This window comes from Channa argus, chromosome 17 (genome assembly GCF_033026475.1).
Source record: "Channa argus isolate prfri chromosome 17, Channa argus male v1.0, whole genome shotgun sequence".
NCBI lineage: Eukaryota > Metazoa > Chordata > Actinopteri > Anabantiformes > Channidae > Channa > Channa argus.
In genome coordinates, this window is record NC_090213.1 from 15807941 (window position 1) to 15879354 (window position 71414).

Genomic DNA, 71414 nt, shown 5'->3' on the forward strand with positions numbered 1-71414 from the left:
ACATTCTCTGTCTCATCCTACATTACCCAGATCCACCGAGAGTCGGTCCGGCATTCATTGGCCTGTCTCCACTTTCCCTCTCAGCCGTCGGCGTCTCGTGGGATCTGCGCACAAAGAGCGCGTAGCCAATCACAAGGAGCTTCTGATAAAACTCGGCCAATGTCCGTGACCCTCTTATTTACATAGAGAACGTACGAGCCAATAGGGAGTCAGCACAGGAAAGGATTTTGACCCCTCTACCCAATGGCTGTGGGAGGTATAGAGTTTTGGGGAGTGCATATAATCAACATATTATCGAAGGTGCTTAGATATTGATCCTGTATTTCGAGGTAGTTCAAATTCACCTCTCTTGGACCTTGGGGTTTGACCTTAATTTTTTCCGTGCTTAGTGGAGAATAAGCCGTAAGATGCCGAAGAGAAAGGTGAGTGTCGTTTGTGCCATCCAACTCACTTCACTGTAGTTTTCCTGCTCTTGCATTCGAGGAGAATAGCGGAGCGCGATTTTGTGGCGACGTCGAAGCAGGTGAGGTGATGCCAAAGTTTGAGGAAGCGTCTGTTTGCCCCCGAGCTTTCAGGTGTATTAACACGCCTTTACACGTACGGGAGATAATCCATCAACTCCATTTTATCATGTAACACTCTAAATGTCCCTGCGTTTATCTCAATGGCCGTTCTTGTGGTCGTTTTTGCCACTTCCCTGTCCACTGTGCGCACTGGAGAATGTCAGACGGACCCGCCGGATGGATGGATGCGTAAAAACCCGTTGGAGACGTGCGCGATGTTAAAGCTTTACAAGCACATGTGTGAAGTGTCGGTTCAGATTTATAGCTAATCTAAGAGCTAATAAATGTATCACCACATTCCGCTGTCATTTTGGCTCTCGAATGGTAGACGCCAAGGCGACTGAACAAACCCCATATCCAGATGGAAAGAGGAACAGAGAACGAGGGGATCAGAAGCGATTGTCACTGTGCTAAAAAAAGAGGTCGTGACATTATCTAAACAGCAGTGCACGACGAGCTCCGGCGCATTGTATCAGTGCATACATGGAAACTGGCTTTTCTACCATCTAAAAACTGCCATTGTCTGCGCAGATTCGCCTTTGAGGACAGAGAATAGGGGGCCTCTAGGGGCGGAGGTCGCCCACATGCAAATTTTGCGATTGCAACCTGCAGGCTAAAGCAACATTTTTTTTATTTTTTTTTGGGTGGTGGGGGAGGACTTCTCTGTCCACTGTCCTTGCCTACCTGCAGCATGAATAATACGCTCATGATTAGACTGACAGCCCTCGCGGTTTGCTTATAATAACGTTTAAAAATCAATAAATTTAAGTTTACAACTTATTGTACTTTGGGGCTCAGATTCCGACTTGTAAGATACTTTGATTAAAATATTCATTATAATATAGCCAATTATTATTATATATCAGACAAAATTGCAATTTCAAAGTCCGGAGTTTATGCTTCATTGATGTATGAGGAAGGAATTTTTTTATTAAACAATCCAGAAAATACAAACTGTTTTTTGAATGATGAAAACTCTGTATTCTCTGTATTGTGGACAACTGTAATAAAATACTGCACATAAATATAATATTTATTTTTAAACTTATTTGAGTAATCATAAAATAGCAGAAAATATTTTTTGAAAGGTTTTGCAGCTCCTAAGGATATATTTGAATTGCTGTGATATTTTGGTCAGCATTCTGAATCCCAAAGAGGTTCAGTTTATTATAATAAAAGACCAAAAATAGCTTACACAAAGGATAAGCTGAGTGTTTGTATTGCCGGTATTTTTGCTGTAAGACCGACACAATTGATTATCAAACTGGATGCATTTCTATTTAATGTTAATGTTAAAACTTTGTAGTCATCTGTAGTTACATATATAATATTAGTAAGTGGTATTTTTGTGTCAAATATATGGTGTTTGTTCAAGTAAAAATATGCCTGCAATACTTATATTGTGTCTATATCTCGTTTTCCTTATATTAGATATGCGAAATTGAACACCTATGAACCAAATCAAAGTTTCGTAAAACAAGCATTTAAATGAATTGATGGTTGATGAAAATAACCAAACCATAAGTTTTGAATCACAAATTCTTAACTACTATAAAAGGATTTGCTAATCGATGGGGGCTGTGTTGTCATTGCATACCTGCAAACACCTGCTTTGTTAACACCTGTGTCTCTATTTGTTTTGTTTTTTTAACCACAGTCTCCTGAGGGAACTGAGGGCAAGGAGGCCTCCAAAGTCACAAAACAAGAGGTAAATATTTTGGGTGTGTTTTTGTGCTCTATGTGGGTGTGTTTGCGTGCTGTGGTTTTTACACTAAGAGACAATGTGTGTGTGTGTGTGTGTGTGTGTGAGAGAGAGAGAGAGTGAGACAAAAGCCACATGACAGGTTAATGATTAGGACATTTGTAGCAGTCACCAAGCATCAGCTCAAGATCAGGCCGCAAAGGTACAACTGATATTTCTGTGTCTCTGTCACTGTCTCTCTTGCTCTCTTGTTGATCCACCCCCCGGTAGCCCACCAGAAGGTCAGAGAGATTGTCATCGGTAAGTTTTGTTCTCATCTCCCTGTCTTCACCTCTGTCGCTGTCCTTTCCTTTCGCTCCCCGCTTCATCATCATCCCATGTCAGCCTTGAGGGACAATACTAAACATGTTACCAAAGCTCAGACTAAAGTCCTCACCCACTTTATGGATTTGATCAATACAAATTCCCAAAAAAACATTCCCTGGGGATTGAATCTGACTTGCCATACATGTCTTCTCTCTGTTGTCTTTGTCTGTTTTCATTATACACTTTTGTATTATCTTGTAGGGCTGCATGATTTAAGGTGTGCATATTGCACAATAATAATCCACGTGTTAACGAGTCTATTACAATTCATTTCTCAATTGTACATTAAAATACCAACAGTTGGTTTTTCAAAACTATTAGTAGGAAATTATAGATTTAATCCCAAATAACTTTGGTCACCTAATTCTAATGATTATTTGATAGGAAGTCCTATTATATCATCTAGCATTACGAACTATCATTAGATTGTCATTTAATGTAATCATGCACCCCTGTAATATACACCTGGTGTAAGTTTAATTTGTCTTGTACTTTGCATGTTATACCCAGCTGTACTGAGTCTACATATATGTTTGGTCATTTGCATGTGAATAGTTTTGAATTAGTGATTTTGGGAATTGCTCTCATATCACATCTGGTAGAAGCCATTTAGCTTAGCACAAAGACTAGAAACAGGAGGAGGCAGCTTTGTGCAACAGTAAAGAACAACACACCTGCTATGACTTCTAAAGGTCATAGTATATTTTTTGGGGAGGGGGGCGAGTTGGCCACAAAACCTGTGTAGACTGCAGGTAGTCGCTGTGCCTAGCTGTTTTCCAATTTCCAGTTTTTGCTCTCGTGCTAAGTTAAGTTGACTGTCTCTGGGCTGTACCTCCTTATTTAGGGTGAGAACATGTCATATAGCTCCTTTACGACTGGCTTTTGATGTGAATCTTGTCAGGAAAGTGCTATGTTGACATGCAATAACAACTGTTTTGCATGTTTTCTGATTTAATACTGCATATCCCTTTAAATGTTTTCTGTAGCCAGTATATTTAAGGACGTGTTTTTCAGCATTAAACCAACATTGATATGTTATTTATAGGCTTCCGTAAAGACTGCATGACTTTCATGTGTTTTCTAAATTCTAATAAGATGTAGATCACATGACACTCAGCAGCTTGGAACAAGCTGTGCAGCAAACTTGCTTCCTTTGACTGGCCAGAGTTGTAACTCCCACCTGATATAGTCATTGCACAGAGGTCTGTGGTCAGTTCACTTTTAGAAGAGGCATATATTCAAAACTACTTAGCTTGGAAAGGTTGTCAGATCCCGTTGCTTTTGAAATACAGTACAAGTGTTTAATCATCACTAATACAGTGGGATCAAATGCAGACATTCCAATCCTTCATGTGCTCTGTGTTCATTCTAATGAATTTTCTTAGTGGCTCGTGTACCTAAAGTGACATCATTTAAGCAGTTCTCTCTGTAAGTGTAAAGGAGAGGGTGGCTTAAGATGGACTAATCTTTCTTCAGATATTCTGTACTGTAGAATTGGTCAGTTCTAACTGGCTTTTGTGTAATTAGCAGAAACCTGCTCCACCTAAGCCTGAGGCCAAACCCAAGAAGGCCATCGTCAAGGTAAACGGCACACACACACAGACAAGTAAACAACTGCTCCTAGAATAATTTATTTATATCTTCATACATTTGCAACAGTCAGACACTAAATTGCTGCTTACTGCTGGTTTATATGCACATCCAAGGCTGCTGGCTGTGGGACACTAACACACACACATGCACACACACATTCACTCACAAACTCCTTACATGCAAACATATTTTACAGCTTCTGTTTGCGTACAGTGTAAATGGTTAATTATTTCCTCTCCAGAATATCTTGATATTCACAAGAATTTGATTTTTAAAGTACTGATAGTATATTATAAACTATAAATTGCTGCTCCCACATTCTTAAGTTTAATCTTTTTTAAATTTATTTACTGCTAATACAGTGAGAAGTTGCAAATCTGGGTGATTGAAATTTGTTTTCATTTGGGATAATGTTTGCCATCATTCAGTTTATTTGTAGTGTATGTTCATTTAATTTTCTTTGCATGCAGAAGGTAGCAGATGAAAAGGGGGCAAAGGCAAAGAAAGGTGGCGCTAAAGGAAAGAAGGACGATGGTCCCGCCCAGAACGGAGAGACCAAGACCAATGAGGTATGAGGAGGGAAAAATCCAAAATATGTCAAAGAAAATGTACAGTGCAAGAAAAGAAAATAATTGTTTTTATTCTGTGTTTTTAACTTGTGTTTGAATATAAACACACATTAATCACACCTATATTCCACCATCACCCACTGCACAATTGCATTTATCAAACAATGATTTCATTATAATACATATCTCTTTCCACTCATGTGTTTGCATATGGAAACACTCACACACATACACACACACGCAGATCTATGTGTCTCGTCCGTCTGTCAGTGTGTCCTCCTTCAGAAGCATGGCTCCCTCCTTGATGTCAGTGAGAGGGCAGAGTGAGACAGTCAGAGTTAAGGGTACGGTCGAGTGTTTCTAATCCATGTTTGGAGTGTGGTTTGACACTAACATTAGTATAACTTAAACAGCAAATGTAAATTATTTGAGCCAACATTTACCCAGTGTGCTTTGCTGTGTGCAACAGTGAGAGAAAACGGGAGAGAGCGAAGAACTGGGGATTTCTGTTGTTTTTCTTGCTGGAGTCACATTGGCATGGACAACTTTTTACACGTGGTGAACGATGATAGACGCGTGATTTTAACAGTTGGCAGGCAGAGAATACGAGACAGAAGATGTTCAGTGAGATCACAAACAGGATCCGATTTGATTCCCTTCTTGAGATACCTAGGTCATAAGTCACAGGTTTTTAGTTAGTAGGTTTTCTGAACAATTTCATGAGATGCAGTTATGACGATGAGTTATGTTCTTGACAGTGGAATTCAAGAGAGTGCACTTAGGTGTGTGTGCAAGTGTGTATGTGTTAAACATCTGAAAAATAACCACTGAGAATTGTTGAAGCTGGTCTCAGTTTGTTCAGTCTAATCCCAAACATAGCTTTTGTTTGATTTGGTTTTGAGATCCTGTATCCATATCAGATGTTAAGACACACAGTAGCCAATTCTCAAATTTTAGAAAACCTCAAAACTAGCTGTGAAGCTGCTTTCCCAAAAATAACTGTTCACAATGTTGTCTGTAATAGTGATTACTCAGCATACAAAAAAACAGCTGATTTTTTTATGTTGTTGATGGATTTCCAAAGATTGATAACACTTACATTTTCATTTACACTACAGATGAAGCTGGAGACATCATAGAGACTCATCACACAGGCATAAGAATGCTATCAATTTTCTTTAGCAAGAAAGCCCAATTTTCCAATATTTGATTTCTTTGAGTATTCTTCAGAAAGGACATCAATCTGTTGCCATATTTTACGCTTACAGAGCATCTGCTTTGTTCTTCTGTTTTGAATACCTGTGGCTCCTTTCTAGAAGTAAGTTATGAGAAGTTTTTGTTAAGTGAAACCCCAAGGACTTTAAGTTGTTCCTAGTACACATCCTTCTAGCAACAGACATATCAATCTGCAAGCAAGTTAAGTAAGTGGTCTTCCATAGCTCATTTGACGTCTCAAAAAGATAGCTGACTAGTTACATGCAGAATGAATTCGGCCTACTCCTACTGACAGAGAACGTGCCTGCTGAGCCTTGGCAGACTTAACCAAGCAAAAAAAGCTAGTTAGATCCAGTCCACACTGGACCATAGTTTACCATGTCCATATGTGGATAAACCTTTTTGCCTTTCTCTCCCTCCAGGTAACTGAAGCAGCGGAGGAGGGGACTGACGAGAAGGCGTAAGGACACTGACACATCCACCGACTTGTCCCCTTGGACTCCATGGCAGCGACGCATCTTTTTTTACTGACGATTTTTGTACCATGCTGAATTTTTTTTAGACTTGTGATAGTCAAGACGGACAACCAGCAAGCCAGTCCCATATATTCACACTCCTTTCAGCTCCTTTTGCCTACAGGTAAAAGGGGACCCTCCATTCTATTGCTATACAGTAAGCCTCTCAGAAGCAGAAAGCGAAAATGAACGGCTGCAGATGTTCTTCATCTTGCCTGACGGGGGCCGTAAACATGACTGTTAATGATCTGAAAACCAGCTCTGCCTATATTTGTAGTTTTTATTCTCTACAAGAGATGATCATTACGATCCAGCGCTCTGACTAAATGAGATGCTTCAATACCCCCCCGATGATTAAGGTAAAGATTTGTGGATATGTGTCAGCAGTTTGGATGCAGAGCCACAAGAAACTAGGTCCATAGTTTCCATGGAGAACATCTGCAGCTTTTTTTTAAAAATTGACGTTTTAGAATCACCCACCATTATGTTCCAGATAGCTCTTTTTGTATGTGTGTGCTCGAGTGAGTGTGTTTGTGGGTCTCTGTTTTTGACTTTGTCCCTACCCCACCCCCCCCAACGCCTTGTCCTGCAGCAGAGTGACATAGCAATAATGAGTGGTGCTTCTGTTCTAGACAGCTCTATTGGCTTTGGAACCTCTGGGCTCCTCTGAGTTTCATCCTGTTGGAAGAATATTTTGAAATAAAAAGTTGATGTCACGTGTCTGTCTTCCTGTTTTTTTTTTGTGTCTCTTTACTTGCTGGTGAATAAAATAATTGTGTGCAGAATTATGTAAATTGTGTATTACATGCATCTCTTCTGTTCCTAAAGCAGTGTCATCTTTTTGTTATTGGCACTCTAATACTTTAATAGGCTACCGTCACTTCTACTGTTTTTAAAGTTTTGAAAAGCTCAAGTTATCTGTGTGAAACTGACCTTTTCACGCATGCTCATGTTTGAAGTGAGTTTTTTAAACCCGCACAAAGCCAGGGCTGTCTGTGTGTTTATATCTTTGTGTGTGTGCATGTGAGGTCGCCAGGGGCACGTGGCTGTACTAAATACAACTGCTGTGTCAGGAAGTGAAATGTCAGCATTTGCCAGACTAGTGGGACCTGATCAAACCATGCAGTCTCCTCATTGAGGGACATGCCATCAGTCACACTCATTGACCAATGACGAGTTCCTTGTTTAATCATGTGAAGGTGTCAACAGTATAACTCTTTATATGGTGGATGGCCTGGTTGGTAATAGATGGGAATAATTTATTGGGCAGGTTGTTTCTTCTAAGTGCAAATCCCTCGCCTACATTGAGTGACCTTTTAACCCATACACTATACCACTCGTATCTAAACCCATGCTGCACAAGCCCAGTATGGATGATTACAATTTCTGTGCAACCATGTAGGCTTATAAAATAAATGGTGACATTGTATTCAGCAAAAAAAGTAAATCAAAGCTAGTAGGGAAACACAACCAGGGCTGATGCAGTCTGTAAGTTTAACTAAATAAGTTTGTATCAGCACGCAGCTGCATAAAGAAGTCGGCCTCTGGGATCCTGTGCTATCTTTGAATCCTTGACTCAACCTGCTGTTTCGCTCCAAATCTCCAAAACAGTTAGCTGTTGTCACAGTGTATATGCACTGATACACTGTATATGAAGCATAGTCAAAACTACAGGATGTACTTTGGTTAAAGGTGTGAAAGTATTTTGTTTATTATATTCAAGATCAAAGAGTTTTAAAATAGAAGACTATGAACTTGTTTTACAAGTTACAACAGGCCGGTGTTTTGGTATCTCCTGGTGGGCTATGTGTTGGGTAAGACAAGCTCAAAAGCATGTCAGGGGAATTGTGAAGGCGAAAATGTGTCTATAATCACATAACCTTTGACTTGTGTGGCCTCATGTTCAGATGACTGGCACAGAGTGAGATTGCCTCCTTGTGGCCATGTCAACCAGCACAATAACAACCGTGCATGACATGGGTCAGGTTAAAAGGTTAAATGGAATTGAATGAACAAGCTTAAATCTGAATTTACTCCTTGACAGAATATTTTGTCAAGTCATAAATCCTGTGAAATATGTATCACAGTGGTTATCAATAGTATCAAAGTTGCTGATGCATCTGACAGTGTTAATACTCCATCAATGCTCCAGGGCTGCTGTACAGGAATATACAGATGGAAATAAATAATCAGTTTAGCATCACATTCTTATTATAAGGCCTATGTTTACTATATTTTATATTGATCTTTAAAAATAAGTGTTTGCTGTTCAAGTGTACTTGGGGTGACATGGCAAGCCAACTGCATTGAAGTGAATAATTTGAATAATTTGGCACAGATACATGTCAAACTCTACCAGTGTAGAATCAGTATGCAAAAGCCAGAAGTGTACAATATGCCTTATGCATATTAAAAAGTAAGCCCACCAATCTGCCTCAGCACTTTGACATAGAAATAGTGGCAGGTGGAGCTACTGTAGATGCTCACAGCAGAATTGCTGTGTGTCTGGTTTAGTTTCTGTAATAATAATAGTTGGCACTGCTGATATGTAGCAGAATGTGCTAAGGAAAAGCAAATAACAATGTAGATAATAACAACAATGTTGTCCACACTGTTCCTCAAACACTGTTCAGTATTTGAGGAAATGTGCATACTTTATTCTTTCTTTCCCATGAGCAAACAGACATGCTGATTTATGTCTAAAATATTCTTTAGATCATTTAAATCTTGTTGGGCTTTACATAAAACTGACTATATTTAAATTTGTAGAACAGTAAATACTGCACCCAGTATTTGTTAATTGAACTCTTAAGTGTGTCTGCATTTCTCAGGAAAATGGTGTACTATATAAAATTAAACATAAAATGGAAAAACCAGTAAATATTTTCATTTTCATCCCAAATACATTTTCCAATGTAAGCTTTTGGCATGTAAGATTCAGCATGAAAATATTATTAAATAGATTGACATAATATACATTATTCATGTTATTAAAGTACAAGAATCATCTGGTATTTAGTCAGATTCCACCATATAAGCACCTGAACACATGCATATGGTAAAAGTAAAACAAACAAGAAGGTTATGGAAATTATGGAAGTATACCTCGACCCCATGAACCACACATGTTTATTTCCGGTGTGTAAAAATATCACACACTTTTAGGTTTGAGGTTCCCTGGGTTGCTTCAAAAAGAAACAACTTATCACAGTTATCTGATCGCAGTTCATGAATCTATCCTAAATTTGTCCTATTTGTTTTCTGTGTTTTAATTACTTTGAAGTAGTAATTCCAGTGATCACTTGCATTTTCATTGATGTCTTATATATAAAAAAACAAACAGTTGGGGTCAGCAAGAAATTACTGGAGCTATGTTTTTTAGTTGGTTAACCGCTTAAAAAAATCCTCAAATTATTATATACACCCACCATCCAAATAACAGAGGTATATGTTTTGCGAGAGAAATTAACACCTTAGGCATGTTCCTTTTTACATCCACAGCTGTGTCATGAAGCACACAGTGAGTGTGCTGTTATGTCATTTCCTAATAATCTTCCATGACGGTCTAGTTGGCTAAATGTGTCATTGCCATCATTCCTGTAACTCCTGAGGTTTCATTCATTAAGCTGCATTCCCCCTCTCCTCCAACCCTTCCCCCATTTTACTGCCTGCCAGGATTTGGGAGAGAAATGGACGACTTCGCCACCAAACGGCTCCCAGAGAGTGGGTGTGTTAGCCAGACACGTTGTTACACAATAACGGCAGACTAATAACAAGCAAAGCCCCCACAATTAACACCGCCGGCTGTAGCATTTCATCAAATAGAGCTAAAATGCTTAGACCGCTGTAATTGCCTCACAAACACGGGATCCATGTTTTAGAGCCACATTTAAAAAAAAAACTGAAAACGCATCAAAATGGACGTTCTGTCAGTCCGCCGCTAAATTAAATGTACGTAAGAATAAAACTGTATTTGATAAAACGTGCTAAATGTCAGCTAGCTCCGGAGTAGTAACAGCCATTCTGCAGCAATGTGTCCTCCTCTACAGCAGGCTGCCATTTCTACCTCCCTTCTAACCGTGGCGTGCGTACAACCCATCAGTGGTAATCCTCCGCAGAGGGCTTGCGCTTTTTCCTTTGAGGGGGAGGGGATCTAAACAAAGTTGTCCTCACAAGCACTCAAGCGCTACTAAAATTCACCCCGACAGGTAGTCGACCGAGGAATTACATGTATGTCTGCCCATGGTGATCGGTTGACAGTGTATTGTGGAGTAAAACGTTCAGCCCGCACTAAGTTGTCGCTTTGCGGCGTAATACTCGATGCAGCCGGGACTTTGTGAGAACGGAGCTGAATGGAGGCAGCCTCTTCCTGGTGGATAAACAGTGACAGCTACAGGGCAGCCACCTAGACCCACCACACAGGCTCTGGCGCTGCCCTGGCAAACAACACCAAAATGGCTTCAGACAGTACACACATCGCGCAGTTGACTTCTGGTGAGTAAAGGAAATCGTAAAATATATCATGGTTGTTGTAATACCCCCCCAATTTCCTCGGTGCCCTCTTCTAACGCAGCTCCCGTCCTCTTCTCCCCCTCCAACCATACCAGAACTGTACTTCCTAATAGCCCGATTTCTACAAGCTGGACCGTGTCAAAAAGCAGCCGAGGTTGGTGTATTTGCGTTTTAGGATAATTTATACGATGTCCGAAATTGTCACGGGGTGTAATTTTGTATTTTTATCCTATTTTCAGACCCTGATAAGGGAGGTGGAGGAGAAGGAGGTAAGCAGTCAGCAGTACAAGAGAGATGCTTCTCTCTGCACTGTACTTTGTGATGTTGCTTGTACTCTGATTTATCATTTACTGATTTAAAACATGACTCGATACATTTATGAACTGGATGATCACACTCGACACTGTTTTTTCATCTTAGCTGCTACCCGAAAGGCTGGACTGGACGGGACAGGAACATCCCGGGACGTACGAAAATTTGGTAAGGGAGCTCTATAACTGAGGAAAAAGTTTTTAGAGAGCAAAATAAAAATTGAATTTCCCGCAATTTTTAAATCAGGTGGTAAAGAAAAAACTGAAAAGGGCTTTACAGGTTGGTCTGGCTTGAATTCGAGGGCGTTTTGGGGCATCAGGCAGTTGGGTCCCAGTCCCCCGAGGACCGTGGTGTGCCAGTTTGGTCCCATGCATGTCCTAAAGGTTTTAATAGTTGTTGGAAAATAGTGTGTGAAATGTTGATACGTCATGAGTGTTGTGGTGTAGGAGCGCCAGGATCCGGAGGAGGGACTCCCTGCGCCACAAGCCAGAGAGAGATGGAGGCGCTCTTGTCCTGCAAGAAGCATAATTTGTGTGCACGGGTTTAAAACACAGGGGGCAAGAGTTAGAAAACAGGAGTTTTTGAAGGGAGTATAAACAGTATATTCAGTAAAGCCGGAGTTACAGCTCCCATTTAAGGGCAGGCTGCTTCCCGGTTGTTGTGGAGCCGTTTTGGAGAGCAGTTTTTGGGGATTGTGTTGCAAGCTCGGATGGAAGAGAAGAGGGAGATGAGTTTATGTGAAGATGCGAGGTAACTTTCAGCTGGTATCATAGAATCGCTCTATTAATTGACGTGCTAATTGTCATGTAAACAAACAGGACTCGCCTGAAAGCGCCGTTTACGCATGGGGGCGTGGAAAGAATTAATCATCGCTCACATTTTTATTTCTTAGCCAGTCTGATGAAAGGGTGCATCTCCATTTTTTTTTTGTTTTTGTTTTTTGCTGCTTTACGACTTTTAAAAACATTAATCTAAATTAATGACCCATGGCTCCTTAATTCATAAAGACCTGCTTATTTTTGATTTCCTCCTCTCATAGCATCAAAGGCAGACAGATGAACGTTGCGTTTGCACGAATTGCGATCAGGATGTAAACGTATACTTTTAAGAAATTGTGTGTGTTTTTCTGCATGCCTGTGTTTTTTTTTTCTCTCTGTCTTCCTGCCTGGCTCACACGGTTCTCAGTTCTTCCTCCTCCTCCCATCCTCAGGCTTTCAGCCTGCCTCATGCCTGTCATGCATATTTTTTTCTATAACAAAAAATGTTGTGGAGGGTTTTTAATTATTAGAGCAAATGGTCAAAGGAGTGTTTAAATGCAGGGGCGCTAGATCACGTATAGATTTGTCAGCGGTTGTAGGTTGATGTCTGGGCATAGGAGGGGGTTGGGCAACAAGGAGGAATCAACGCTACCTTCAATGATATTATAATAATTAACAGTATTAATTGTGGGTATGTAATTAAGGCGGATTAATTATATGTGTGATTATTAATTTGTGAATAGTTAATTGATCAGGAGCACAATAGCTACATCAATATGGGCCTATTTGTGAATGAAAAAGAAACATAGTGGTATTTTATCTTTAATATATTTACATAAGTTTATTAATTTTAAATGTTTGCAATTATAGCAATTTGCATATTTTAACATGACTGTGTATTCCTCTTATTGTACCTTTTAAAATAAACGTTATAACCATTTATTTCAAATGTATTAATAGATTTTTGAGAATGTAAGGCGTCAGTTACACAGAGAGGGCACACAGCCTGCAGTCATGTGCGTTGGACCATGTGTTTTCTGGTGGTGGGTTTGTGGCTGAGGGAGTGTTATCCATTACGCTTTAGAAGCAAGTAAAATGGAGCAAATTGTTTTTACACATCACTCTTGTCGGTATGTGTGTGTGTGTATTCTAGTTGTGCATGTACCTCAGTGGGGCTTGTATGCTGATAGGTGCTTAGAAACACTGATCACGTCTCTGAACCAGCAAGGATGTTAAAAGCAATTAAGGGGTCATTAATTGTGTGTGTGTGTGTCTCAGACAGAAAATAAACGTTAGTGTCAGTTCAGATAGAGGACCTGAGAAAATGTATGTGTGTCGGTAATAATGATTTAATTTAAGTCATGTTGGAACTGTTCAGATATTCAAATCAGATGCATCTGAAACAAAGCTGATTACTGCATGGCTGATATAAATGAATACTTTTAGAATAACTCTGCATTCTGAAATAAACACTGTGCTGCATATTTCCCCCAGTCATTCTGTGGTGTATCATTGCCGTTCCACTCACTGAGCCATGTGTGCTTCAGCAGAAGTAGGCCATGCAATGCTGGAGTGTCCCCATGTGCCAGTAGAATTAGAGTCAGTCTGTGTTTATAAGAGTGTGGGTTTCATTCGGCTTCATGCTTATGTTGCATGCCACGCCCCCCTCCTCTGCTTCTTTACTACAGTGCTGTGAACTGTAGACAAAAAAAGAAAAGCTGTATTTCATGTTGTTGCAGGTTTTATATGCTCTGGTCAGAGTTCTTCACATAAATTTTTGATAGTTTGATAGTTAATACCATTAAGGTGAAATGTAGGACATCGTTTTAATTTTGTCCCTATAGTTTTCTCACTCATTTTATTTCTGTTGGAGCACAGAAAACAGGCAGTAATTTAGTTATTAAAAAGGGCAACCTTCCTGTTGAAGTGCTGGAGTACTCAGCAAAAAAAATAAATATTCGCAGAGAACGCCAACATCTGACCTTGGTTTACACTTCTCCTAATTCTGCTGAATATTTGTTTTGGATGTGTGTATGTGTACAAACTTGAAATGAATGAACCAATGTCTACAAGCCACAGCTACTTATGTAACTGTTAGTAGTAACTGTTTGATTTTTAGATTTTCAGATTTGATGTAATACATTTTTTTTGGCCATTGTCTCTTTCCTTAGTTTCCCTGAAAACACACACATACCAAAATGTGCAGCTTGTTTGACACATTTGGATACAAAGCTCACATTTCTTTCAGTTTCTCTTTTCACAATGATACCCTTCTCCATTCAAACTGGTGTTGCATAATTTTTTTGTCTTTATAAAAACTGAGACAAGCATGTGTGTGTTTGTGTTTAGGTGAAGCTCTACCAGCACATAAGCCCAGACCACCTCCTGCAGGTCTGCTCCAGAGTTTGTCCGCTGCTGGAGAGGGAGGTCCCTGCTAGTGTGCCAGGACTAACCAGCCTGCTAGGGGCTGGAAGGCAGAATCTCCTCCGCACCAGCAAGAGTGAGCAGATGTATAGTACATGTGCACATTAGTTACTTTAATATACATGCACGGCTCACACATAATCGGGTCTGTATAATATATGTGAACATGTTTCTTTTATGTATCTCTTTTGTGTTGATGCTCCTCCAGGTTGTAAGCATGTTGTGTGGAAGGGCTCAGCGCTGGCTGCTCTTCATTGTGGACGACCACCGGAGCCGCCGATTATTTATGGAAGCCCACCTAACATTGGTAAAGAGGAACTTTGAATTTTAGCAAAATATAAACTAACATTCAACCATCTTTACCTTTTGTCTGTGGCTTTGATCTCCAATCTCCAGTCTCTTGATCTGCATCTTTGCTTGCCAAGATCTCATCTGCCAGTAGCATTTGACAATAGTGTTATTATTGATTTGCTTTAATGTCACAGTGTGTTTTCCTGCAGAGAATAAATAGCCGTGGCCCATTTTCATTTTCTTGAAACTCTCCCATTAAATAAATGACTTTTCATTAACTGTGTGCCGTTTCTTACCATCCAGTCGAGACGAGCTTCAGCCGTCGACTGAATGGCTCCTACCGTCTCCGGCAGTTGGTGCCCACAGCTGTGTACCAGCACATGAAGATGCACAAGAGGATCTTGGGACACCTGTCTTCTGTGTACTGCGTCACCTTCGACAGGACGGGACGACGCATCTTCACGGTAAAGCTGCAGTTTTCGTGTGCACGCATGAGGGGGTTTCTTAATGCTTCTAAGGAGCCTGTTTGGATGGACTTTGTTTGATTGCATTGCTTTGTGTTTGATTGGCTTTGTGTTTGTTTCGAGTCACCTCTGGTGTGCTGTTTGTGCGTATTCAATTGTTACAAGTTATGTTTTGCTTACCAAGAGGACCAAGCATCTGCATTGCCTGCTGTAACAGTTCTGGAAGGAGGTAATTACTGTTTACCTTACTGTTGTGGGATGTCTCTTCTGAATGACTCACAGTGACAGTCAGATTCAGCCTACACAGGAGAAAATTCACACAACCTTATGATTTAATGATGAGGTTTTAAAGAGGAAGGAATTCCCCTTTCTCAAGTTGAGGAAGCTGACCCTACCTTTGCCCTCTGGATAGTCTGCGTGTGCTGTATTGTTGACTTCATTTTTTTCCATGTGGTTGTGTTAGAGATACAGTGTGAGCAATGTGTTAAATACTGAACGAACACTGAGATAATGTTGATTTAATGTTGCCGTCCTTCTGTTTGGAAGCTTGAGTTAAACACTGCCTGCTGCTATACACCATTTTCAGCTTTCACTTCTTAAATCTCTAAAAATGGCTGGCTGCTGAGGGGGAGGGGGGTTACATTGACTCAATCTCTCTTTCTCTTTCTTTTTTCTCTCCCCTTTCCCTCCTGCGCTGCCCCTCCTTTGTTCCCCCCTTCTTCTTGCTATTTCTCATCATAACTGGAGAAAATGTTTCCTCTGAGGCACTGGCTAAGTGCCAGAATTAAAATTCCGTCTTGGTCTCTCTCATTTTGTCTTTCTCTCTTTTTTCTCCTGTCATTTCTTTCTCTCTCTTTCTCTGTCTCTCTTGCTCACTGTCTCCTTTTATCACAAGATCATTTTTATTTATATATTTTCTTATTTTTGGATCTCTTCAGTCTTTTTACTGCAGTGGCAGTCAAGTTGATTGATAATTGATTTTTTTAGCCTAAACGTTCACAGGGATCATCATGTGAGCATGTTCATACAGTTTTGCTCAAGCAATTGATAAACAAACAGACTGATACTGATCAGTATATTATACCTTTCTAAATACTTTTGAGCTCATTATCATGGCCATGGATTGTTTGTTCCTGTAATGGTAGTTAACATAACCTCAAATTCATTGCAAAAAAAAAAAAAAGTTTGTTTAAAGTCTTTTGCTTTTTCAAAGTGTTTATGTTTAAAGCCTTGTCTTGTCTTGCATATCTTTTGTTTTTTGTAAATCTTGCCGCAGCTTTAATTTGTCCTTGGGGTTTTTCTAAATCAGTAAGGGAACACTTGCTGTTTTTTATCAGTCCACACAAAATAACAGCTTCAGTCAGACTGCGTTCTACTGGTGATGGAGAAAGATGATGATGATTTATTCAAAGGAGGGAGGCTGGTGCTCTGTCTCACATTTCCACAAAAAATCTATGCGGATGTTGATAGTGTGGCCTTATAAAAAGGTAGATGATTTGGAATATTTTATAACTAATCTGCTCTGAACCCTTGTTTTTTTTTAGAATTTTTTTTTTACTGAAAGTTGAAAGTTGGTAATGTAAATGTGTAAATTCTCCTAACAGTGCGTTCTTAAGTCTCCTTGATTTCCATCTTTGACAAACTGCATAAATTAATCTTTGTAGAATAAAAACATTCAGTCACCTCACACTGAGTTTTAGAATTTTAACACTGGCTACCTGTTGGTTTAAAAATTATTTTGGGATATTAATCAAGGCACAGATGGGTCTGGCACAGTGCTGAATTACAAACATTTTAACCCCTTACTGGATGACAGCCAGAATTCCTCAGTCGAGTCCCTGAAGGCTGTTTTCATGTGCTGTTAAAGCAGTGTTGCAGGAGCTGCCCGAGGGAATTGAAGCTGCAACATTTCTTTGAGCCTTAATTTTATGTGTTATCATTTAATTATTGACCATGGTGTTTTTTTGTGCTTAGCTTTTGTCCTCAGTTCTTTTCCTTTTTCTTTCTTTTGTTATTCTGTTAATATATTGCTAAGAAGGCTAAAAGAAACCCGCAACACGTTGTTTGAGAATACAACATCTTATAACGGTTGGAGAATATACGTTACTATTTTTGTACAGGTTTACATGACTCTTTTTTTTGGTTGTATTGGTTGGAATGAGGACAGTGTATCTGACAGTGGTGTGAAAAATCTCAGTTCTGAACAGTGATTAGTGAGTTGGCGGCTTTGTTTTTCTTGCTGTTCGTGTTTAAATGATATGTTGTATGACATTCAATATGCTTACCTGCACACTGGCACCACATCATTATAAATAACCAATGAAGGTAATAGTGTGGAGACACATTTGTAAATGGATTCTAATTTTTCCAATAAGACAGATTTATGGGAGATTATGTGTGTTTAGTATAGCAGCAGTTTGGGTGGTAATAAAATTGTAAATATTATAAAATTCTTGTTTTTAATTTGACTTTTCTTACTTTGTCTTTGGAAATGAACTTTGAGTCCTTATAGGTGCAAGCACAGTCTAAGCCAAACATAAAAGTGTCAATCTGCCTGTTACTCTACTAGTAAAGGTATTTGCTTAACAGTCGCATTGTTATTTTACTAGTAATTATTAGTGTGCATGAAAAGCACACATTATCTTTTGCCTATAAATTGTTCATTGACACTCTTTTAATCACTTGTACTTTTATATCTTTAGACTATCCTGTTTATGGTCCAGGTTTCCCAGTCTGCTCAGTCTAAAGCTACAGTGTCCCCAGATATAGTTTCAAAGTCTTTTTAAACTTGACATGTTTAGTTTGTCTTACTAAAAGTGTGCCTCAGAAGCAGATGCGGCAGCAGTCAAGCTATCTTAAACACGAATCTGCAGGCACGTTAGATAACCGTGTGGATGCTGTTTTCTTTCTTTCCCAGGGCTCAGACGACTGCCTTGTGAAGATATGGGGAACAGATGATGGGCGTCTGCTGGCGACGCTGCGTGGCCATGCTGCTGAGATCTCTGACATGGCCGTCAGCTACGAGAACACCATGATTGCTGCAGGTTCCTGTGACAAGACTATTAGAGTGTGGTGCCTACAGACGTGTGCCCCTTTGGCTGTCCTAGAGGGACACGCAGCCTCTATCACCTCACTACAGGTGAGAACGTCAGCATGCGAGGGTGTGTGGTTTTGCATGTTTGTTTTTCTGTGTGCATTTTGTTTGCCCCAGAAGAGGATTTAAACAATATTTTAATCCTTTCCACTGGGCCATCTGTCTGTATCGTTCTGTAACATTACACAGTAGAAACCGCTTAAAATGGGTAGTGATTTCACCTTTATTTCACTAATTTATTCAATTTCACCTTTTGTTTGAAATTTATTTGATCTTACCTTTTTACAATTTGTTTCTGACCTATTCTTCTTCTTCTTTGTTTCCATACAGTATGTCTTTGTGTCTGTGTATTACAAGCTTGTATGCTGGTCTCTCACCTTTCTCTACATTCTTAGGGTTGCTTTCTAAGCTTATGTGCATTAATTGCCATTTTTTTTCATTCTGTAGTGGAAAAAACATTTAATTGTCCATAATACATACACAGCTGTACCCCCTAATTAGCCGTATCTGCAGTTCTCTCCTCTCTGTAGTGGGTCTAAGCGCTACCTGTCCTCCACCGGAGCTGACGGCACCATCTGCTTCTGGCAGTGGGATGCACGCACGCTCAAGTTTGGGTAAGAAATGCGGACACAGTTCATCTGTGCAAGTGCCTCTGACACCCGTTGAAATTACATATTTGTAAAGCATATTTGTAAAATGTTATTTTCTTGTCATAGTTTTATTGTTACTTGGTAAAATATTAGATAATTGAGTTTATCTTGACACTGAACAGTTTTACCTGATGAAGTAATATTTTTAGTTAGTGTTACTTTAAGTTACGGTTATTTACTCTATTTACACTGCTTTATGACTATATCTAGGATGCGGTTTATATTCGTTCCAATAAAATAACAATCTGAACATACCATATAGTGTTAATATAGTTTAAAAGATTTAAATTCAGCTAACCTGCACAATTGTAACACATACAAAACATTATTTTCAGGCAGGTTCATTGTGTTTTTCATCATCTTTTTCTGTGTTTATGTCCAGTCTGAGGCCCAGTAAATTCACGGAGCGCTCCAGACCTGGTGTGCAGATGATATGCTCCTCCTTCAGCGCAGGTAAACACATCTCGCTTTGATTTTCACGCATGCTTTCAGACCACTGGAGAGGAAATAGAAATGGGGAAAAAAGTGCACAATTAGCCCAGATTAACTGAAGAGCCAGCACAACAGACAGCCGCACTCAAGTGGGCATGCTGCTTTTCAGCAAATGTGCACTAAGTGTGCTTCACGGTTGTTAAGAGTGTATTTCTGTTTTGACATGTAGTTAACCTTGAACATCTGATAATTTGCAAAGTTTGCACAGGAAAATGCAAGATCCTTGTGGGTTTTACTTTTTACTTATCTAACCATACCTTACTATTTGGGTTTTGTGACAGATAACAAAATTTTGCAAATTAACACATGCGTTGCACCAATACTGATATTTGTTTTCCAGGTGGTATGTTCCTGGCCACGGGAAGCACGGACCACATCATCAGGGTGTACTACTTTGGTTCCGGGCAGCCCGAGAAGATCTCTGAACTTGAATCCCATACAGTGAGTCAGAAAAGCGTTTTTTTTCCCCACAGAAACTGCGCAACAAATTACCTCACATAGTTCTGTAGTTTGTTTGTGAATATTATACGTGATATATTTCTAACACAAATGTTCATTCTTAGCCCTGGAGTCAAAACAAACAAATCTAAACTCAAGGTCAACTTTTATGGCTTTCAGTTGCATTTCATCGTCTTTCCCTGCAGATAAAGTTTGATCAGTTGTCATGGAGATTCTTGTCTAATACCCATGACAACTGAGCAAACTCCATAAAAGGAAGGACACAGTGAGATGCAGTTGAAAGCCCTGGAAAAGGCTTGTTTCCTTCTTTGTCACAAATGTGATAACACAAAAAAATGGTCCGACTAGTAGAGGAAATGCTTGTTAATCATTTGTTTTCTGATTTTTCTTTTATATTTTTACCACCAGGACAAAGTTGACAGCATTCAGTTTTCACATTGCAGCGACAGGTAAGTTTGCAAAGTGTGTGCGTGTGTGTATGAGAGCAACATACTTGGTGCTGTTAATTTGTGTGTGTACACCGCTGTTTATTTTTATGGAACCTCAGGGTGTTGTATTCTGTCTTGATGGTGTCAGCAGAAACACCACTGTTATTTACTATTTGGTACATGCTGTAATACACATTCTCACTCACACACACATCCACTTGCACATACGCTTGCACACATCATGCACTTGCTGAGTGTAAAATTATGTGTGTCTGTGTGGAGTTTGCAGAAAAACAGGCTGCGCTGTAATTCCCCTGGGTCTCTGTAATCTCAACAGTCAGGGAGGTAGATTGTCTTTACAAGAGGGAGGGGCGGATAAGATGGAGAAATAGAAGGGGGGTTCATACAATTAGTGTATACTTATGTGTGCAAGTACAAGCAACTACTGTACTGCAGAAAGTGTTATATTTGTTGCTTACTTTCTGCATGAATATGTGTTCATAAATCTGTGTGTGTTCTGCAGGTTTGTGAGTGGCAGTAGGGATGGTACTGCACGAATCTGGCAGCTGCAGCCTCAGGGCTGGAGAAGCATTCTGCTGGACATGCAGACCAAATTACCCGGGTATGTGCGTATGGCTGTCAAAGTCTCAGCTTTTCCACAAGCACTGTTGTGCTTAGAGCTCTGTGCTGCAGGCTGGGATGATCCTGCAGGTGTTCACATCAGTCTAAATTTTAAAAGAGTCAATCATGTAGCATAAAAAAATCCCAGGCCTGTTGTACTCGAGGATAACCTGCTGAAAACTGTGCTCTGTTTTGTACTAAGACATTTATTTAAGAATAGTTAGAAGAGACTTAAATTTTTTTTGTATATGTACATCTGTGTATTTATTCATAGCTGTATGAAGTGGGTCATTATGTACAGCTCACAAATAAATAAGTTAGGGGAAAAACATTAACACACCTGTTGCATAAAGCATGACATTGATTGATTTAGCTAATACTTCCAGACAGAATATAGATTAACTGCAGACATCACAGACAATGAATGAATGAGGTGATACCGACAGGCTATCAAGGTTTTATTGCCTGAATGAACACAACAACACAGAATTTTAACAACACAAAAATTTTAAATAATCCATGATTATCTGTACAGCTCTGTCTGTGTCATGACAAATGCACATAAGTTTGCTATCATAATAAGTACAAAACAAACCAAAAAACTGAGAAAGCATTGAATGGACCTAAATCTTCAACATATACAGTAAGAGAGAAAGATTCTTATTTTGCCTTCCACCTCAACAGTGAAACCACACAGTTTCAGAAAGTCTGGAAAAGTGCTCAAAGACTAGTGAGGACATTGTACAAAAGCATGCTAAAGTGTATTAAATTAGTGGTTTTTCACAGTTCACATATGTAAACTCTAGCAGCTGGGGTTATAATGAATTATTTTAGGCTGCAGAGAGATAATATCTAGCTGTCAGATTGGCTAGGTCCTCGTTACTGGTGTAAAAAAGGATCGAAGATGATCCATTCAATTCTTTAAAAAGAATGAACACGCTCACCCTTTTAAAGAAAGAGGATGCGCTTCCTTTCTGTCCCATTTTAACCATTTCACATAACCATTTCAAATTGTCATGTGTTTCAAGTAAATTGAGGTGAGATTAAGTGGTCTAAACGTTTCAATGTTTTCCCCTCAGGAAGTACAACCCTCCTCCACTGGAAGACAAGGTGACCAAACTGAAGGTGACGATGGTAGCGTGGGACCGCCATGATAGCACAGTAATCACAGCTGCCAACAACCTGACGCTAAAGGTGTGGAACTCCATCACCGGGAACCTTGTCCACGTACTGATGGTATGTAATGACGCACACACAATATAAAACTAAACATGGGTACCATGAGTTTAAAATTATTGGCATATCATATTCATTTGCTAAATTAAATGGTAACTTATATAGCGCTTTTATCTGAAGTGCTTTACAATGTTGATTCCCATTCACAAACACACACCGACAGCAGTGTGCAAGGTGCTCACCTGACCCACCGAGACTTGTTTTGTCTAAGGACAGTTTGACACGTAGCTGGGACTGGGGATTGAACCACTGGACAACTGCCTTACCCACTGATCTACAGCCCCCCAAATTAATCCTATTGTCATTTATTTTTTAACTTAGAGTAGTACCAGTAATTCTTAACTCCTCTGTCTCTCACAGTTGTAAATATGTTCATTAGTTTTCAGCTGCAGTGATGAATTCAACAACATGGGACATTTTTGGGTTGTCTGGATAACACTACATACACTGCATATTTTGGTGCTCAAAGACCAAAGGTATAGGTCACTGTGACCGCATGGCTGTCCCATTCTCATTAGTTTTATTACATCTGGCACAAGTGTCCACTTGGACTCATGGAGGAACTCATTTAAAACTAAGTCTGGACAGACATGCATGTAAAGTGTAAACTTGAATAGTTTATTAGGAGAATCTTAATTTAAACTTTCAATTTGTTTCAATTACAGGGTCATGAGGATGAGGTGTTTGTTCTGGAACCACATCCCTTTGATCCAAGAATTCTTTTTTCAGCGGGCCATGATGGGAATTGCATTGTGTGGGACCTGGCCAGAGGAGTTAAGATTCGCTCCTATTTTAACATGGTGAGTCTCCTTTTCTCTAACTGGCTCTCAGTCTCTGTCTTTGTCACTTCTGTGTGGCTACATTAAGACTGGAGCCGCAAATCCTAATGCTAAGTGTTTCCCTATGCAGTGAATCAGCAAAGAGATACATTACAGGAGTTAGCATTTTTTCCCTCTTGACTGCATTGATACATGGCTTTCATTAGAAATATTCCTTTAGTATTTGCTTCACTCCAACTACGCATTCTTTTCTTGTTCTTTCCCAGTGTCACTCATTGTGTCACATTCTTTCCCTCTCACCCAGTTCTTTCCCTCCATTATTGCTTTCACTTTCTCTCTTTGTGTTCTTATTTTTCACACCTTCTTTTTTTTCTGTAATTTGTTGCACTGTTTGTGGCAATGGACTTTAAATATAGAGTAGAAATCATGACACCAGACTCATATATGTATGTGTGTATACATATTTATCATTGCAGTAACTTTTTTATTTCCTGCCTGTGCCTCTATGGTAGTCCAGGACAGCACTAATCATGGTGTCAGAACAAATGAGTCACTGAGCTGGTCAGATGGTTAATTCTCAGTGTTGATCATTGATAGTGAAAAGTGTTTCACAACATAAAGTGTCTGTGAGTGTGAAAAGGCCCTAATTTCCATGTGAAACTTAAAGATATGTCTCTTTTGCTGAATAATGGCCCCTGTGGACACAGGTAATAGTTACAGCATAATGGTAAATGTTAAAATGCAGTACACAAATAAAAATGAGTCATAAAGCAACACAACTGACTTTAGAAATGTCAGTTTAAGCAGTTAGATTGCTACTTTTTCCAAATGACTTAATCTACAGTAATCACTGCATAATACTGCACTGCTTGTTACTGTTTGGCAATAGCAGTTGCGAGCACTGTGGTACTACTCATCTCTGCCGTATGAATATGTTTCCTAGCTGGCAGGTGTTTTCCTATATCTTCTAAAATGTCTGAGTACGTTTTACCGCACCCTTTTTTTTTATGTCTGGAGATTGTCGTTGTGTGTTCACACAAATAATCAGCTATGTTTACAGCGGCATGTCTTCTATAAATGGTTAAGGACACATGTGCCCTTTCTAAATGTTGTTTTTATGTTGTACTTAAATAAAGCTATTTCGAAAGTGATGGAAAAACAACATAACAAACTAAAAAGCAACAGTAACTGCTTTCGTTTTCTAAAGGTGCTGCTATCCTAGCTCAAAGTTGTTGCTGGAAATAAGAAATGTTTGTCTGGTGTTAGACATTTTGAGCTGAATGCTGTCAGGCCATACCAGTGCTACAGTTGTCTGGAAGTTCCCCAAGTAGAGCAGTTTATAGTGTGCACCTTTTTCCTTATCTTCACTTCTCTCTCTGTGCATAGATTGAGGGCCAAGGACATGGAGCGCTATTTGACTGCAAGTGTAGTCCAGATGGGCAACATTTCGCAGCCACAGACTCCCATGGACACCTGCTCATCTTTGGCTTTGGCTCCAGCAGCAAATATGACAAGGTAAAGCAACAGGATCAACTTTCATACTTACACACAAAAATACACCTGGCATATGATGTTATCAGCAAAAATAAAGGTTATTTAACATACATTCACAACCATGTCATGCTGGGGGAATATCCTCAATAAAAACATTCAGTATATGTGTTGCCTTTAAAATGCACAGACTTAGTGTACTTGCTACTTTCTACCTCTGCTTCAGATAGCTGACCAGATGTTCTTCCACACTGACTACCGGCCACTCATCCGGGATGCCAACAATTACGTGTTGGATGAGCAAACCCAGCAGGCACCACACCTAATGCCACCACCATTCCTGGTGGATGTAGATGGAAACCCCCATCCTCCTAGATATCAGAGGCTGGTGCCTGGTAGGGAGGGCTGCAGAAATGAGCAGCTGATCCCACAGATGGGCATCACTTCTTCAGGTACAGAGGCTATAATCACTGTTTGTCACATAGCTTTTTATTATGACGTGGGGTCATGATGTCAGTGGAAGTTGAACTCGACCCTTGTCTGCTTGGCGATTTCAGATCAGATCTTTATCTGGAGGTCCTGGTATCTGTCAGCCAATCAGAAACATTGTCACATAGCTTTAACATTTTTTAAAAAGCATTCTGGGTATAGAGGCGACTTAGCAGGATAGTCAGAAAACACAAAGTCATGTTGTTCTTTGAGGTGGATGGTAGCATATTGTTATGTGCAGGGTAGGATTTCTAGATGACTCCAACTAGAAATAGCTGGCAGTGGTATTTTTAATGCCTGTTTTCAAACGTATGTACATTCAACAGAATCTTTTTTCTTTCTCTTTCACTTTTTAAATTCCATCCTCTTCACTTTCTCGCTTCCGTCTGAAAGGCCTGAACCAAGTTGTGAGTGAGCAAGCGGTGGATGGCTCCTCTCCTCTGGATACTATGATTCAGAGGCTTCAGCAGGAACAAGACCAAAGACTGGCAACAAATGATGCTGCTGCTTCTTCTGCTGCAAACACCAGGGCCACTAGAGGTAGTAGGACCTTCATACTATTGTAGTATGCAAAGTTTGGCTAAATATCTTTAAACAATGTGAGTTTAAACATAAATCATGATGGATAATTTGTTTTAACACTGGAGGTAATGATAACTACTGTACATACTGAAAATAATTGTTTGTTGCATCCATAGAATAGTTAATCTTCAATCCTTGTAAAGTTACAAATTCTTATTTACTCACTTTTAAGATGAATTGTATTCTTAGCAGTCCCTCATGAGTGATTTACTAGAAAGACGTAATTGATGCTCCTGTCAACCTTCTCATCCTTTATCATTATGTTAACCAACAAAACAATGTCCCAAAAACTGAGTCTCTTTAATGCCGTTGACAAATTGAATCAGACAAAGCATAATCTTTCTCTTTGACATCTCAGGCTCCGTGGGTTCACCCACAGAGGTGCACTCCCCACCAAACGTAGGTCTGCGCCGCAGTGGGCAGATTGAGGGTGTACGGCAGATGCACAGCAACGCCCCACGTAGCCAGATGGCCACAGAGGGAGACCTGGTAGCCTGGAGCCGTAGGGTGCTGGTCCCTGAGCTGGAGGAAGCCACCGTCAGGTAAATATTCCGTCAGGTATCACTGATGGGTAATATCACATTCATAAAGGTAGAATGTCATAACTCATAGAGTTGATTTTAACATTTAGCATCAATAACTATCATGATTTATTTATGTTTGTTTGTTGTGTAGAAGACAGGTGAACTGGCGTGAAGCTAAAGGGGAGGAGGAGATCAATATTTATCAGTCTGAAAGGAGGAGACGTACCATCCACTCTCTCCCCAAGGAGAGCAGGGTTAGTGAATTAACACACTTGCAAACATAGTACTGTATTAATAACACTTATTATTAAGATTGTATGGGAGAAAGATACATTTTCTCTTTTAACAAAGTCCTTCACATTTACCACTTTATTATCTACTGTTGCAGGTTCATCCAACATCTGAGTGTGTAGTTGATGAGGCAAGGAGAAGCCAGGGTAACCATGGCTATCACACTCGAGCCGCCATGGAGGAAACAAGTCGACAGAGCGCCGAGGCTGCAGATGATGATGAAAGCACCTCAGAGGTAGGTATAATAGTGTTAATGGCTTGTTTATTTTGTGGAGGAGCGACAGTATGTGGTACTTTGTTCTTGAAACACATCTAAAACAAGGTTGACTTTCTTAAAAGAGCTTAAAGTTCCAATGTAAAATTATGTGTGTTTACAGGGAGAGGTGGAGGTGCGGCAAATCAATGGACACTCCTCAGAGGAAGAGAAGGATGAGGAGGAAAAAGAGCCCTGGCCAGATGACCACAGTAGTTCAAGGTGTGACATGTACAGTGTGTCACACACGTTTATTATTAGTGCATCTCTTTCAGATGCACGCACATATTATATCCAAGTCAATACATAAACACAAGCAGATGGATGGATATTTAATCTCTTTTGTGATGCGTATGCAGTGACTACTCCAGTGATTATTCTGACTGGACAGCGGATGCAGGGATTAACCTTGAACCGCCCAAGAAGAGCGTTAAAGTGAAAAAGAAAAGCAGTGGCTCTGAGGAGGACGGAGACAAGAAGAGGGATGGAAAGAAGGACAAAAAGAAAGATAAGCCTGACAAAGATGGTGCATTACCAAAGAAGAAGAAGCCAAAGGAGAAGAGGAAGGTTTGTCTTCAGGAATGACCAAAATGTTGTTTTCGTCTTTGTGACTACTGAAATGACAATTGAAGTAACAGTACTGATTCAGAAAGCTCAGGCCCTCATGTAAATGCAATATCTTTCACATATAAAAAAGAAAATCATGTGTTCCAAAACCTTTTTTATATTTTTGAACTGTAATGAATATTTATTTGGTTGTGTATCATTCAGAGGACAGACTTTCAGGAGCAAGGGCTAAAATTGGAAGAATGGCTTCCCTCTGCATGGATTACAGACACTGTCCCCCGGAGATGTCCGTACATACCCCAGATGGGAGATGAGGTACGCACCGCTTGTTCACAGGTCTTCTCCCCACATGTGTTCCGTCTGTGTGTTGTTTTGTATACTAGCCACAAGACCACAAGTCATGGTAGTGGCTCCATGAGGCTATATTACAGTAAGTTTAGGAAAACAAGGGTAGCACTTACTATTATGCTCCCTAACAAAAACTAAAAATAGCAGACATAGGTGAAGTTAAAGTTGTCACATTTAGTTCTTACAAATTTCAAATGTATGTATATGTCTATGCGTGTTTGCAGGTTTACTACTTCAGACAAGGCCATGAAGCCTATGTGGAGATGGCCAAACGGAAAAAGATTTACAGCATCAATCCTAAGAAGCAGCCCTGGCACAAGATGGAGCTACGGGTAAGGAACAGTTTGACAAAGATGGATTTAGTGCTCTCTGAAGAGAGACATCGCTCTTTAGAGCTCGTGTGTCTAGAGATTTATGTTGTCTCTTTAGTTGTGTGCCCACATCCACAGAGTAGAAACCTCTAATAAAAATCAAGGTAGAAAATCAATACAGTGTTCACACAGAGGAACCATACTCAGATAGTTAACAATACATACAATACGAACATCACAATGACAATGGGAAATATCAGGCTGCTCAAACAAATTTTCTCAACCTTTTTAATAAATATGCAGCAGACATCTGATGCCAAGGTCATGTTTTGTGAGCTAACAGGAGATTTTTGAGTTGTAATTAGGTTTACAGTTCACAGGTTTACACCCTAGAGCAGCAGAAACAAATTATCTAAATCTTACTAGGAAGACTTAGTAATTCCTAAGAATGGCCATAGATAGAAGTGCAACTGACAGTGGTTTCAACATTGACTGTTGATTCATTTTTTTCAGTGCAACACACACACACACACACACACACACACACACACACACACACACACACACACACACACACACACACACATATATATATATATATATATATATATATATATATATATATATATATATATATATATATATATATATATATATATATATATATATATATATATAACATCATCAGACACCTCAAAGCAGCAGCTTATGGCATTCCAGTTTTACTCTGTGTATTTTTTTATTTCTTCTCAATACGAGGAGGCAGAAATAGCATTTTCTGTGGAGATAGCAGTTTACAATAGATTGCAGGCAAAAATAGCATTACTGTGCCCAGTGTCACTTCATCTCAGTTGGTATAACTTAGTATAGCATTTATAAAAACCCAGCATATGCATGCAAGACACACTGAAATCAAGTGGATGGAAACTTTAAACTAATATTTACAGTATATGTGGGTGACCTTTCCTTGAAAGAAATGAGTTGTGTTCATTTGCATTATTTGTTCTTTTATTTGTGGTACTCAGGAGCAGGAGTTGATGAAGATAGTCGGCATTAAGTATGAGGTCGGGTTGCCCACACTGTGCTGTCTGAAGCTTGCCTTCCTTGACCCTGACACCGGCAAACTGACGGGAGGGTCCTTCTCTATGAAGTAAGCATCTTGGCGTTTCCACATGAGAGCATCAGTTGTGCAGATAAACCTACAGCAGCACCTGCAATGCATAATCAAATACTTCTCAACTTTGAAGATGAAATGTTGATCCTTTTTTTACATTCAGATTTTGGTCAACAATACCCAGACTTTTAGTGTGGAATGTGAATCTATTCCCCACAGCAATTCATTCCCTTAAGTTTCTATTATAAATAAACTGGTTTCTTTTTTAAACAAATTCTTGACTTGCTTTTTGAGTATTTATTACATGGCTTGAGTTGTGCTTTCGGGCTTACCTAGTACATTTTTATCTTGCAGATACCACGACATGCCTGATGTAATTGACTTCCTCGTGTTGCGGCAGCAGTTTGACAATGCAAGAAAGAGGCACTGGGGTATAGGTCAGCCAGTTTTGCCTTTATAGACTACTTTACTTGAAGCATGTGCAAAATTTTTGAATATTATTAATATTACGTATATATTGTCTGTTTAACTTGTACTGAGTCAATGAAGTCAGCTGTTCTTTTCTTGGAAATATCTAAACTTTCTTTCATGTTTGTATAGGTGATAGGTTTCGATCAGTGATTGACGATGCCTGGTGGTTTGGGACCATTGAGAGCCAGGAACCTTACCAGCCTCAGTATCCTGACAGCCTGTTCCAGTGCTACAACGTCTGGTATGAGCACAGCTTGGATTTAATATATTTGCATTAGTTGGAGAGTTAGATGGTGGGTGGCTGTAGCTCAGTTGGTAAGGCAGTTGTGCACAGACCACAGGGTCAGTGGTTTGATCCCCGATCCCGGCTATATGTCTATGCGGACAATGATCCGCTGTGGTGACCCTGAACTCATGGTATAAGATGAAAGGACAAAAAACAACAAACAAAACAGAAGGGGTTGGAGGCCTAATCGAATTAATATCACAATCTCATTACACAGTCTCATTACATAAGTTACATTTGCAATAGCATGGAAATAAAAGCGCGTGATCCTAATTTCACTTGAAGTCAAACAAATGAAAAGACTGAATAAGCACATGGACACACATGAAAATGGCGTCAAGGATGCTTCACTGGGGGTGGTTTTAAGAAAAGGAAGTAAAGTATCACATTGTCTGGTTTCAGATTGAAAGGTGATAAGACCTCTGTATGCAGTTACCATTGTTAGAACTGGAGTCAGCCCCTTTCTTAAAACATGTATTAAAACATGTATTTTCACATATATTGAGTAATTTAATTTTAAAGATCAGCTTTTAAAATCACTAAGCTGGCTTCTGTAAAAGTGTGAAAACTTTGACTCACACTTTTCCTAGTGTACAGTTGGTGTCTTTGTACAAAGAGTGTCTTAGTCTATCCTGAAATTTATTGATTTCAAAAGCTGACTTAAAAGACAAATTAAAGAATCTCAGGCATTTAATTACAATGGTTTACATGTAAAAATTGTTTCCTGGTATAAATTCTAGGCAAATGTAAATGTCTGTGCTGCCACTACATCATCTCATTAACTTCATAAGAACCTCATGAGTTAAATCATTTTAGAAACTGCATATAGCCGAATTATCTGGCAGCTAAGACTTGATAATTACACATAAGTCCACAAACTCTGCTCTTTTTTTTTTGTAATTCTTGCCTTCTATTTTCAGTCACACTCTAGTTTTAGAGAAATTTTATGAGCACATTTTCTGTTGTAGGTAGTATTTCTGCTCAGCACTCACTGCTTCATGGTCACAGAGTATTTTGAAAAAACATAGAACATAAGTAAATGCTTGCAATATTGCATGTCACCCAGGTAAAATAGAAACCAATGACAAACACAAACATGGCCATATGATGATGTTGATGAATTGTATTGGTACTACTTTCCATTCAGCTGGGATAATGGAGACACAGAGAAGATGAGTCCTTGGGATATGGAGCCCATCCCTGATGATGGTAAGTATCTAAAATACATCCATACGACAGTGCATACACATTCAGACATACATGGAAACAATTTAGTTGCAAAAAAATCAGTGTCTGGAGTTTTTTGCCCTAAATGTTACAATCTTCGCTCTGTAGCTATGTTCCCTGATGAGCTGGGCATGAGTGTCCCGCTGACAGAAGAAGAGCAGAAGGAGCTTCTCTATGTCCCTCTGGAGGGGGAATGGGGCTGCCGCACACGGGCAGAAGAGTGCGAACGCATCATTAAAGCCATTGACCAACTCTGCACACTCGGTATTACAACATAAGACTCCTGTAAAAATAACAGTGCACTTATGTCACGTAAGCAAGGATGTGTTAAGTCATAGGAGTGTGTTTCTTGCAAAGAAGCAACATGACTCTACATGACATAAATCACTGCTCTGATTTTATCGATGTGTGCCCAGTTGAGCATAGGTTAAAAGGATTAAATAAGTAACTTGTTAAGCCCGATAGTGAGGTGCTTGCTTGAATTCCCTTTAAGTGATGTAATGTTATGGTAGGCACAATTTTTGGTGCAAGCCACCATTTGGAAGAAACGTGGTTTGTTGGTTCCCCCTTGTGGCAATTTGAGGAAACAACATTCAAAGCAGCCAGCTCATTTAATCCCTCCAGATCTGTTACTTCTACACTTAATACTGCAGAGGATTTACAGGACAGGGTTTAAATCAACTATTTAAGTGCATCTAAATGTATTTAAGGATATTAACAACAAGAAGTAAAAACTTAAAAACGGGCAAAAGGTCTGGGTTAGGGTTGATACTGTAATGTTTGATATGTGCACTGTATTTTATTTTGGAGATGTAACCCTTTGTTAAATGTCTCCTCTTTTCTTTTGCATTTATCTGTTTCTGATCCACCAAACTTGTCACCTTCAGATGTGGCAGCGCCATTTGCCTTCCCAGTAGACCTACAAGCTTACCCTACATACTGCACAGTAGTGGCCTATGTCACTGACCTTAGCACCATACGCCAAAGGCTGGTGAACCGCTTCTACAGGTACCTCCCACCAGGTTCTGTTTCAGCAAAAATGATAGCAGAGTGTTCATAAGTGAGAGAGATTTTAATACTTGTATTTTCTTTGCAGACGACTGTCCTCTCTGATGTGGGAGGTTCGTTATATTGAACACAATGCTCAAACATTCAATGAGCCAGGATCATTCATAGTAACCACAGCAAAGTTTGTCTCTGACCTCATGCTGCAATTTATTAAGTGAGTATGTTCAGTGTAAAGTATTAATTATTTAAAAGCCTACATGATTTAGAAAAAAAAGGATTTGTTCAATGTCTTTAAGCCAAATGTTATTCCACAAGTTTCTGTCTTCGTCGTGATGCACATCACAAAATAAAAATTTAAGATAATTTACCATGTTAACATTTTAATGTTCTACAACATTTGTATTTAGATTTAATTTCTGCTTTCCTCTTTTCTTATCTTTTCCACAGGGACCAAAGTCTGACAGACCTCATGCCCCTCTACAAAACTATGAAGAAGGCAACCTTCTCTGACTCCGAAGATGAGGTCTGTTGGCACATATATGTACCTACACTCAGTTGGCAGTTTATTAGGCACAACTGATACAGCAATCTTGCAGGAAATCCTGACTTCATGAAAGTGATAATGTTCAGTTCATAGAGATGTTGATTCATCTTGAATTGAAATGATCGTTTTGGAGGTTGTTCTGCATTACGCAGAGAGATGTTTCTGTTATTTAGCATTGTGGCATTGATTAACTGGTGTAGACCAAACTTATATATATATATTTCAACTTGTTTTTGAGCCCTGTTAATGAATAAGAATTAAAAAAAGTTTGATTTCCACACATTTGTTCAGAACTCTTGCTGTGAATCTAGTTACAAAGCATATTTATATGAGTTATAAATAATAAGTCTAGTAATATGATTTGTGCTCAGTTGCTATTGTTACACACAAAGTCTGAAGCTACATCTAAAAGACAATTAGAAGAAACATTCTGTTCGAGAGAAATTAAAGCATGTGGGTTTGTCAGAGTCAAGTATGTGTCACCATAATTATTTCCCTTTGTCTAATGTAGGATGATGAGGAGGATGACGAAGATATTAACACTCCTGGAACATCCACACGGAACCACAGGGTAACCCAGTAACAACATGTTCCTATACATCACAGACTCTAAATGCACTTAAACAACCTAAAAAACTCTAACATGTCTTATAGTTGAGTCTTTAAAGAAAAAGGAGGCTGCTTCGTATTCAGTAGTGTATTTACTTGGTGTCCTTTATGTCTGCGCCTAGGGTCGTCGACCCATGCAGCGTCAACTTCGAACCCGGCCTCCTTCATATGATCCTCATGCATGGAGGGGTCGCTGTAAGGAGCTCCTGGATCTCATTTTTCAGTGTGAAGACTCTGAGCCCTTCAGAGAACCCGTGGACCTACAAGAGTACCCGGTAACTATTGAACAGATCTCCATCTTTAGACTAATACTAAAACTCTTCTGTATGTTATTCTTGTCTAGCTTACTGTAAATTTAGGCTCATTTTTTAAATGCCTTGTTTGGATGCAGTCAGGCTGCATTAGTAGTTACAGAAAGGAGAAAGGAGTGCTATCTGAAGTAAAGGGAATTGTTTGGTTGGCATGTCCATTCAGAAATGAAGACCAAATCAAATGGAGAATTATGTTCCGAAGGCAAACAATTTGAACAGACTTATGGCAGTTGTTGTTAGCAGAAAAGTATGGAACTCTTGGGACTGCTAGTTTTTTTTCTCCAGTCAGTTCAAAGTGAAACTCCCGTAATTCAAATTGTCCTAACTTCTCTCTGCTTCTCTTAGGACTATCTGCAAATAGTTGACTCACCAATGGACTTTGGCACAGTTCTCAGCACACTAACAGAAGGAAAATATCAGTCTCCCATTGAGCTCTGCAAAGATGTCCGGCTCATTTTCAGCAATTCTAAAGCTTACACGCCTAGTAAAAAGTCTCGGGTAAGACACATATGCACAAACACATAGACTTTCTTACTGGAATCTAACAAATACAAATTTGCAGCTTTTAACATTTACGCATTTTTGGTTGATTCTTTATTTTGTCTTTATTTTGTCTTCAGATCTACAGTATGAGCCTGAGGCTTTCTGCACTATTTGAGGAGCATATCAGCTCCATCCTGGCCGACTACAAGGCCATCCACGGGCTGACAGACAAACTAACCAAACAGGGCACTGACAGACAGACGCGACACACTACGGACAGACTAACACGCCATGCCATGAAGAGAAGGAGGAGGAGGAGCGAGTCTCCCACAAGCAGCACAGCATCTAGGTATGAAGAAGGACATTTTGTTTTAGATTTTGTGGCGCTTCCTACACATTAGATGTGATCGATCGCTTTCTTTCTTCCCACCCTTCTTCCAGCCCAGAGAGGAAGAGACGTGTGTCATCTAGGGTGACTGGGAAAAGGGAACTTTCCCCAGCTCCTTCACGACCCTCCTCTCTGAGACAGAGCGCACCCCTAAAACAGCCCCCCCAGCTGGTCAATGGGAAGATAGACACATCAGCTGCAGGACGAACACGCAGTGCAACACGTCATTCTGCACACTCTCCACTATCATCATCTTCCTCTCATAATGCCACAAACAACACACCAAACACAGCAGGTAAGATATGCTAATTTCTAGTTAAAGGGAAATAATGTGTTCTCTCTATAAGAACAAAAAAAAATAGTCATGTCACAACACTCTCATGTATTTACTGAGATGCCCTTGATTTTTGAATCATTTTGCCACTGTCAGAATCTACTCGTTCGTTGAGAAACCATAACTCTGTGACAGCTTCAACATCACCAGCTCCCGAAAAAGTGACACCACCTTCAGCTGGCGAAAGTAACACTGGAGGTAGCACCCGGCGGAAGCTCAGGCCTCCTGTACGACACACACCTGGTAAGAAAGATATAATGTCACAACTATGTGACCTATTAGTTTTTAGATTTCACGTGAGGTCAATGTTTACTTACTTCACTTCTCAGGCTCTCCTGCCAGCCCATCATCTCAGAGCACAGTCCACCTGAATGGCCACAGTAGTCATGTGACCATGGGCGTTGGGAGAAGGGGGCGAAGATCTAGAATGGACCCGCCAGTGAGTCCTCCAGAGGTCACTAGTCCAACCAGCCCTTCCAGACCGCGAGGTCGTCCACCTGGCAAGAAGAGGGGCCGAAAGAGCAAGCAGGAGCTGGAGGAGATAAGAATTAGCAGCAACCGCAGAAGCTCCACCCCTGACGATGAGCTTGACCAATCCACAGGTGATGAAGGTGGGGCATCTTCTGCACAGGAAACATCTGTGCTGTCGGATTCTGGCACAGTTTTGGCGCCTAGGCGGCGTGGCCGGCCCCGGGTGGTAAGAACTGATGAATCCACCCCTCTTACTGAGTCACCTGAGCCTTCACCTCTGAGGAGGAGCAGCAGGAAAACCAATGAGGAGGTTACATCTATTCCGCAGACTGCTCCTCAGCGATCAAATCGTAAGGAGTCACCGAAAGAAGAAACAGGAGGATCTATGCGCACACGCAACCAGGGGCGACGGTCAGCATGGTACATGGAGGAGGACTCTGAGGAGGAGCAGCGGCAGCTGCTGTTTGAAGACTCATCAATCACCTTTGGCACCTCCTCAAAGGGACGTGTTCGCAAGCTAACAGAAAAGGCCAAAGCCAACCTTATAGGCTGGTAACACAACAAGCACGCAGGATGTGACGGGCATTCTGATTGCCCTCACAGAGAAGACATCTGTTTTCTGAGGGTTGGAGGAGCAGTAGGGAACAATGCTGAGAAAGTCATCCTTGCTGTTGTATACATACATATCCTTGCTATGTGTGTTTAGATCTGGAGAGCTGGTGATCCAGCTGCTGGTTTTTGAAACTGTGGCTATGGAAGGAAAACTGTGCAGTCACATTACTACGACAACCGAAGGCTTTCTGACATCGCATGTTCATTGGTTCCAACTCCTCTTGTATTATTGGTCCATGTTGGATCTGACTGGCGTTTGCTGACTCCTCTGTTGGTGGTCTTGTGACACACGCCTGTCCAATGATACGCTCTTTACACCCACATCTGACCTTCAACACAGTTGGTGTCAGATGGTGCAGTTGTTGAGTTTTACTACTTGAAAAAATTATAAGGAGAGCTGGATGTATTTTATCTCACTATTTTCAATTGTCTCAGCTGAGTAGGTCAAAGATACCCACTGAGCTAAAAATTGTTAGGTCTGTGACAGACTGCAGACCACCGGTCTGACGTCTTTCACCCCCTTCTTTGTTTCTGCTCTTCTTTTATACAACCCCTCTCTGCTTTTTCTAAGATTTCTACATAATGATAGGCTCTCTGTTTTGAAAGTCTTACACAGTGGCTGACCTGAGCGTGTCTGTCTGCGCTAAAATACCAAATGGTGTACCTCTGTAGGTACTGTAGATCTGTAGGTTTTGTTTACTATCAATGTGTGTCAGTGTGTGTGGGTGTTTTTTTTTGCATGTCAACTAGACTAGGATGCAAGGGTGAAAGGGGTCATTTATATGTTTAGATAGACCATGTTTCAGTGCGTCAACATTAGCAATACCTTGTGCCTTTCTGTCTTTGGGGGGTGTGTGTGTGTGTGTGTGTGTGGTTGTCCGCGCGCTCGTACTTGGCCTATGCCCTGCAAAGTACATGTGCCTGTTTGTAAAAGAGCTGGTGTTTTAAGTGCGTAACTGAAGGAGTGTGTGTGTGTTTTTATATTACAATTGAGTGTCATTCACTTTCAGCGTACAAACAGTGGCATACGGTTTGGTCGTTGTGAAACCTCTCTAAGAAATGTATTTATAGCAGCTGAAAAAAAAACCTTACTGTTGTTGTAAGCATACAATTATTCATGTCAATATATTATCCTATAACCAACCTATTGTCAGTTTATACCTAAGGTACAGCGAGTGGAGCTTTGGGTGACTAGCTTTGAGATGCACTTACCACAGACTGAATATCAATGCAGTTGTAGGGAGTAAGCCTGTGTATTTTAAAATTGTTAACATATAAAATGAACCTTTTAATTGTTGATATGTTTATATGGTGACCACACCTGTACACACACAATTCTGTCTCGCATGCTTTAGCACTTTCTCATGCCGGAAGCAAACAGGATGGAGCCAGATCTAACTGGATTGGGGACAAAGTGGGGGGAGGGAGAGAATATCTTATATCCACCTTTCTGATTGTGTGCCTTCGCTACACTGGCATATTTAATCCTTGGTTTGTCCTTGAGGGGACTTTTTTTTTCTTGAACTTCTTGGTTTTGTTCATTATTGGGTTTGGAGAACTGGATGTCAGGGACTAAACTGGACCTGACAGGTTAACATCTTAACAGGCTGACAGGAGACAAATGTGTCACTTTGTGTTTCCACAGACAATGGACTGAGTTTTTAAAGATGGCGGGCTACACTTCTGACATGTTTTTTTTTTTCCCTGAACGCAAATGAATGCCAAAATCTGACACTTGTGTTGTGAGACTGAGTTGGGGGAACTGGACAGTAGCATCTACTATTTACAGCTGGATAATTTCATAGCTCTTTCTTTTGTTATGTCGTTCAACATATCTCATCTGTTCGCCACTCTTTTGTTGTTGTCAATGCCAAATTCTGCATTTAGGCACTGAAGTTTTAGAACATGGCTTTTGAATGTGTTTATTTTGTGAAGCAGTTTTACTGCCTCCACAGTGAGAATTGAGCTCCTTTACATGTAAAATGTCAACTGTATTCTGTCTGTGCCCCTTCAATATAGGACAGTGTTTCAGTGACTGCATCAGTGACGTCACACTGATAGAATGATGTTTTACACGTATTAGTCAGTTTCACAATTGCTTTCTTTGTATTATGTATATGAAGAATTTTATTCCAAATTGATACAAAATAATTACCCCTCCTTCTGAGTGATTCTAGACATAAAATCAAACCTTATCACAATTGTTATTTATAGCTAGGGATTTAGTTATATATATATATATGTATATGTGTGTGTGTATATATGTGTATATATATGTATGTATGTATATATATATATATATATACACACACACACACACACACACACACACACACACACACACACACACACATATATACATGTGTGTATATATACAGATATATGTATATATCTATATATATATACATGCTTTGTTCAGTCTAAAATTGGTCTATAAAGTCTTCATAGGCACATGTAGGTTTTGCATTTTTTTTGCATCTCAGTCACAATCACATTTACATTTATGCACATATATTATGAACAGAATTTGAAAGCAAAACTTTTGACCTCTCAAATATTTAAAAAATATTGTTTACAGGGGCAAGTTAAAAAACACTGAACCAGAAATGACCACACAGCATCGATCCAAAAGATGAACTGGGATGTCATTCCAATTGAACCACATGAGTAATACATAAGAATGCGGTTGTCCAATTAAAGGGGACATTATTTTGTAATGTTGCCACCTAATCAAATGAACCACATTTATCCAGTCAAAATGCTGATGTAGTATGGCTTGTCAGAATATCTTAACCTTTTTGGTAAAAGTGTACGACTTTTAATAATTTCAAAGGGGCCTTAAAAGTAAGTCTTCAGTTATTAGCCATAACAGGTATAATAATTTATTCTTACCTTTTCAAACACACATCAGTCATGGCTGTCCTGCCCTCCCTGTCCCTACTGCTTTAGAAAGTGGACCTCAGTGGGTTTTGTTATCAGTGCTTTCCAGCTGCACTCAGCACTTGAGATCAGCCCTCTTATTTAGTTCTGCATATTGTGGCTCATGTACACATGCATGTATTTATCCCACTGGCCTGTGCTAATGTGTAGCAGAGTTGCGCTGGTTGTTGCCCCTGACTGGGCCTCATAGTGTTGGGTTAGAGGTTAAAAAGTCACTGTGTGTGTGAAGTGGCTGCATGTAGGCCACCTGCAAGCATTTGGAAACTTTTTAAGTTTTAAGGGCAAGTGGGATGGCAAAGAACAGAATGGGAGGGATAAAGGGTTCTGTTTCATGTGAACTGATTAAAGAGAATGTTTTTGTTAGTTTGGATACTTTTTTATATATAAAGGAATTAATGCAAAAAAGAAGCATAAAGCTAGAATGTATGTGTAGGGGAGTACTGCTGTCCTGTTAGTTCATACCAATATTTTAATTAAATAAACAGTTGTGTTTCCATATTCATCTTCCTCCCACTTGTTGTTTTTGTGTCAAAACAATTCTCCTGAAAGTAATAAAGTTCAAAGAAATCCGTTGTTAGTTGCTAATGAGTATTATTGCACGAATGAACAGCTTCCCCATCTGGCGTTGTCACAACGTAACTGCGTCAAACCGCGCATCCGCCTGAAGCGCACGGTCTCCTGCCTTCCTGACGTGGCGGGTCGCTAAAGGTCCGTCTCCTCTTCCGTGGGCCGCGGGGATTGGACGGCTTATCATATTGCCAATTTTTAAGAAAATGTAAATAACCCAGGTGTTCGCTACATGGGAGACTGTGCGCTATATGTAAATAAAACAGAAGTGAAACTGTCTCTCAGTTCTGGTTTCCAGGCGCCGACAGACTCAGGCGCAATGTTTGTCAGATAGCTGGAGAAAAGCCTGTGGATTTTAATACGAGGTAAGGCTCATAATTACTAACAGTGACGAGCCTGAACAATTATGCAGCGCCATGTTGTTTACCAGGGTTTAACTTCCTTTGACTTGAACAACTAATACAAGAATGTACAGTGTACAAGTGTCAGGTCAGCTGCAGAGGCCCCATACGGAAATGTAAAAAAATTCTTAGGTTTAAAAATATGAGTGCACATTGGCTTTTATGTCTCTTAACTTATTGTGCATTGCACCTGACGCGCGTTTCCGTCCGCAGGTGACGGTCATGCCTCAGCTCACCGGCACCGCGGTGCTGCAGCTCGCGCTGCTGCTCTCCGCTGTGCCTGCGCAGTACTTCATCTCCCGGTGGAGCGGCTCCACGGCGGCGCAGCGGTACCACGCGGCCACACGGTAGGTAGGACTTCTCTTATCGTCCAGACACGCATTACTGTGTGGGTGAAACGACTCCCTTTTAGAATGACAATGATTAGCCCAAAATCTTTAACATTGCATGAAGAAAATATCTTATTTTAGTATCATGAATAATGTTTCTGTCCACAGTTGATGGATTATGAACTATGGTGTTACAGATTTCTTAGAATTTGGAAAGAGTGGAGAAGATCATACCTCAATGGATCTGCATGGGCTGACTGGGCAAACGAGCAGATGTCCAAAGTCAAGTGAGTGTAGAAACAAAATCTCAAACGTGTTTTCATAATCCACGGCATTAAATGTTTTGCTTACTGTAGAATTTTTCTTTTAAATTACGGTTAAATTCAAGTCCCTTTTTAAAAATTTTAATGTTTCAGGTTTTTGTAGGAACACAGACAAGAATAGAGGTAAACAAACAACACTTATGATATAATTGCTTTCCAAAGGTCTCTGGTCGGCTTGGGACAGGAGGAGCAAATGGAACCACCACCGTTTGAGACCATGCTTTTTGATAATGACCAGGGTTTCTTTGGAGGTTGGTGTCTGTATATCTATTCATCAATCAGGGTTTGGCTCTGTAATATTCATGAAGATGGATTATTTCATCCCTGCTCACAAAATACACAACATCAAAAATAATTTGTGCATATGTAATTTTTAAAAAGTGTCTTTATCCTTCCAGCTTCAAAGGCAGTGCGTAGCCCTCGTCCTCCGTTCGTGTTTCTGCGGGTCGGGGAGGTGGTGCTGGAGAGGAAAGGACACATGGTTGGGGTGGTGGTGAGCTGGGACCCTGAAATGCGAGCCCCTCCAGAGTGGGTTGACCAGGTGTATTCCAACTCTGAGGTTACCTTTCCTTCTCCTTTTCACTCGCATTCAATGAGCACTTGCACAGGCATCTTCTAATTACAAAAGGTATTGCGAGATAAAAAAATGATCTCACTCACTTTTGTGACCATGTGTCTGCGTGTAGGGCATCAAAGCTGAGCGGACGCCTCATTACAAGGTACTCTTCAGTGGGCCGGGGACCTCCTCTCTGTTTGTCGCATACTTGCCTCAGACACAACTTGAACGAATCACTGGCTTGCAGGTAAGCAAATAATTTACCCACAATCACACACACACACCCACTTAATATGTCTGGGGTTCACCGTATGATGTTTATAGCCAGAAATTCCCACCTTGGAGAGTTACTTCACACATTTTGATGGGGAGCGGTTCGTCATGCAGCCCTGGCTCAGAGAGATCTTCCCTGAAGACTGAATCTATGATTTGTCTCAGTCATAGATGGAGACAACAAAAGTTCTTTTCAGTAATAACTAGTCACCTATCAGCCATTAAGTGCCAAACGTTGTACAAATCAAAGATAATCTTCAGATCCCTCCCTGCTAGATCTCAACATGAGGGTGTCTACTGTGATTCAAGAAATGTTGTAATTAGGCTTGAATTAAGACTTTGAGTAGGTCCTTTTGTTTGAGGTGTACAAATAAACAGTATTTTAACTAATGTGTTTAAACAAAAAAAATCTGTTGCTAGGATTTTAAATAACAGATTTTAATGTTCAAGTTAAATCATAATAGTGAGTGCTCGACATGTAAATGTACTTTAAATAAATCTTTTTTTTTAATTGGTATGACTGACATGTTTTAGTTGAGGTACAATAAAACTTTAGAAAAATGCACTTTATGCAGATTTGCAATAAAACTATTTATCCATTCTTTGCTTTCACGAGTCAGTGAGAAATGTTTTTAGACTTTTTTCCTGCTTCTGTCTCTGAGACTGAAGGAGACGGACACCCGTGAAGAAGCGTGGATTGCGGGTGTACAGGGAAGTTGACAAAGGTGTGCAGCCCCGTTTCCTCTATCTCCCTCCTCCTTGTCCTCATTCCCCCACTCCCTTGTTTCCTCCTCTTTGACCAGTAGGGGGGGTCCCAGACTTTGTCCCAGGAGCTGACTGACTTCACTGGCCTTCTGCTGAGCATTCTTAACTGCTGACACACACGCCTGCTTTCTAAACCAAACACAAATACAAAGTAGTTACAAGTGCAGCTTCAAGCTCATTTTACTATCTAATAGCTTTGACTTCAAAGTGCTGGTGAGAGGAGTGTTTAGTTTTTTTTTTTACCTCAGCTCACTCAGGCACCCTGGGCTGTGGTAAAACTGTGGTGCTCCCACACAGACACTCTTGTCCAGCTTTTCCAGCAAGATACTACGTATTTGCTCCATTTTCTCAAAATCTGAAAACGTGACCAGGACCTATGGAAACGTGTGACACCGTCATATACAACCCAGCACACCTGCGCGCTTGTACAGCCAGTAAAAGGTAAATGGCATCACAGTGAATTTAGATCATTAGTATGTGTCCAAAGGGTCTTACCTCAGCAGCCATGTGATAAAGGTCTGCCTCTCGGTGGAGAAACCTCCTCACGGAGGTATCTTCATCTTTGATACCATGTTGTCTAAGCAGAACGGATGATGAAAAGACAATTATCAAAAGTATGAGGTCTCTTTGCCCCACAGAGTACTAAACAATCATGTCACTAACACTGGTGGAATGCAACTGGATACATCTATTAAAGTGTAGTACTTACTGTATGCAAATCTGAGGTACTTAATACTTAAACATAATTTATTTGTACTCCATTGCATGTTACTGAAAGATAAGGGGAGTATCTGTGATGGTTTAAGACAAACATAAAATAGCTGAACATCTAATGATATGATGACGCTACTGACAAAAAGTTAGGGATAATCGACTTTGGGGTGAAATTTCCGAATGCACCTATGAAGCACTATAATCTTTAGAGGCGAACTTAATTTGACCACGTGTCCAACAGTTCTGTGTTTCAGCACTTACTGCATAACATGTTAATAACAAAGTGATTCATGCATCATGTCTGATCTATGAGTCGCCCACGAAATGTTCTGGTTCAATGGCAATTTCTATGTAAACTGTCCGTCATGCTGTTCACTTTTTGACATCACGAGACCCAGACGACACCTAACGATTGACAAGGTAATGAGACAGTGACGTGTTTGGGTGTGGTATACACACCAATGTTGTTAGTTTTTTTTCCAATAAATAGTTAGAGGGGAAGAAATGACAACTGCATGCTTCTACTTAAACGCCCAACTTTCATGATATAATATCACTGCAGCATGAACCTTTTACATTTTCCACACATTTCCCCCTCAAGTCGATTATCCCTAACGTTTTGTCATGGTGTTATGATGCAGTGATTAGATTGCGAGCATTTAAAGTCGTTATATTTAGGTTCAACAGTTAATGAGTAAACGTGCAGATGCATTAGCAACATGCTTCTCTACTTTTGCTTTATTATATTTCGAAGTGCAAGACTTGAATAACGTTACAAGTTATCCACACTTCCATTTGCCGTGGCATCAATACAACAAGCTAACACGTGCAGCCTCGGCAGTGAGCTAACTTTGGGCTAATGCTAACGTTGTGGTGATACTACGGTGAGTGTGTTTTCACCTCAGAGACTGTAAAATGTACTCCACGCGCCGTATTACGCTGTTGGTGACCTCGTTGACGGACTCCTTGCTGTTTCCCACACTCACCCGAACAGACACTCGGTCCGCCAGGCTGCAAACCTCCGCTGTTCCCGTTACCTGGATCTCAAACACCCGGTTACTGGGACTCTGAAGATCTACTGTTCGTACTTCTAGTCCCTGCTGCCGTTCATTACCGGCAAACTCACGGCCGCCAATAAATACTCGAGTCGGACTATTCATGTTGAAGACGGAATCAAACCAGCTTCCCGCTGCTATGGCAATTGTCGAAATGCTTGTCGGGATGTGGAGGCTACTTCCGCCGGTGAACTACAGCAGAGTGACGACAAAATACACTAAGCGAGATAATATCAAAGGTTGTATTTGACATATAGCTCACATAATACAATTAAACAAACGATGTTTTGCAGTTATTCAGCCAGTATTCATATTAGTTGGGGGTTGGGGGTTTGGGGGGCGGTCTCCTATGTCACCTGTAGGACCGTGTAGGAGTCCAAACCTGCACGAGGACATGAGATGGTCCAAATGATAAGATATTATGTGAGACACTGTACACAGTCCAAACACAAGCAAGCGTGTGGTACTAAGAAATGGCGGAGGTGGTAAGTACATTTACTCAAATACTGTAATTAAGTACAAATTCGAGGTACTTGTAGGCTACTTTACTTGAATGTTTTCATTTTATTTTGCTTTTACTCCACATATTGTATAGTAATTTGACCGAACTACGTTAATTGTAGAGCTTTACTAGTTACTTTTTGCCGATTTATTTTCTTATACAAATATTATGAACTAAATAATAAATGCTGACGTATCATTATGGGTTAACCCCCCCCTGTCAACAAATCAAGGGCTTTGTTACACACTACAGCTTTGGGGAGCATTGTGATCAGATCATTTTTTAAAGCCCTCTTCATCCCAGCTGGGAGGTGTTTCCCTCATCACTTGATGAGTCACCGCGAACACGTGGCCAGCTCAGTTTGATAGTGTTCTCCAAAAAAACCCCCACATTTTTCAAGAAAGTAAAGAGACATAATGAAAATAAGAATATGTCAAGGAGAGACGTTAAACATAGGTAATAACAGTCATATAAATATATTCTATCTAGTACACTCAAAAATCTGTAGATCCATCCATTCTGCATTTGATTAAGTTAACATAATTTGTTTGGAATATCTTATTATAATACAATGAACAAAATAAAAACCACATTTACTTATGTAAAATTATTTATTCTTTTTCATTGTATTACTTCAACATATTCAAAACAAATTATATATACTTGATTTAATCAAATGCAGAATGGATCCACATACATATCTTTGTGTAACTAGTTTAAAATATTAAACAGCAAAGAGTTTTGATTATTTTAATCGTTTCCATCATTCAGTGAGTCTGTTTGGTCAGCAGATGGCAGTAAAGTATAACAGTAACCATTACACTATAAATATGGCAGCACATATGAAGTGATGATAAGTCTTCAGTAGCGTTTTCTGTCCAAATCTTAAAACTTTTGAAGTATAATTTTTATTCTGAAAATATGTCTTTTGAATCATTTTGACAATCATTCTAATTATTAAAAATATGAATTTAAATTCTATAAGTAAGATGTGTTTTACTTTCCCTCTATCAGTTATTTACAAATACAAATTGGATTAAATACAATTTTCATCGCCTTTAAGTTTTAAAGCAGTGTTTTGTGTTTTTTTTGGATTTTAAGCAAAGGGATACCAAAAAAAAAAAAAACAAAACCCAAAAAACAGGAGGGTAATAACACTGTACAATAGTAAAATCAAATCTAATAATTATGCTAAAACATATATTAAATAAAATGTATAAGAAAATGTATTAAAATAATTTAGATTTAGTAGATTTAAATTTTTTGTGAAAATAATGCTAATAATATTTGAAAATATCTGTTTACATAGTGTCTCATACAAATCTTCGTGTACTGTAGATCTATTCTGTGCCCTATTTTATTATATAATTTTTTTTTTCTCTTCAAGGATATTTGGGAACAGCATAGATATGATCAAATTCTGGATGCTGGTTTCTTCAAACACCAAAGTTTGTTTGGTGTCCCTGGAGTACTAAACTGTGAAACGTGCTTCATAATCAAAACCTAAAAATACAAGCCGATATTTGTTGTTATTGTCTCTGGTTTCACCGGTCCCCCAGTATGCTCTGTGAAACCTTAGATCTGATGCGTGGCTCCATCCAAGAAAGATGCAGCACCGTACAATGGGCTGTTTTTATATGGGAGAGGATAAGGAAGAGGAGAAGTCATGCACTGATAAATCTCCTTGGAAGTCCACAGCATTTTCCTTCAGTGGCCTACAGATCATCTGGCTCTTTTCATCCACCTCGCAGCGATCTGTTGCTCTAATCCCTCTAAAAATGCATCTCATCTCTGTATTTTCCACTCCACTCCTCTGTTCATAAAACATGACTCAGACCCAATAATTTGAAATGCTTAGCGCAACACAGTTGGACACTGTAATGTTGTGGTAAATGAAAATGGTGACAAATTATTTGTTCAGTTGGCGATCATCACAAAGTTACCAGCCACTTACATAAACAAGAATCTATTTTACTTTTAAAAGCATTAACTCTTCTTTTTTGCGCTCAATGTTTATATAACTACCATCAGTTTAATGGTGCTTACTGTGATGCCTGCCATCAAATTAGGTTATAAAGATTTATGTTAACAAAAAAGGTTGGCTGTGTAAATATGGATGGATAAACTGAACTGAGGAAGCTTTGCCCTGTTCTGCAATTCCTGGATGCTGGGTGAAAAGGGTCTGGGGGTTCTTAGATGGAGACAGTGGCCACTTAGGGAAAAAGACTCAACTGTAATGGTCTCTGAATCTGTTGATGTGTGTCTCTCCCTTTCTTTTGCTCTCTTAGATGAAGTAATAAAGTTAGCTGTGTTGGAGGCCCTCCACGTCTCTCCACAGACCACAATCAAGGCCCGTGCAGTTTTATTACAGTTTTATATTCATATTGTCCAAGAAATCTCCAGACTCCCCGCTGTTCCTGTTGCCATAAATCGTATATTTTGACTGTATTTCTTCCACTCTGCATTTTTTTATTTATGGGTAAAGGCGATAAAACATGCAGTGTGCACTCTGTGTATCCACAGCTGTCATCTGTCTAGGACTTTATTGTGAAAGGGGGAAAAGAATCGTCAAGTTTAATTTTTTTATTTCCCTTTACAAATCTCTCCCCCTGATAGAATGAGAAAACAGATGCTGATCGAATGAGAAAACACAATAAATGGGGTTTTTATTATTTATGGCTTCAGACTCTTCTGATGAACAGTTTTATTGGTTATAAAACCACTATATTCAGCTCTGTTTAACAATAGGTTCAGGTGGTGATCATTGTTACATCAGCAGGACGTACTTTAAACTTTTGAGCTTTTAGTCAACTCACAGCCTGAGCTCTAACTTCTTAGTCATTAGTTAGATGAACAATGTCTTTCACGCTATCATGATGTTGATAGGTGGAAGGTTTGACCTCAAAGTCAATGTAATTTTGCTTTCTTCAAAATTCTCTCAAACCTTGGATTAGACATGAACAAAGTTTTAACTTGTAAAGACAATCACACCATGTCACATTGGGAGAAGGTAATTTTTAACCATATACTGTACTAAAACTGCGTAGGAATTTTGAGAATGAGCTAAACTTATGTATGGTATCTCCGTTAAATAATTCCACAGATCAGAGAAACACCTGCGACTAAAAGTAAACTTGAATCATTATTGAGGAGGATATTGTGAGCAGATATTTGACCACCTTACTGGAGCAGCCATATGCACATATGTCATGAGAGACAAGCAAGGAGGAAATTTCACTGTGGAGCTCTCTGCATGTCAGTATATTATCAGAGCTATTTTCTCATGCTGTCACTCAGCTGCACAGCGTCCATCTCTGTAAACAGCTCGTAGTCAAATAAACAGGCCTGTCCACAACCCCTCTTAGGCTCCCATCACCGAATAGACCACTGCGTGAGCAGATATGCCGTGGTAGGAACAGCACAGGCACAATTTATTACATTATCAACAATAATGCACTCAGTTTTGTTTCTAGTTCCATGGCATTAAAAACAGAGCTATTGTTAATGCTGTTATGATGCCTGTGCTTATCTTTCTCTAGCAATTCAACATGCTGTGGAGAAAAAATATGGATGTTTTAATGAGTGATAATCTAGATTGGACCTATATATGCTAAGATGCAAACAGCACACTGAAACACTTGCGAAATAGTTGAACCTGTTGTTAAGACCTTATAAAGCCTAGACATCTGTTTGTTGATATGTGAGCCAGAAGATTCTGCATTACAGACAGTCGCTCAAATAAACACCCACCCTCTGAAAGGTCTGGTCGTTTTTATTAGTGTTTCCAGGCATACACACAGGTGCAGGTGTAAAGCAGGAACTCTAATGATGATAAAGGTGTGTGTGTGTGTGTGTGTCTGTGTTTGCTTTCTATTAAAATAAGCATTTTGAGATACTTGTTCTGTTTATGGCCACTTTAGAAATATGCTCCGACAGCCACATCAGCAGTTGTGTAGGTTATATTTGTGCAGATACAGTATTCTGTGCTTTATGCGTGTTGTTGGCCTCTGTACTGACTTTGGCCAAACCATAGCTACATTTATACATTTTGAGTATTACAGTTGCAGAGTTTTGGTCCATGAATAAACAACCTAAATTACCTAGTTGTTACAGCAACTTATTCTTTTCTCTTCCTCATACCTTTACATCTATTTTGTGTGGTTTACTCTTTCAAACTCTTTCTGTCCATTTCGTCTTTTCCTGCAGATCTTTGTTTTTTAAGGCCTGGTTGAGTTTCAGGGCTCTATTAAAAGTTCAAAGGCAGCGTTTACTACTGTAACTGGAGCTAGTCTGCACTGAGGCTTTTCACTAATGAGTGCACAGCGTACACACCCCACACTCAAACCCACAGAAAAATACACTCCGTGTCACACACAAACACGCACGACAACATATGTGCCCTTCATGGAGTCTACAGTGAAATTCCCCGCAAGCAACTCGGTTATTACTGCAGGAATCATGTCTTTTTGAGTGCCAAAGATCTGTCACTGATTTAACAACCTTTTCAGCACAATGTCCTTTTTTTCCCCCTCCTTTCATTTCCACTCTTCCAAACAATATATTAGGCAGCTTTCCTGACTAACTGGAAAGTGTGTTTTTGTAAGATAGATATAAGCACCATATTCCTCAACTGAATAGCCAAGCTCCTATTTCCTGAGCACTTTATTTTCTCTTTTATCCTTGTTTGTAGATATTAATCGGTGTGCCATGAATACATACAAAAATACCGCGTTTTAGTTTTTACAAGTTCAATACATGCTCTTAATAAATGTGATAAAAAGTTCTACGTTTCAAATTCTTTGGATGTCAGCTTGTGTATTCATGAGAAATGTTAGGGTCACACATTGTCATCCTTTTGCTATCTTACAAATAATTTATAGCATTAATCCCTCACTCCTCAGTTATGCTTCATGCTCATCTTTTATATGCTATTTATTACTGTGTTAAAAATTCTTTGCAAGATATACTGTATGCTTGAGATCCTGCATAACACACAGAGCTGCTGTTTTTGTGTGGGTGTTGTAGTTGTCAAGTGTATGTGCCCTTAAGATTTAAAGTAAGCAGGGTCCCACAGTGCCTGAAGACCTTTAAGGACATGAAAATAACCAGCAGAATCTTTAATGGTTTCACTACACTACTTTCTACAAACCTATTAAAGCAAATTAGAATTTAATCATGTTTGTTGAGTCTTTGGAGCTCTGCTGGTTTTGACCTCCTCTTCCTCTTTGTCCTCGGATGTCTGACATTCCAGAGTAAACACAAAAACAAACATCCCAGACAGACAGGCCTGGGATTAAAAGGATGGTATATAAATATTTCCATTATGCCAAACATTGTATGTGTATGTATGCAGGGTGGATTATATTAGATTTTTTCATTTTTTTCTTTCTTAGGAATATTTTTAACCAAAGAATTCTAATTATGCTGAAGGCTTTTCAACAATTATTTTTTAGAAATGTTAAGATGGATATTATTATTTTTAATTTTAAGTTGTCAACTTTAGTTTAAATGTTTATGTGACATTTTTCACAAGACATTTAAATCCTTTATTAAAGCAGGCTTAAAAAAATGTTTTATTCATTTTAAAATCACTTTAGTTTTTTAGTGTTTCCTCAGTTAATTTTAATCGTGATTATATGGTTAAGCACTGCACATATTCAAATGACCCAAAAAAAATTATTGGAAACAAAAACAAGTTATAACACAGTGACAACACAGTGAAACAGTCAAATAACCAAAACATTTGCCAATTATTAATTCTTTGTAAATAAAAAGATACTGTGTAAGATAATAAATTTGTAGATAATACTACAAAAACATAATAAATATTTTTATTCTCTAAATTAATAAAAAAAATACAACTTTATCTAAGTGTTTAATCCTAGCTGTAAGCTTAACCCCAGTTACATTTTAAAATGCATTTTTGTCAATCAGATAACAAGTGGACTGAACTAAATCCAAGTGTAAACCATCCCCAAGGTGGATTGTGATCCGATTTCTCGAGCTACTTGAGATGGGATGCAACTGATCTTATAACTTGTATTGTAAAAGCTAAATAATTTACTGTAATGACTTCAGTAAAATATTTGCTAGACATGGTGGATGTTCTTGTGAAAGGACACCATACTTTGAGACTCCAATGGCCCCTGAAGCCCCCCACCCATCGCAGATTGTCCAACAGTAAGGTGCATGCAGCCGGCACCTTACGTATGTTGACGGTCTGACTGTATGTTGCGATGGTGTAAGTGATGGTACATTGGCAAAATCTGGACACAAGTTGTCTGCAGGACACCTTAGAGACACCTGTATATGGACAGGTGTAAATTGTAATATGTCTCAGCTGTCTATTTGTGAGCTGATTGCCCACAAAATGTATAGACTTTGCATGTTCACCCTGTGCTTACGTAAGTTTCTCCCATAGTCCAAAGACATTCATGTTGGGTTAATCAGTGACTCTAAATTGCCTGTAGGTGTGAATGTGATTGTGAATGGTTGTCTGTCTGTGTTTTCTCTCTGTGTTGGCCCTGAAGTCGACTGGAGACCTGTCCAGGGTGTAACCCTCCTTTTACCCAATGAGAGCTGGGATAGGATCCAGCCCTCCGTGACCCTGAACAGGATAAAGAGTTAAAGATTATGGATAAATGTACTTTATACACTTGTGTTTGGCACAGAAGATGGAGCTGGTGGAAAGACAATTGGGGTAGTGGGATTCAGAAACGCCAATTTTAATATTGCCCTGCTTGCTGCCGACATGCCTTCAGGGGAGAGTCTCCAGCAGTGACCCTTGGCCCTTCCGCTTAACTCCCTCCATGCAGGACCCCGCTTTCATTCTCTCGCCTTGCATTTGTGGCCACAATGTTGAAAGGAGAATAAAAGAATACAACGGAACAATATCTGAGGTCATCTGAGCTGAGACGGCCATTCTGGGAACAGCCGAGGTTTCTGAGGCAATATTCTTTTATTCTTTTAATATGGCAGAGAATGAGAAACAAGTGAAAAACATACTTCGCAGCTTTTTGTCATCCAAGAACAGATCCGGGGTGATAAATGTGAAAGCTCCTCCAAAGTTTTACAACTCACTATTTTCTCCCTTTTCCTTTATTCATTCATCTTACCATCCCACAGTCTTCCTCTCTTTTCCTTCTCCTCTATCATTCATCCTACCTGTGGTGAGCAGGGCGAGGCTGCTGCCCATTGACACTGCTGATGAACACCCAACCCCACCACCATCACTTTTCTTAGGGCAGGAAATCCCACACTTACGCACCTGCACAGGCTGCCATGACAACAAGGACCATCTGTCTATCAAACCGGTGTCTCAAACAACCTGTTCTAAGGAAAAACACACACACACACACACACACACACACACACTTACTCAAAAAATGCAGAATGGAACTGGGTCAAGGGTTAAAGAACCCCCTTTCCTGTCCAGACAGCTGAGGGCTAAAAAACCCTTCCTCTCACTTCCACTCTTTCTTTTTTCCACATTTTTTCTTACTCCCCCTTTCTCCCTTGGTTCTTCTTTAACTGAGATTCATTGGACTGCACCAAAATGTAGTTCTTTGTCATTTGAATGGGATTGATGCTGTGTTTGTGATGGGAGATTTGATTTAGTCGCCTTAGCTCACACAAGCAATTATTACCAACATCCTTTCTCTCACAGGAGAACTGCAGACCGTAGACTGATTTAATAATAGCTGATGGTGTAAACGAATCGCTGAAAAGTTACCATACTTTTTTTTTAAGAGCTTCATTAAAAGGGCCTGATCTAATGTTACACATATTTGAAAAGTCTTTGGTGAAAGATTCTCATTAGTCACCATTAAAACAAGCTCCTTAAAAATTATTTTGGGCTAAGTATTCAATCAGCTGGCAACATAGAAAAACACTCTTGAAGAAGTCTTTTCTGAGTGCACATAGTCAAATATATGTAGATAAGGTTTCATTTTTTAATTTATTCTCTGCTGTCTCACCAGTCTCAAAACTGGACACATCCCTTAGCATAACAATACAAACCGAGAACGCCAGAGTATATTTGAATACTACTTTGCCTATGCCTGCTACGAAGTGAGCCTCTGTGGTTCAGGGTTGGTTTGGTAATAGTCTATGTGCTGTGCTGTGCTGAGATTAATGTGAAGACTTATTGATGTAATGATGGAGCCATGAAAGAGTGCTCTGGGCTGTGGTTTAGGACCAATAATTGAGCCTAATGGACTCTGTGAGTACGTTTGAGTTCAAGCATTTTATCTCCATGGTCTACATCTGTGTGTGTGTGTGTGCGTGTGTGTGTGTGTGCGCAAGGCTTTGTATTCATCTGATGGACCTCGAGACTTTTCAGTTGGATGAAGTTGTGCTTAGAAAATACCTGTCTTTAGGTGTGTGTTGAAATGTTGGCATACCTGTACATTTAGGTATGACAAGCTATATGATCTCAGACTTCCCTTTACTTGCTGTATGTGCACGGCCCTGTGTGTCTATGTACGACATATGTGTTTTGCAGCATGGTCTTCAGCTGCCAAATGCTTTGCTTGGTTAAAGGGCAAAGCAGCTTAAACTGACACTGTGGGACAGCATGGCTGGAGGCAACATAGAGGGAGGCAGAGTAAATATGACCAAAATTAAAGTGGTACCTTCACAACTAGTGCCATGTGGTGTGTGTTTGTGTGTGTGTGTGTGTATGTGTAGATTCTGTAGTGAGGCCCAGCAGGTGTTGACAGGACCTCCTTCATCTCTCTCCTCCTTCTAAAACCTACCTGTTTTGTGACACACATGCATGCACGCACAAATACACGTGTGTGTGTATAAATGTATGTGTGTGTGCCCCAGAAGGCTTGATCTGCTCAGTGTGGGTCTGATGTTGAAGTGATTGACAGCTGAGCAGTCACAGGGGCGATTGAGAGCAGTTGTGGGAAGAAAGGGACCTTACAGCCTCACAGCTTTCAGCCCTCAGGGGGAGAGAGAGACAAATACTGAGAGTCGCGGGGGAACACGGAGTCTAAACAGATTAGTTAGTTACACAGATCAGGGTTGAATGAATAAATGAGCATAAAACAGTTACAGAAGACTGTTGGTTAAAAAAATAGACAAGATAAAAATTTACTTACTGCTGATAAAAAAAGCAGTCTTGTTTCTTCATTATCACCCCTGTCCATTCCCTGATCTCATGGGTGGGAAACTCTGGGGACCACAGAGGTTTATGGGAAATGGTTCATAATCAGGGAGTGATGTCATACACTGGAGAAAGACCAAGTTCTTCCTGCCTGATATGGTAAAGGGAGAGCAAATATGATTTTCAGAAACTAATACATTAAATACTTACATATTATGCTGAAGTCTCATGTCTTTGAGGCCCCTCATCTTCCCCCAAGTTCTTGTTCTTAGTTCTAACTCAGGAAGGCAATACTGATTTGCAAAAGCACATTAAAGAAATATTAAACCATTTGGCTTAATTCTCGTGGTTCTTTTAATTAGGTTGCCTGTTATTACTTTTCTGTTACAGGCTAAAATGTGGCCTTTAAGACAAGCTTGGAGTATCAAAATTCCCCAGTCCTTCAAAGCACCATTGCCCACTGTAGACTTGACAAATTTCAGACGACGTTTCTAATTTGGCTCTTTATGTGTTAGAGACAGCTCCAAGCAGTCTGAATTAAACCACGTATGAACTAACACTTTGTTTTCCATAGTCCTCTCAGCGCGAGGTGTATTAATGCAGGTAAGTGAACTAAACATCCTTTTCTGGTGCAGTTTTGTTGTGTTTATGCGGGTATGTGTCTCTCAACCCCAGTGTCTCTACCAGGTCAACATAAGAGAGGCCAGTGGGTTTAGAGGTGTCTTTAAATGGTGGAGGTGTAAATCTACTGCCCATGTGCCCGAGGGGACGTCTGTTTCTCCCTGGCCCGCCGACCTGCTCACAGATCAGTAAAGTTAACTCAAAACATTCACACTCTGCTATCTGAAATCAACCATTTAATGAGTTGCTGTTCCTATAAAGTGGAAAAGGCCCCTTCAGATTTATTAGAACAGAGAAAGTAGAATTCCATACAAGAGGAGAAGAAGAAGAGAAGGAGGCAGAACTATAGAGTTTCTGTTTGGATTAATTTCAGGGCAAACATTTAAGGGCCGTAGACTCCACTCTTTATGAAACACACAAACAATATAAATAGCTTCTTAATCCAGTTTTTATGAGCACACATACTTAAATAGAGGTGATTGGCTGCTACATACAGTGGTAAGCATGGAAAGTCTCCAGACTATAAAAGCAATTTTGAGTAATTTAATTCACATTTTGACAGTAAACCAAAAGTGGGTCTGCATTCAGATATAATTTTGCCAAGAGCAAAATGGCTTTTCTGCAAACGACTATGAACATTTTACAAACAAGTGGCAGTTGCACTCAAGCAGTCGCATGAATTATTATTTATTTCCGTAGTTCCCCAAAATAATCCGACCCTGAGACATTTCTCCACACTTGTAAACACATACAGTAATTCTAATTTACTGTAATGTTTGATGGAGTGGATCATTTCATGTTGTAGTAATTGAGCTAAGCTACATGCTACAGCTGAGAGACTCAGACAGGCTGTGTGAAATACATTGAGGGAGCATCACCCCCAATATTCAATGATGCATAGACTTTTTTTTTACTGGAACTGGTGCTGGGTTATATTTGCTCCTTCCTGGCAATATGTCCCAAATTTAGGTGTTAACTGACTTTTAGCACTTGGACATCTCTGCTCACTCCTGGGTTTCCCTAAAGTCTCTTCTCTGTTCCTGCGGTCCATGAACGCACCACATGATGTTTATCCAAACACTGCTGTCTACCTAAAAATCATCTGATGATTGGTTTATGCTGATGGAATACATATTTAGTGTTCCATTTACTGTCTACTTCCTCCAACCTCTCACCCACCTCTACTGAATGTGCGTCCCTTGGGACCAACATGGAAAGAGGAAGGAAGACAGATGAAATTATCCTTTTTACAGCAATATCCTTGTTTTAGGGTTTGCATTGCTACATTTTGAAGTAAATTCTTCTAGCAGCTGCCAGAAAAAAGTGAAGTTTCATGAGATGCCATTACCTGCACACTCGGCTTTATAGTGGCTGCAAAGAAAAGCCTACATGTTAACAAGCATGCATGGAAACAATTAAACTGTGGACTCCATGCTGGGTGCCATGTCTCATCATCATGTTATGGGGCTAAATCTGCACATGCTTCCCGGACACGCAGAGTGACAGGCGCTGACAGTTGATGGCATAGGTCAAGAGCACATAGACCACTTTACCTGGGAGTGGAGACATGACTGGTATGATGTGCAGGCTTGTCCAAAGAGCCAGCAGTGACGCACTCTGAGCAGGAAGGCCAGCTAACACGCTATCGTATTTGTGCTGGTAATAGGCTGTTTGTGCTAGTGTGTGACAGTGTGTTTATTTTGCTAATGGGGGTTTAATTTGATAAGCGGTTGGCGGATTTGTCAGCACTCAGCTAGGATGGAGGAAACTGGGCTCTGTATATTTTGGGTAAACATGAAGAAATTCACTCCAGGTTTCTTCTCTTTCTCTTACTGCCTTATGTGAATTAGTTCAACAAAGATATTATTGAGTGTTTTTTAATTTACAAAAGTAGTGTTTTAGTTCACCAATAATAGGTGAAAAGATTATCTGATGTGTTGTATAATTTTTGTGTTTTGTTTTTTAATTCTACAAAGTTTCCAAAGATATAACCCTGTTAGGTGAATCTGTGCTCTGATGTTGGGCCTGTGGACAGGGTTTACTATGGCAGACATATGGAGTGGGAGTGGTGATCGGGGGGCTGTAATGTAGTCACAACAGAGAGTTCAGAGCCAAAGGAAAGAGGGGTCTATCTCCTTTCTAAACAGGATGAAAAGACAAGACCACACGCACGTTACACTGTATACTGTATATATACCGACATATGGCTCAGAAAGACATGTAAGATTTTTGATCTAGTTGATTCTTGAACATTTTCCTCTAATTCCTGGTTGAAAGTTAAAGCTCTTTTAACCTTCTGTCTTTCTCAAAAACACACACTGTTCCTCTTTGTGCAAAGTACATTCCCTAAAGAACACACTCTATGAATGGCTCTACTGTATTTCTCTTATCTTTCTAATTCTCCAGCTCCTCTTCCTCCTCCTCCTAACCAGGAAGTAAACAGATAGATGGTGAGTACTATCATTCTCACTCGGCTGTTTGTGCCTAGACTCGTGCAGATAAAGACATACAGTACTTTTTTTTCAGCATTTTTCCAGCGTTGTGCTTCTACACAATCTAAAGTACACACCCTCTGTTTATTTCTCTCCGTCTCTCGCCTTCACTCTTTTTTTTTGTCGGCCTCGTTCAGGCCATTTGTTCCACTGTGTCCTCCAGCTTAGTCTTGCCCTCTGAAGCTCTGTATCTGCCATTTGGCCAAGAAAGCAGTCATGTTAAGTGAAACTAAGATCAAAAGAATAAAGTAAGCTCATAAAAATTGTTAAAAAGAATTATCCGTGACAATAATGTTGCTGACTCGGTCTGCGTGGTCAAAATGCATATAAACCTACATCGTTGGTAGAATGGGAGTTTACTTGCCGTTGGTCTGATCAGGATGATGGTGATTGAAATGTCATACATATACAAAGGAGGAACCATTCATACTAGAGTGCAGGTATGTTTTTCATATATTAGCACAACGATACCACAGTTATGTCTGACTTTTTGCTTCTTAGTTATCTTAGGCAGCAAAATAGAGAAGCAGTGCAGAAACTTTGGCCAATCTAGGTGTGTGTGTGTGTGTGTGTGTGTGTGTGTGTGTGTGTGTGTGCTTGATCATTTGGATATGTGTTTATGGTGTTATTGCAGGTGTTTTGTTAGGAGTGCTGTGTGTACATCAGAAGAGAGCGAGAGGGGAGTGGTACCATCCTTCATCACCATGCATGTGGGGCCTATGTGTGCACGTGTGTGTGTGAGAGAGTGAGGGAGAGATAAAGAGAGCATGTCAGCTGAGGAAGTGAGGGTGAATTTTCTGAGCACAGTAGACACCCAGAGACGCTTTGATATACTATATGCAGAAGCAGAGGGGAACAGGATCCAGACTTGGTATGGTTGTGTGTAGTGGTGGTAGTGTGTAAACACGCTTCTCTTCCCCACCGAGCAGTACAGCTAAAGGCTGTGTGCCAGGAGGTACCCTTACACTGCCACGACCACAGTGAACAGCGGGAAATCCTCTGATCTCGTTGTGCATGTGTGCTTCTGTCAACATCCTATGTGACCATCATCCACAACACACCCGGACTTTGTGGCAATAGCAATGATAATAAGGTCAGAGAGTTGCACTGTCACTGGGGCCTCTAAGTGATAGGTCAGCGTAGGGTCTTTCTTAGGATGTGTAATGTTGTAGTCAAATCTAATTTTGCTTGACATTCGCGTCGGTGAATAGTGGCACAACATGACAGCTTCTTTTTGCAGTGTTCAGTCGGATTGACTTTTAATTTAGCAAATAACTTTTGCTTATGTTCCTTTTTTGAATCTGTGGGTGAAACAATCGAAGCCAAAAAGTTGGAAATGTGAAGACTGTGATAAAGACAAAAAATTTTGATAATGTTTGATAAAACATGTTTTATTTAAAAATATGTGAATTGCTGTTGGAAGCTCGCTAGCCATCCTAGATCCCTCAGTTTGGGTTTCGAACCATTGACCACCACAAATCAACTTTTCAAACAAATGTCTGTGATGTAAAAGCATCAGGGTCATAGATTGACTGTTATCTAATGTTTTTGAATATGAATAATGGTTATACTCTCAATATTTATCATATTCTGAATCTGGTTTACACAGGATAATGCACTGACAGATAATTTTGATGGCAAAAATTGAACAAAGCTGAGTTAAATATAAGAAAAGCAACGTTGCCACACACATGCGTGCAGGCAACACAGCATGCACACATCTATCCATCTATCTTTATCCTAACCGCTTATCCTGTTCCGAGTTGCAGGAGGGTAGAGCCTATACCCGCTGTCATCGGGTGAGAGGCGGGGTCTACCCTGGCCAGATTGTACGCCTATCTCAGGGCCGATGCAGAGAGACATACACAGACAAACAACCACGCAGACTTACATTCACAGCTACAGGCAATTTAGAGTCAGCAATTAATATAGCGTGCACGGCTTTGGACTGTGGTAGGAAACAGGAGGACCGGAAGAAACCTACACAGGCACGGGGTGAACATGCAAAGTCCACACAGCAAGGCTGCAGCCAGGAATTCAAACCACTACAGCTTGTTGTTGGCCTGTAATATAAGCTGGGAAAAAATGTCAAGTTTTCCTTTTGTGAGACTGATGAGTAAAGTATAGAGATTTATTTAAGGACCTCCAGTAAACAACAGCAACAAATATTGTTAGAATTTGGAAACTCAGGGGATCAGTCATGTATCATGCACCCATCTGGAGTGACACACCCACGTGGTAGGTGTGTATGTGCCTATGGGTGTGTCACTGCTCACACACACACGCACACACACACAAACACCAGTCAGCAAGTTAGCCTGTCAAACTTAAGACAAACAGGCTGAAAGTTATAAAAGAGCGTTAGGTAAGGGTGAGCAAGTTCTACCTAAATCCTGCTGCTCATAGGCTTCCCTTACCAGCCTAAAGAGGATAAGAAAAAGGTCTAAAGGTCCTAAATGAGTACAATAAATTGGAGACCCTCAAAATTAGACAAACTCAAAAGTAAAACAATATAGCCTTATTTAATTCTATTTTGGTTACCATTAGACTTTTTATTATAGAATTATGAGTCTGATTATGAGTAGTATAGAATTAAGAAATGTTTTTTTCTTATTTTACAACAAATTATTAGGTAATGATACAAAAATGATGTAGGTGTTACAACAAATACAATGGACACCCATAGTTGTGGTTATTACCCTATAATATGACCAAAGGATTTGGAAAAATTAATCAGAAACTGCACTTTTGTAAATTAGTATAAAAAGAAATGAGGGGGACAGTCCACCCCTGCTTTTATGGACTAGTGCAGTGTGCTGTAGGTATGTTTTGTTGGCAGTCCAGTGTGGTTCCCCTTTGACCTCTAACCTGGTGTTAAGGGAAGTGACACCATTTGCTGCTCATTCTTTAGCTTCTGGTGACCTTCAGCCACCACCACACATGCAGACTTGAAGACGTGAGCCCTCCAGCTTTAGTCTTTTACTCTGTGGGATCAACAGAATCCAGAATAACTTACCTCTTGACCTGAACTCAACAGCACATGTACAGTATAACAGCATACATCTTCAAAAAGAAGCTGTCTGTCCTCCACCTTTCTTTTTTCTGCAGAGCCACCTTGATAGAGATGCTGTATGGGCTAATGCAGTAATTCACACTGTGATGTGTTATACATATACCCTCACAGATCACACACTGATAGCTGAGCCTTTGAACCACAATAGGACACACACACACACACATGCACACACACACAAATTGACAGCGGGCAGTAGTTTTGCGCAGGATATAGAGAGAGCTGAATCTTGCTGTGACTCCAGGAAACCCTGCACTCACTTCCACCTTCAATGGGATGAAAGGAGTTTAGAGAGCTAGAGTTCCACTCCCTACAGTGTTAGTGTTTGTGTGTGTGTGTGTTTGAGAGTAACACATCTTTGGAGCCTCCATCTCCTGTCTTTGCGGTTCCAGCATAAGCACATTACAAATTCACACATTCCCCCTACCAGCAACCCCATACTCCTGTCCTCTATCTCTCCACATTTGATACAATCACAACATGGCTACAAAGAGGCTGCCAAGCAGGGGGTACTGGTCTCAGAGTGTGTGAGTTTTTGTGTTCCCTTTTTTGAGTGTGTGTGTGTGTGTCACTGGTTCTATTCATGAGGCAGGATGCGGGATTTTGGCGCTCAATAAAATGGTGAGAAATTCCCTCAACCTCAAAGACCCTTGTATAATCAGTACCTCTCCTTCTCCTTCATCTCTCTATTTTTGGCCATTTAAAAACTGAAACCCTAAACCCTTAAAGAGAAATCTTATTTGATTATCTTCTCGTGTGCTTCTCTTCCTCTCCATCAATCAAGAGTGTCAAAGGGCATTTATTTATAGCATACAGTATTATTTTTACACTTCCTAACTTGCTTTGTAAAGTGAAGGAAGAATGTTTAATCCAATTATTTACTGTATATATGTGTGTATTCTGTTTTATACAAAGCTTTGTACAAAGCAAGTTTAGACACTTAACTTTTCAAAGAGCAGACACTTAACAGTCCTGCTCAGTATGTATCTTGATCACAACTCTTAAAAAAAGGTGTGTGGTGCTGAGTTTCACAAAATTCCAACCACAGTACGGTACCACATTTTTTTTTTTTACAGTTTTTACCACTTGGATTTTTTTTTATATTGTAGTTCCAAAATTGCACATTACACAAATTTGTTTTTCTTTGTTGCAAAGAGGAGGTTTATTGAAAACCTTCTCAAATATTAGTCATAGATACCAGCACAAATTAAACTAATGACTATCAATCACACATTAAAGGAGATGCTCAGGTGAAAGTGACATGTCCTCTTTGGACTGTTTTTTTGTATTGACATGAAACATTACACTCGCCTTGTAATGTAAAATAAATACTACAGGGGAGCAAGCAACTGCAATTAGGAGCTGATAGCGAGACCACAGCAACAATTGAATGCCTGTTTAGTTACAGATCTACTTACCCACCTTTTAAAAATCAAGGATTTTTTTGGCTTTGCTTAAGTGTCCACAGAGGCCTGATTGACAGACAGTTCACATATTAACAGAGAAATGAATTTGTTACACATGCGCTCACAGACCCATATGTCGACAAAACCACCCACACACCTATACGCAGTGTCTGTGATTGTGTGAGATTGACACACAGTAAAGTTTTACAGGTGCGCTGAAGCGGATAATTAGCCTGTTAGCTGCGACTAATGAAATCTCCACTGCTGTGTCCTCAACTGCTGCCGGGGCAGAGGCCACTTTCCTGTTTGGATAGGCAGTGCTTTAAAGCATAGCTTAGGGGAACCAAGCGCCTATATGTGGTTGTGTTCTTTACATGTGTTTGAGAGAGAGTGTGTGTGTGTGTGTGTGTGTGTGTGTGTGTGTGTGTGTGTGCGTGTGTGTGTGTGTGTGTGTTTTAGCAAATATCAGATGCAAGGATGAATAGCAAGGAAAAGTCAATTTAATGAGAGAGCAGAGAAAGTGAAAAAAGATTGGTGAACATCTCAGGTTGGGAATTTTACATGTTTATACTTAAAGCACACACTAACACACACTCGGTTAAGGTTACAAAGTCAGGTATATGGGTGAGTTTGGAACTTTATACTTAGTAGGCGCTTTTGGACCGGATTAAGTTTTTTGTAGTTCTTTGAACTTTAAATGGAACTTCCCCCTTTTCCTAGTATCCACAGTGCAGCAAATACAAACATAAAAGTTACATAAAAGTTTAGCTCTGTTTTGAGGAACCTTTTTAGTTCCTACTGCAGAGTATGTACTTTCTCATCTGAAAAGGAACCATGTTCATATGTTTAATCTGATCGTCAAATGCTGAGCCAACACAGCACAGAAAGGAGATTAACAAAACAGTCATTTTTGTTCTAGGGCTGCTGCTTCATTAAGCGTTAATGTTTTTTTTCAGTATATTTATAGTAGTCAGTGCATTTAAATGGACTTAAATACTCGCTGCGACAGAAACACACACAAAAAAAGAAAAGTCAGAAAGCAGCATTTCTATTTATTTAGGTTTTGCACAATGTGGCCAGTTCCAAATTTATAAAGTTAAGCCATAAGTCATGATGTAGCACCTGGGGCCTCGGTGATCTCGTCAGTCTGTAGCGCTGCTCCTGATAGTGAGAGACAGGTGTCCACCTTTATTCCTGGGGAGTTAAACAGCCTTATTTCTTATTTTTTTTAACATTAGCCTAAAGGGACAGTTGACAAATTGCATCATATTAGATATTATAAAGGGGTATGAATGCATAATGCATAATGACTGTTGGCTGTCTGTGTCTGTGTCTGTGTCACTTTCCTACTGACAGTTCCAGGAACTGTTTACTTATATGTACCATTACAGTATTTAAATACCCATTCACAGTAGAAATACACTGTAATATGCATTATGTTTTTGTATGCTAGTGTATTACTAAATGTACACACTTATATTATAGTTTGGCGTGTGTGTGCACGTCTGTATATATGTTATATATATTTGAAGTATAGTGGCCACTTTAGGAATAACAAGAAGGAAAAAAGCAACTCATATTTATGTTGGTTATTAATCATTGTTAATTAATCTGTTTATGGTGGATATTTACTTCCTCAGCATTTAAAATGAGCAAACTGTCAAATAAAATGTGAGCTAAGTGGTCTGATGGTCAATTGTTTGGTGAAAAAAGTAAAACCGTTAATCCTTTGCTCATGAACTCAGTGATCATTGTCATCATGTGCTTCTCTTTTAAACTGAGAAGGATTTTTTTTTTCTTTGGTTACTCAGTAGATTCTGTGTGTATCACCACCCCTCTACCCTTCGTGGTCACTTATGTTACATAATATTATACTGTAAGTGGTCAACAAGTGTGTGTGTGTGTGTGTGTGTGTGTGTGTGTGTGTGTGTATAAGACCATCCCAGAAGAGCTGATGAGATGCTGAATACAGCTCACCTTTGACCCTCATGCCACTTGAAGAAATGGAATGTGCAGACACACACACACACACACACACCCTCACACACACACCCTCAGTGCTCCCTTTTGCCCTTCGACCAACTGTTGATAGAGCTGATTGCTGCAGTTACGCAGACGGATGAGGGAAGCTGATTGATCAATGGCTGTAAGAAAACTGAGCAGCATGTCAGTGGGTCCTAACCCTGACCTGTGACCTCTGACCTTTCACTTACGACAGTGGCATGTTATAAGGATAACCGTGTTGTACACAAAACCTGAAGCTGCTGATAGTTCCACCTTATTTTAGTCAGAAAGCAACAGTTTGACGGGTTGCAAAATGAACAAATTTAACATTACGAACTGTCTTTTTCCTATTTCACCCTTTTGTGTTGTTGGATCTGAAGCTTTGGAAGAGGTTCTCATGCTTATCTGATGTATGTGAGATGATGTTTCAACATGGGGGGGGGTCTTCTCCACTTCTTGTTCTAACACTCTAGGTGGCATTGTGTGTTAAAGGCCAGTTTCCAAGTGAAAGTAATGAGCTGGCAGCAAAGGACTTCTGCTTTAGTCATCACTGCTGTCACCTCCACACAGCTCCTGTGGCTTTGGCATTCTTTGACTGGCTGTGTACCTTAAAGGCTTTTTACGGAGCTTTGTGTGATGAAGAATAAAACTTTTACCATCTTTGTTCTTGGATGGGGCCCCCGAGGACTTGAACTTCCAACTAGCTGATGGTTTCACTGTAGAGACCTGCTGTCACACTTACACACCCATCACATTGCACACACATGCACACCCACATACAAATCTGCTGAGAACTGTGTGTTGTTGTTAACCTATATTTGCAGCGGGGAGTCAGCTCAACAAGTCTGGTTTTAAAAAAAAATGAAAGTAAACACTATTCTTTTCTGTTTTATAAATATTGTAAGAGAATAGCTTGTGACCTGTGGGTAAAAGAATGAATCGCAAGACACAAGTACAAAGGCAAAAACCAAAGAGGCTGTGATGATGATGATGATGGGGCTTTACAATGTAAAATTTCTGATGGGAATTTCAGCTGCTGGACTAAAGGAACAAAGCAGATGTACTGTATGTATGTGTGAGTGAGTGGGAGACAGCTTTTAATGCCCCCTTCTGCTGTTCTCTCTCTGAGGAACAGTAATTGTGATCCATGCTCTGTTAAAATCTAGAGCCCACTGGGACCAGCAGACACACATGACACAGGCACACAACTGCTGGGTTTTTGCTGCAGTGGACCAATGAAGACATCACACACATACAAGTACAAACGCTGTTACTTTACCTGGCCTCAAACCCTGCCCTGTTTGCCCTTCTGGATTTGGATCCTTCCTTCTTTTTGTGCTTTCATCCTTCCTTCCTTAAAGCAGTGGAAGTTTTCGTCTTTTGTCTGAGTAGGTTTGTGCAGTGCTGAGTCTGGCCTCAGGGGGGAGCACCTTCTCGTAGTGAAGAGATAGGAGGTAAAGCAGCTGCTCAGGCTTTGCCTTTCCTTCTATGTTATGCTATGTGTTCCATTATGTTTAGTTTGGGAATATACAACAAAAATGAAAACTAACCCTAAGCCTGTGCTATATAAAATAAAATGCTAAATGTTTCAAAATTGAAACATTTACAATATCTGTAATATACATAATATAAAGTGAAGTATATTTGATCTTGTCTCTTGTATTGTGGAGTTTGAAAGATGGAAGAGAGTTATAGAACGTCATTAGGCTGCAGAACACAAGCCAAAACAGTTGCAGCAACAGTTAAGAGGAAATAGAAAAAGCCATACTGACAATAACAGCAGACACAGTGGTTGATCTTGACACATAACCCTGTGCAAGACTCTCTATTTACATTGGAAAAACATATGGACAAGTGCGTCTGCTTTGGCACAAGAATTATCTATGGAAACTAGTGTTTTAGTGACTGATCAGATAGAACATTACATTCAACAAGTCAACCTCTACCAAGAAAATCATGGCTTACAAAACTGAAAACTGAAACTTTGTGAAAGAACATTGGCACCACATTCACAAGTCAGATAAAAACAAACTTAACTTGTTGTAATCAGATAAGGTCCAGCATATTTGGCGTGGACCTGGCCAGGAAACGTGAAAGTGGGAGTGTGCTGATATTGAACTGCATGAGTGCAAAAGGTGTAGAGGAAATGCAGTATAGATTACTGTTTGTTTACCCAAATAATGAATAATAAAGATGACTGCCAGTCTCAAAAGCCTTGGACAGAGGAGAGGGACCTTCCAAATCACAATCATAATAGTATTGTGAATTTAAAGAGGAAAAGAAAGAAAAGTATGAGCTGGCCAAGTATGTTCCCTGAATTGAGTCCAATAGAAAATGAAGTATTTCAAAATGAAAAGTAGAAAACCACCTACAAGTGAAAAACTGCAGAAGATCTCTCAGCTAAAAAAGATTTGTATAGTCAGGAGGATTAAATCTGTCATCAAAAATGAAGGTGGACACACAAATGTAAAAAAAAAAAACAAATAAATAAAAGGCATCTTACTAATGGAGAGTGTTCTGACCTTTGATGCAGTAGGTTCTTATTCTTTGATTGTAGGCTAGTTAATTCATTTTTCTGCATTGTTTCCCACCTATTGTAGGCTAAAATGTTCAAAAGCACTTGGATTATTTATATTGTCCTCAAATGAGCGTTACATTAAAGCAAACATTTGTAATTGTCTGTTTACCATGTTTATCTTTTCAATGAAAGTTGTTAAAATGTACAGTCAGCGACTTGGGTGTCTCGGGTGTCAATGCCTGCAGTCAAGTCAAGCTTGTTCCAGATATGTCCCACTATGTTTATGAAGATTGCCCCCATTTTAGCCTAATTTTGTACTTAAATAAACTGGGGTGGTGATTCGTAGACTTGATGACTGCTAAATGTGGTTTTATGTTTTAGTTTTGAAAAGCACAGTAAAAAGCCAAGCTATTTAGGGCCAATCTCAACTTTGTCTGTTAATTAAATTCAACAGAGAGTTGACTTTCTTTGAAGAAAGGCAGTTAAAATGTTTGGGATATTTCCTCCGCATTTGCTTTCAAAAATAACCAAACCTCGAGACCACAGCGAACATAAAATTTCACCCTTGAGCAACATGAAAACTTTTTGAAGAGACGTGGAAGGAAACAATCAAGATAAATCCGAAACCCAACAGCCAAACACAAACACACACAAACAGTCATTGCTTGGCAGGGTACTGAGGCCAGTGCCAGTGAGTTGCATTTCATGTTTTATATTCATGTATACAGGGTAACCATGAGGAGAGAAAATAAACTAAACACTATTTTGACTGTCAGCACATTTCAGCATGTTCCTACCCAGTGAGAAAACAATTAACAGACTCAATATATTACTGATTTTAGGACGGCAAGGAGAATGACTTAATAGTTATTTTTTCATGTGGTTTAGCCAATGTGATGATTTCCACTTTGTAGCTGTGTCAACTTCCAATCTGTTTATGTTGTGGACTAAACCAAATCTCTGTGTGCGTTCCTCTGCAATGCATCACTACCTTAAACCCAGAGGGATACATTCTTCCGTCAATCAGGAAAGTTAAAAGAATAGTTGTTACCGCTTTATCAAATATGCATAGTTACTTTCTTCTGAGAGTTATTTGATGAAATTGATTCATGTCTGTGTGTAAAGAACAGAGCTAGAGCCTGGGTGTGGTTTTCTTAGCATTAGGACTCACTTTATTTATCAGGTCTCAGCAATTCTTTGCAGCTTTTTGGTTTAATACAGTTTTTGTAGAGGCACTATGCTGCCTGACACAGGCAACGTCACTGACCGAGAATCCATATTAATTGTTAAAAAATTGTTTCAGCGTGTAGTTTCCATTTAAAACCACAAACCGAAGTTTTTACTTTCCAATTTATGTAATCGTTAAATAAGCAAGATACAGTAAAATATTGGTGAGATCATGAGGTGTGAATTTATTATTTGACTTTACTTTTCCACTGTCCTCGCTAAGCTGGGCTAACCTGACTCTTTGGTCTGTAGATTGCAACATAAGCACGCTGCTCTAGCTCAGTTGGTGGAGCAGTTGTCTACGAACCACAGGGTCAGTGGTTTGATTCCCAATTCCTACTGGCTGCACATCAAAGTATCTTTGGGCAAGACATTGAACCCAAAGTTGCCCCTAGTGTGTGCTACTTACTTGTGTAGTAAGTTGCTTTGTATGAAAACATCTGCTAAATTACTTTTTGAAAGTTTCTAAATATTCTCACAAACTATGACTTATATGAAGCTTTACTACCACACGAAGTATATTCTGGTATTAATTGTGTTGTATCTCCTCTATACAGCTGAATAATGTATGTGAGATATATAGTAATTTAGAAACCAGATATATTCTTTCATAATATTTAAAGCCATGTTGTCATTATGAAATTACAACAAATTATGTTATAAGGAAACAGTAAGTCTAATAAATGTGCCACCATTAAGGTTCTTTATGCTTTTGAATTTTCTGTGATAATTATCAGAGAAAAAATATAAATGCTGAGGGAATACTGCTGTAAGGCAGAGGTTGTAGGATGTCACATTAATGGTTGTTAATATCAATAATATGAATGCAACAATGCACATTTAAAGAACAATGCTACTGGGCCGTTTTAAAAAGTGCTTGTGCCTTGTGTGCCCTTTTGAATCTTAGCTGACTGATGTGTCGTTTAATCCTTCCTCTGTCCTTCCTGGGGGACTCTGTGTGTTTTAATGCTTAAGGACAGGCACTTATAGGTCTATGAGGGCTTGTGGTTTTGGTGTGTGATTGTGTGCGCGCGTGTGTGTGTGACAGAGAGAGAGGAAAGACGAGGAAGTGTGTGTGTTATGCCGTGTTTGTGTGTGACACTTCTGATCAGCTTCATAATGGAAACACCAGGACAAACTCAGTAAATTGGAAAAAAAATAGACACTCACTTTCATCCTTCTATTCATCCAGTTTGCAATGATTCAAGACAAAGTACAAATTAGATACCTGAATGTGTTACTGACATAGACACACACAGTAAGTGACACGCACACACCTGGCAGATGTACTTGTTAAAATTTAAAAGCCATGCAAGAACACTTAACCTTCAGATAATTTGTAGTTTCATGACATGTCCTAACAGTCTCTATAGGAAAGAGTGTAAAAGAGTTCTCCATATATTATTACATGCTGGTAGACAGCAGATATCTGTGGACACTGCGACCGATGACCATTCCTGTTCCTTATTTCCTTTTTATTCATTTTTTCATGACTGCTGTCCCTATAAATGAAAACAGTGTGTTTCTAAAATTCTATGCAGAACTAAGAATTAATTTGAAATTCTTTATAGTTGGCATACGTTTTTTTCTAATACAACCACAGCAGTTAAGACAAGATCTTATCAACAGTGATTATACAGGGAGTGACCAGGCATGTCTTGGTTTGCTGTCTTGCTTAAGGACACTTGATGGATGCAGTCTGCCTGTTAAGCGGTCGGTCCTACCTATCAGTCTGATAGCACAGGCTCAGGACCAGCGGTATGCTACCCAAGCCATGACGTTGCTTACTAAGGTATTTAACGATAATGTTAAGTTATCTAGCTACTAAACAGCCATGTATCTTGAAAATATGTCTCTGCTGTGTTTCAACTGACTGACATTGTGACTCAAACAAGACAGGGCTTTAAAAACGCTTTAACTTCAGCAGCAGAAGCCGCAGTATATATGGGGTCCAAAAACGATACAAGTTGCAGGAGATAATAACCATAATAATATAGATGGTGATCATACTTGGTGAGTTGTGATTGGCCTGTTGGAGATGGGTATGTGAATGTTGGCCTATGACATCAGTGCAGTCAAAGTTGGAGCAATGTCAGAAATCTGATGATAAAAACACTCATATATTCACCCACACACATATTTAGGGACATGCAAACAGAGAAATGAAAGACGGAGCAAAAATCCCACATACCTCCCACAGTCTCACATGGGCTAATGCGCAGTAAGTGATCAATCTACAGAACAAATCCTAGAATAATTCAGTTTATTACTCTTATAGCTCTTCCCCTTTTTCTTTATTTTTCTTTTTATTAGATTTTCTTTTCTGCAGCAATCTGTGGACAAAAAAAGTGGGCAACACATACAAAGTCCTATTCAGTCTATTTGAACTGAAGAGACAAACAGGACAAGCTTTTGTCATAGCAAAGAAATGTTTCAGAAGACTTAGCCATTTTCATTTTGTTGGTGCTTCCATTTATAGTGACATCAGTAACAAAACACTTTGAATGTATTGTTTATATCAACTTTGACCATTTTCATTAAAAGTTCAGCACTCTAAGAGTTGGATGCAACTTCAACCTATGACTATTTTCCTGGCCTTAACCCCACAATCTGTTTGCAATGGGGCAGTGAAAATGGAGCCACTAAAACAGTTGGAAGTAGCCCTTTTGGATGCTGTCAATGACAGTGGTTACTTAAGCTACTATGGCTCAGCACCCAAAATAAGTCACAGGCTGTGTTTTGCTGGTTGGTCACCATGTGACAACTGCAGCCAAGGTCTCATTTATGTCCTGAGCAGAGAGAAACCTTGAAGTGGAGTCTTTATATCATCTGAATGCCATTAACTACAGCCACTAAGTCCTGAAAATGTGCGAGTGGTAGGATATTTGAGCAGATGTGAAAGAAATTTCACATCAGAAGTATCAGGGAGGCCAAGTGAACACCACGCTTTTAGTGTTGGTAAAAGTATCAGCCAGCGGTGATACACCACAGGTCCTGTCTGTGTGTTAGAGTAAGGCAGTATTTCAATGTCCTTTTCAGTTGTGATGGTAGACAAAAGCGATCCTGGTACGTCGGCGATGGTTCTCAGTAGCCCAGGTTTGGTTTTCTGGACGTTGGGTTATGTCAACTGCAGGTACATTCTTATCCAAACAGAGGAAAGAGATCCACTGGACGTGACACAACTTCCAGAAGTAGTTTTTTAACGTCAGTAAAAATAACCCCGGACAACACATAAAAGCTCTTTACTACAATCACTGTTCGAATCATTTCAAAGATTTGTAGTCACTGGCCGCGTCGTTTGTTAAAATCCCAACCAAAGGGACTCGTGCTTTCAGTCACACATCACAACTCAATCAACAACCTTCCAAACCCCAGAGGTTACAATGTACTTAAGTTAAAGATCATAGAGGTTTAAAAGAAGTGAAAAGAATACAAATGTTTGTATGATTTGTATGTGTATATGCAAACATAGGATTCACATGAGCACTCTGACACCTTATGGCAAGTAATTCTCATAAATTAGCTTCTTGGGGTCAGACTTCTTCTGATCAGACTTTGTCTTTGTTTTTCTTTCATTCCGGTTTCAGTAAGAACAGCAACGTTTTTGTTCTCTGCAGACGTAATTAACACACGCATGAAATCAAGCACTCACGAAGCCACGACACGTAAAAGGCATGTCTCCTCCCAGTGTTGCTGAAAATAACCAGATTATTTTATCTGGAGATACCAGCTCCTTTAGACATTGTGGCGATGGCGCAAGCTCCCCACCTCTCTGTCTCCATCTCTGTCTCCCTCTGACACTATCTCACTCTCTTTTGCTTCCCGTCTGACTTTCAATAAAAATTACTATGAGACGTTTTAAAGTGAGTAAAATGAGCGCACACATGTTGTGTGCAGTTGTAGAGTAGTGTGTCTTTGTGTCTCTTTAATGGACAAAAAAAAAAAAAGAAAGAAAGAAAAAAGAAGAAAAAAAATGAAAATGTGATGGTATCAGCATCTGAGGGCTCACATCTGCCTGTCAAATCTTTTTTTATTGACAATCTTTTTGGATGACGTTCAGATGTGGAGGTCATTGGGTAAAGGGTGAGGATGGACAGCTGAACATTCGGTGAGAAGCCCGATTGGAACAAAAACCCACAGGTAGAAACAGGTAAAAGTAATAAAGAGATATTAAACCGGGTGAGTCAATCTGGTGAAAGGAGACTTCTACAGTATGTTTATCACACTTCTTAAAGTCAAGAGTAGTAGTATTTTGCTTAAATTGGTGCATCTTTAGCTAAAAAAAAAATAATAATTTTCCTTGCAATTTGTAAATGTTAAAGGATTTCCAAAGGCAGGCAAACCCACCTGTATGTGTACCACAATTCATGCCAATTCATCCAGTACATACCTCTTGATATAGTGCCTCTAAAAAGTATTCACCCCTTGGTTGTTTAATTTTTTACAAGATAAAATCATGGTTGATTATATTTTTGAAAAAATTTACAAAAACACTCTTGGCAACTTTACGGTGCCATATTCCTTCCATTTCTTAATTGATGGATAAATTGTACTTCAAAAGATATTTATAAAATTTTTTTTGTATCCATCCCCTGACTTTTATAGTAAATGAGTAAATATTATAATGAAAATAAAAATTAGAGTTTTCTTTTGTCTCCATGATATAGATTTTGATCCGGACACTGATTCACCAGTAACTGGGCCGTCCAGAGACAGGTGGCTCAAAGAGGGTGAAAACATATGCATATCACTCATGTTAACTTTAGTGTTTTTAATTCA

At 39.7% G+C, this 71414-nt stretch overlaps 4 protein-coding genes across 8 annotated transcripts; 3 read left to right on the plus strand and 1 right to left on the minus strand.

Moving 5' to 3' along the window:
- The first annotated feature begins 225 nt into the window (after positions 1 to 225).
- On the plus strand, positions 226 to 7239 carry hmgn3 (high mobility group nucleosomal binding domain 3). Of its 5 annotated transcripts, none has more exons than XM_067482324.1 (7): positions 232 to 422; positions 2221 to 2271; positions 2536 to 2565; positions 4159 to 4212; positions 4695 to 4793; positions 5038 to 5137; positions 6431 to 7239. In XM_067482324.1, exons 1-7 carry the CDS (start codon positions 408 to 410, stop codon positions 6436 to 6438), a joined length of 357 nt encoding a protein of 118 aa, XP_067338425.1. In that variant the 5' UTR covers positions 232 to 407; the 3' UTR covers positions 6439 to 7239. The 5 variants fall into 5 exon arrangements, with proteins under 5 accessions (XP_067338427.1, XP_067338428.1, XP_067338425.1 ...); XM_067482325.1 differs by having other exon boundaries at positions 237 to 422; positions 4162 to 4212; XM_067482326.1 differs by lacking the exon at positions 2536 to 2565 and having other exon boundaries at positions 226 to 422.
- Positions 7240 to 10839: 3600 nt separating this feature from the next.
- On the plus strand, positions 10840 to 39197 carry phip (pleckstrin homology domain interacting protein). Its single transcript, XM_067481603.1, has 40 exons — positions 10840 to 11017; positions 11131 to 11189; positions 11275 to 11304; positions 11456 to 11515; positions 14455 to 14605; positions 14738 to 14836; positions 15124 to 15284; positions 18202 to 18423; positions 18892 to 18992; positions 19411 to 19481; positions 19861 to 19961; positions 20388 to 20428; positions 20931 to 21029; positions 22108 to 22264; positions 22930 to 23064; positions 24430 to 24558; positions 24761 to 24986; positions 25417 to 25563; positions 25964 to 26147; positions 26281 to 26383; positions 26518 to 26655; positions 26798 to 26895; positions 27033 to 27240; positions 27445 to 27555; positions 27813 to 27920; positions 28925 to 29049; positions 29368 to 29450; positions 29614 to 29725; positions 30918 to 30979; positions 31106 to 31261; positions 31885 to 32005; positions 32094 to 32219; positions 32453 to 32528; positions 33061 to 33120; positions 33281 to 33433; positions 33815 to 33967; positions 34090 to 34301; positions 34394 to 34635; positions 34771 to 34917; positions 35004 to 39197. Exons 1-40 carry the CDS (start codon positions 10978 to 10980, stop codon positions 35699 to 35701), a joined length of 5505 nt encoding a protein of 1834 aa, XP_067337704.1. The 5' UTR covers positions 10840 to 10977; the 3' UTR covers positions 35702 to 39197.
- A 147-nt stretch (positions 39198 to 39344) lies between these two features.
- si:dkey-261l7.2 (uncharacterized protein LOC569751 homolog) lies at positions 39345 to 41663 on the plus strand. Its single transcript, XM_067481605.1, has 7 exons — positions 39345 to 39629; positions 39879 to 40012; positions 40192 to 40281; positions 40480 to 40568; positions 40716 to 40876; positions 41004 to 41120; positions 41198 to 41663. The coding sequence occupies exons 2-7, from the start codon at positions 39888 to 39890 to the stop codon at positions 41291 to 41293; spliced, it is 678 nt and encodes a 225-aa protein (XP_067337706.1). The 5' UTR covers positions 39345 to 39629; positions 39879 to 39887; the 3' UTR covers positions 41294 to 41663.
- Positions 41664 to 41699: 36 nt separating this feature from the next.
- irak1bp1 (interleukin-1 receptor-associated kinase 1 binding protein 1) lies at positions 41700 to 43833 on the minus strand. Its single transcript, XM_067481604.1, has 4 exons — positions 43526 to 43833; positions 42407 to 42488; positions 42155 to 42285; positions 41700 to 42040 (listed from the first exon to the last, which is right to left on the minus strand). Exons 1-4 carry the CDS (start codon positions 43783 to 43785, stop codon positions 41779 to 41781), a joined length of 735 nt encoding a protein of 244 aa, XP_067337705.1. The 5' UTR covers positions 43786 to 43833; the 3' UTR covers positions 41700 to 41778.
- Between the last annotated feature and the right edge of the window lie 27581 nt (positions 43834 to 71414).

Excerpts from the sequence above, each read along its gene's own strand:
- hmgn3 (XM_067482324.1), top strand. Across the intron at positions 4,213-4,694 it reads CCAAGAAGGCCATCGTCAAG|AAGGTAGCAGATGAAAAGGG; the intron begins GTAAACGGCACA and ends CTTTGCATGCAG. Across the intron at positions 4,794-5,037 it reads GAGAGACCAAGACCAATGAG|ATCTATGTGTCTCGTCCGTC; the intron begins GTATGAGGAGGG and ends ACACACACGCAG.
- phip (XM_067481603.1), top strand. The coding sequence starts at position 10,978 with ATGGCTTCAGACAGTACACACATCGCGCAGTTGACTTCTG. Across the intron at positions 27,241-27,444 it reads AGCCAAAGGAGAAGAGGAAG|AGGACAGACTTTCAGGAGCA; the intron begins GTTTGTCTTCAG and ends TGTATCATTCAG. Across the intron at positions 34,918-35,003 it reads TCCTGTACGACACACACCTG|GCTCTCCTGCCAGCCCATCA; the intron begins GTAAGAAAGATA and ends TTCACTTCTCAG.
- si:dkey-261l7.2 (XM_067481605.1), top strand. The coding sequence starts at position 39,888 with ATGCCTCAGCTCACCGGCACCGCGGTGCTGCAGCTCGCGCTGCTGCTC. Across the intron at positions 40,569-40,715 it reads TGACCAGGGTTTCTTTGGAG|CTTCAAAGGCAGTGCGTAGC; the intron begins GTTGGTGTCTGT and ends TTATCCTTCCAG. Across the intron at positions 41,121-41,197 it reads AACGAATCACTGGCTTGCAG|CCAGAAATTCCCACCTTGGA; the intron begins GTAAGCAAATAA and ends TGATGTTTATAG.
- irak1bp1 (XM_067481604.1), bottom strand. The coding sequence starts at position 43,785 with ATGAATAGTCCGACTCGAGTATTTATTGGCGGCCGTGAGTTTGCCGGT. Across the intron at positions 42,489-43,525 it reads TACATTTTACAGTCTCTGAG|ACAACATGGTATCAAAGATG; the intron begins GTGAAAACACAC and ends CGTTCTGCTTAG. Across the intron at positions 42,041-42,154 it reads GGGTGCCTGAGTGAGCTGAG|AAAGCAGGCGTGTGTGTCAG; the intron begins GTAAAAAAAAAA and ends TGTTTGGTTTAG.